Source organism: Petaurus breviceps, unplaced genomic scaffold (assembly GCF_028583685.1).
Source record: "Petaurus breviceps papuanus isolate PSGF00001 unplaced genomic scaffold, PetGlider_PUasm1.0 208, whole genome shotgun sequence".
NCBI classification, from domain to species: domain Eukaryota; kingdom Metazoa; phylum Chordata; class Mammalia; order Diprotodontia; family Petauridae; genus Petaurus; species Petaurus breviceps.
Genome location: NW_027185852.1, coordinates 13,754,838 through 13,826,926, shown reverse-complemented (window position 1 = coordinate 13,826,926; position 72,089 = coordinate 13,754,838). Strand labels below are relative to the sequence as shown.

The 72,089-nt window shown below is 45.4% G+C and overlaps 1 protein-coding gene across 1 annotated transcript; it reads right to left on the bottom strand.

Annotated features, from left to right (window-relative positions):
• Positions 1–20,501: 20,501 nt before the first annotated feature.
• On the bottom strand, positions 20,502–60,574 carry LOC138165282 (TM2 domain-containing protein 1-like). The gene is made up of 7 exons (XM_069093440.1): positions 60,405–60,574; positions 56,310–56,383; positions 45,314–45,422; positions 41,915–42,006; positions 27,596–27,669; positions 21,644–21,776; positions 20,502–20,793 (listed from the first exon to the last, which is right to left on the bottom strand). The coding sequence occupies exons 1-6, from the start codon at positions 60,557–60,559 to the stop codon at positions 21,666–21,668; spliced, it is 615 nt and encodes a 204-aa protein (XP_068949541.1). The 5' UTR covers positions 60,560–60,574; the 3' UTR covers positions 20,502–20,793; positions 21,644–21,665.
• Between the last annotated feature and the right edge of the window lie 11,515 nt (positions 60,575–72,089).

The following is a 72,089-nucleotide window of genomic DNA, read 5'->3' as shown; positions in this document are numbered from 1 at the left end:
GCTGAGGGCCCTGGGCTGTTCCCAAGGCTCTTGGGCTCAGGGTCCTGGGATGTCCTTATCAGGGTCTGAGGGGAATGGTCTGGAGTCAAGGAGGGTGGGAGTGGTCTGACCTGCCAGCTTTATGCAGCCTCTTATCTCTTCCTCAGGGAAGTTGTTGGCAGCTGGTGGGGATGGCTGGCCTCTCCTCCATAGGGGCTGCCTTGTCCAGATGATAGCTTCAAGAGCTGAACTGGAAGAAAGACCAGGGGTCTGGGATGGGGGAGGTGGAGTGCTGCCACTCCCAGAGGTAACCTTTTTGATGGTGGCAGTCATCAGTCATTGCTGATGGTAATGACTAAGGCAGGCCCCTTCTCCAGAATGATTTCCCTTCTCCAAGATGGCTCTGGACCTGGGCTGGGAGCAGGTCTGGTGGTTTGGGGGCACTGCTATTCCCAAGGCTCTTGAGTCATTTCTAGCTCTAACATTCTAAGTTACATGTCCCAATATTACATGATCTAAGGTTCTTCCAATCCTGATTACCTACAATCTTATGGTATTACTAAAAATAGAAGAGCTGTACATAGTCACAGCAACATCTGTGATGACCAGCTTTGAGAGACTTAGCTCTTCTCAGCAATGCAAGGACCTAAGACGACTCCAAAAGACTCATGATGGGAAATGCCATTCACATCTAGGAAAAGAACTATGGAGTTTGAATGAAGATCAAAGTAGACTATTTGCTCTCTTTTTTTCTTTCTCATGGTTTTTCCCTTTTTTCTGATTCTTCTTTCACAATATGACTAATGTGAAAATATGTGTAATATAATTGTGCATGTATAGCCTATATCAGATTGCAGACTGTCTTGGGGAGGGGAAAGAGGAAGAAAAATTTGCAACGCAAAATCATATAAAAGTGAATGTTGAAATCTAAAATTAAATAAATAATTTTTTTTAAAAATAGAAGATCTGCCTCACGGCCCTGGGTGTATCTTTCCAAGGACAGAAGAACTGAAGCTTCTTACCACTAGACTCAGCTGCCCTATGGACCTACATTATAGTCCTGTCAGGCAGACTGAATAAAAATTAGGAAAATGAGAAACTGAACTTAGGGTCTGTGGGTCCTGTCTGCAGGCCTGTGGTGAAATAAAAATGCAAACAAGAAAATTTCCCTTCTGATGGAGAAACATTCCAGTGACATGAAGGCATTTCTGGCTGGACCTAAGGGCCAGCTGCAATGACCACTGGCTTCATGGTTCTCTGTTGAAATTAAGTCTGTGCATTTTCTCCCCTTGGCTGCCAGGGAAGTAACTACCATAGATCCCCTAGAGACCAATCTGTCCATTGGAAGGCCAAGATATTGCCCCAATAAACTGATCATTTTTCTATTTAACGCAAAGTAATAAAGACCCGTTGGGCAAGCAGGAAGATGTATGCCAGTGCCTGAGTGTATAACATACTGGAATCGTTATTCTTTTTTCCAAACAAACCAACCAGAAACCACAAGTGTTTTCCCTTTTGGAGCATCTCTTCAGAATCTCCCGGATGGAAAGAACCTCGGAGGCCATCTAGTACAAACCAATCTGAATATCAATCACCAAGAATCCTTCAAACACCTACCACACACCAAGCAATGTGAAAAGTACAGGGGATACAGAACAGCAAACAAGAGAGTCCCTGCCCTCAAGAAGCCTACTTTCTAATGAGGGGAAATGATGCATGAAGGGGAGCTGGAAAAGGGGGAGAGGGTTATGGGTGGAGAGGAGGTATGACCATGACGTAACAGGAAGGCTTATTGGCAGCTGCGCTGAACTGGACATAGTGCTGGCCTTCATCATAATAGCTAACATTATATAGGACCTACTATGTGCCAGGCACTGTGGTTAGTGCTTTACATGTATGATCTCATTGCTACTCACAACAATCCTGGGAGGGAGGGGCTGTTATTATCCCCATTTAACAGATGAGAAAATGGGAGGAAAAAGAGGTCATTTACTAAGTGACCTGCTCAGGGTCACAAGGTTGTCAGTGTCTGAGGGTCAAAGTTGAACTTAGGTCTTCCTGACTCTCTGCACAGTGCTCTATTCACTGAGCCATCTAATTCCCCCAGGACTTAGAGACAAGTGGATCAAGAAGTATAATTAGGGTGGGGCAATCAGAACTTTTCCCTGACACATCAAAATTTAAGGTGCTGAACACTGTTAGTGAACCCTTCAGCACAAAAATTCCTATACCTGGATTCTGATCATACTTTTGGAAAATACAAGCTACATGACCCTAGATAAGTGACTTAAACTCTCTGGGATCATTGGATCATAAAATGTAATTATAGACCACGCCTCCCAGAATCGTGAGGATCAAATGGGATAACATCTGTAAAGTGCTTTGGGAACCTTAATGCTATGTGAATGTCAAGGAACCCTGAACTCCAGTCTGTGGAGCTCTCCACATTTGGCCTCCACCCGGAGCCCACACGTTATTCTCCATCCATCTTCAATGCATGCTGCTGTTGGGTCCTTCCCACAACCACCCCTTCCTTCCCTACCATCACCCCACCCCCTCAACCTCTAGCTCCAAGAACAAAAATCAAATCAACACAGCTATTCCTGGAAAGGATGAGTCACCCGATTGCCTTATGACTTCATTCATCATCCCTGTGACTTCCCAGACCCAAATACCCCTCCTTGGCCCTGACTATTGATTTCACCTCTGCATCACCTCTGGGATACACTTCCTTGTCTCCTCTGACACAGCCTTACCCTAGTGTAGACCCTCACCACCTGACACCTGGCCTGTTGCAATAACCTGCTTGGGGGGGGGGGGAGCAGGGCTGCCTTCCTCCAGTCTCTCCCTCATGCTAACCCATCCTCTACTTATCTGTCAAAGTGATTTCTAAAGCACGGATCCAATCACATCACCACCACCCCTACTCCATAAACTCCGATGGCTCCCGATGGCCTCTCGGAGCAAATACAAAGTGCTCTGTGTGGAATTCAGAGCCCTTGGGAACCTGCCCCCTCCTAACTTCCAGTCTTCTTGCACCTTACTCCCTGACCACTCTTCCATCCAGCACTGTGGCCATAGTCCAGAGTGGGGTCAGTTAGGGCTGGACCAGGGTGGTGACCATGTGAGTGGAGAGGAGACGTATATGAAAGATGTGAAAGTCAAAACAAGACCGGGCAGCAGGTCAGACAAATGGGGGGAGGGTAAAGAAGCAAGGATGACACCAAGACGGTGACCTGGGGGACTTCAAGGTTGGCATCTATTAAGTGAGACGGGTGATGGCTAGGGGAGACCAGGTGTTAACAGGGTGGATCCCTCCTTAATTCAAAACTGGCTTCTCCTTTGAAAGGGGAAAGCTCAACACAGGTGTGCCCTACACGCGGCATTTCCTGGCCCCGTTTGGAGGCTTCTCCCCCCTCCCCTGACACGACACATGGTCTGTTTTGTGTCTTGTATAAACCTTGTATGCATGAGCATATTGTTTCTCCAGAGAGAATGGAAGCTCCTGGAGGGTAGAGACTGTTCTGATTTTGCCTTCATATTCCCCAAACCTGGTGCAGTACTCTGAACCTAGTAGGCATTTAATAAGTGCTCATTGTGGGATGGCTAGGTGGCGCAGCGAATAAAGCACCAGCCCTGGAGTCAGGAGGACCTGAGTTCAAATGTAGCCTCAGACACTTAACACACTGTGTGACCTTGGGCAAGTCACTTAACCCCAACTGCCCTGCCTTCCCCCCTCCAAAAAGATAAAATAAAATAAGTTCTTGTTCCTGGAGAGGCTTAAAAGAACTGATGCTGAGTGAGATGAGTAGAACCAGGAGGAATTTGTACACAATTACAGACACAACGTATGTGTGATGACCAACCTTGATAGACTGGACTCTTCTCAACAATGCAGGGATGTAAGTCAATCCCAAAAGACGCATGATGGAGAGAAAAACGTGCATCCAGAGAAAGAACTAGAAAGAATTAAATTTATATCCAGGTGGAAGCAAAATACCTGATCTTTTTCATTCTATTATTTGATTTTATGTCCTCTTTACCATTTTTCATTCCAGCTGGTACAATCCATCCTTATAACCTGACCATTGTATAATGTGAAAGTATTTACAGATCCTATACTTGATTATAAGACGCGCCATGGGGGGGAGGGGAAGGAGGGGGACAAAATGTGAAATTCAAGGAATTGTGGAATTGAATCCTGTAAACTAAAAGAAAACAAACAAATTAATAAATTAAAAATTGAACTTAAAAAAAATAAAATAAGTGCTTGTTGATTGATTGATTAATTAATTAAGCTTGGAATCAAATACACACACACACACACACACACACACACACACACATATATATATATATATGATACAGGGTCTGATCCTAAGGGAGGGTTGTTAGTCTTTAGTAAGGAGGATAATTATAAATGTCCTTTGTTATTACCATTGTTGTCCCGTCGTGTCCAGCTCTTCATGACCCCATTTGGGGTTTTCTTGAAAAAGATGCTGCAGTGGTTTGCCATTTCCAACAGGGATTAGTGACTTGCCCAGGGTCATACATCTAGTGAGCATCTAAAGTTGGATATGAACTCAGGGAGATAGATGAGTCTTCCTCATTCCAGGCCCAGCGCTCAGTGCACTATGGCCCTGCCTGGCTACTATAAATGTCCTAGCTATACAAGAGCCAGGTATCACAGTGGCTAGAGCACCAGGTCCAGAGCCAGAAAGACTCATCTTCCTAAGTTGAAATCCAGCCTGAGACACTAACTAGCTGTAATGACCCTGGGCAAGTGACTTAACCTGTTTGCCTCAGTTTTCTCATGTATAAAATGAGCTGAAGGAAATGGCAAACCACTCCAATCTCTCTCTCTCTCTCTCTCTCTCTCTCTCTCTCTCTCTCTCTCTCTCTCTCTCTCTCTCCTCTCCTCTCCTCTCCTTTTCTCTTCTTACCTTTTCTTTCCTCTGCCTCTTTGTATTCTCACTTTCTCTTTTGGCTCTGACTTCCTTGAATTCTCTCTTCTGTCATGTCCTGTCTTCTCTGCCCACATGACCATTCTCTCACTCTCTTTGTCTCTGTCTTTGTATGTCTCTCTCCAACTTTCTCAAGTAAACAAGCATTTATTAAGGGCTTACTGTGTGCCAGACACAATGCTAAGCATAGGAGATACAAACCCAAGGAAAAAGAAAGCTAGTCCCTGCTCTCAAGGAGCTTCTATTCTAATAGAAGTCAGCACACAAAAGGGAGCTGAAAAGCAGTGACCCCCTGGTAATGGTAGTCAGGTCCCCAGCATCAGCAGGAGAGCTGAGAGAGTGAAGGAAGGCTGGCCTGACCACATCCTTGCCATGGAGGCTGGGGGGAGGAGGCCTCCAAGGGTACAGAGATATTTCAGGGTGAAGAGGCTGCAGGGCAGAGGGCTCTTACTGGGTGAAAGGCAACAAAAGCCTGGTAATGAAGCCAAGAGACCCAAGTGAGGAGCTGACCAGCCTGGTCTTGGCACATCCTCCACGTGAAGGCTCCAGGAAGAGCTCACTCATAGGAGGGGGCCAGAAGGGCCACCCACTTTTCTCCCCCTCCCCCTGCTCTTACTAATTTGCTACTTGGTCTAGAACTGGGAAACCTATGGAGCCTCCTTGGGAACTGGGCCCAAGTGGGGCCAGGAGGGGTCATCTAATTCCCTTCTATTTATAATAAATCTTGTGTCTTTAACTCTGGGCCATTCTGAAGGATTATACTCTCAATTTATAGCAGTCAATTTTGATGGATTCACATGTTTATACTGAGCTAGAAATTCCCCCAAAAGTCCATGTGCTATCTCATCCTCATTAAATAGCTTTCTTAAGTAAAATTGTCAGGTCAGTTTACTTAGCAGGTTCAGCCTGCCAAGAGTCCATTACTCGAAGATCCCTAGTTAAAGAAAGTGTTGACCTTTAGCAGATGTGGGGGAGAAAGGCAGGCAGTATGTACAAAGGTTCTGGGGCAGAAAGCAGGCACAGACTTTTTTAAAAATTCATTTAACATTTTATTTTTCCTTAATTACATGTAAAAATAATTTTTAACTTTTAAAAAAATTTTTAAGTTCCACATTATCTCCCTCCCTCCTCTCTCCCATCATTGGGAAGGCAAGCGATTTGATACAGGTCATACCTGTGCGGCCACAGGCATGGAGCTTTAAGGAGTCTTGACTCGTCCCTTCCCTGACTGTCACATCCCATACAGGTGTCTCTTTCTCTTCTGAACTCTGGTACCATTTCGTGTCTTCACTGCCCTTGGGCTTCATTCGACTTTTCATGGTTTTTTTATACCTTGTTTTTCCGATTAGATTGTAAGCACCATGAGGGCAAGGATCATGGCTCCTGCTTCTACAAGAATAGGGTATCTGAATGTGACAGCTGGGGATGGGGGTAGGGGAACCGGCCAGTGAGGAAATAGCCCTCAGAGCATGCTGGGTATCCACCCCCATGGAGAGCCTGCTTTTGGACAAGCAGGATGGAGAGTGGCAGACTCACAATCTGTGGTTCAGAGCATGTGGAAGTATCCTTTGACTGCTTCCTGTCAGCCCACTACAGAGTGATGGAAAGCCTTTTAATTGGCTGCTGAGAAAGAACTGAACATGCCTGTGTGCTCAATTGTCTCTGTCCTGGTATTTTTTGAATGAGGAGGATGAACTACCCGAAGTCTCTGGGCGGGGGGAAATGCGTTGGGCCTGACGGTACCTCCCTCCACTGGCTGCCATGTGGCCATGAACACATGAGGCTGCTCTTCCTTCCATCCCTGTCATGTTTCTTCTTTCCTGACCTTAGGTGAGTGAGTATCAGAGATGGAACAGACTTGGTCAGAACACTGGAGTCCATAATCTAGTCCAGTTCAGCTGTTTTCAGTCCTGTCTGATTCTCCAGGACCCCATGTGGAGTTTTCTTGGCAGAGATACTGGAGGGGTTTGTCATTTCCTTCTCCAGCTCATTTTTCAGATGAGGAAACTGAGGCAAGCAGAGTTAAGTGACTTGCCCAGGGTCACACAGCCTGTAAGTATCTGAGACAAAATTTAAGAGTCTACTGGTAGCCTGTTTAACCTATCTCGTGTGTTGTTGTGTTATGTGTTTGTCCTTCTTGAAGAGGACCATGGCATCAGGGAAATGATGATGTGACTTGCAGTTGACTTGGATTTGAGTGAGGGAGGGATGTGCAAGGTCACTGGCTTCATTGTCTTCTCCAGAGCCATCTGGGTCCAGTGACCAGATATTCATCAGGATGACTGGAGATGGCCCAGGATGCAGAGGGAGACCCCCAATCAAGAAAGAAAAAAATCAAGCAGGGAAGGGAGGACCTTCACATTTCCTGGTCAAAAAAGAAACAGTTACTATTTTTTTCTTTCTTGATTAAAGGGGCCATCCCCTTGATTAACTTCTTAAAGAGGCCTACTCACTGAATGGGCATTACCTCACTCTCAATGAGAACCTGCAAAGGCCTTAGCCTTAAAGGGCCAGAGTCTCCCACTGCATCCTGGACCATTTCCAGTCATCCTGATGAAGATCTGGCCACTGGCCCCAGATGGCTCTGGAGAAGACAATGAGGCTGGTGACCTTGCACAGCCCTCCCTCCCTCAAATCCAAGTCAACTGCAAGTCACGTCATCATTTCCCTGATGTCACAGTCCTCTTGGAGATGAAGGACAAACCCAACCTGTGAGTAGCCTCTCCTCCCCTCCCTTCCCTCCCCTCTTCTTCTCTCCTCTCCTTTCCGTCCTTATGCTGGAGGTGCTCTGCCCAGGGGATGGTACTTTTCGATGGCCAAAAGCTGCCTTTTCCCTTTGGGTTGACTGGCTACATTTCTTGATGAAAGACCAAGCCTCAAACCCAATTCACTCTGGAGCTCATAGACTAGACAATAGGTCCCTGCACAGAGTGAATGTAAATACTAACCTCTCTTAGGGGATAGGTGTCACCTCAGATGCCACATCTGGAAAGTGGTCAGCCAGAGAGCAATCAGTGAAAGGAGACAAGGGGACCCCCAGCCCCACACATTCCCTTGACATTGTCTTCATGCATACGGCACTCCAAGCTTGAGCCCACTCTCTCGGCACTGAATATTGAAGAAAGGAGAGTTTGGTCACTTCTGCTCTGGTTGTGCAGGAAGTCGAGGGATGGAAGAAGAGCCGAGAGGCCGGCATCACCCGCTGCAGCATCCTACACACTGCACCATCAGCCCTTCTCCTACATGTCCATAATGGGGCACAGCCTGTTCACACACACACCACCTGTCTCTCCATTGCCCTTTGGACGGACCTCGCCTTCCCATGGCTCACAGCCACATAGCATCACAGGTAGGCTAGTGGAGGGTCCAGAGACTAGCCCTGTGACATCCCTTAAAGCTAGTATGAGGCTAGATTTTAACTCAGGGCTTTCTAGCTCCAAGTTGAGCACTCTATCCATTCATTTATCTAATTGGCACTGATAGGAACTGTTAAGTGACTCAGTAGATAGAGCCCTGGGCCTCAAGTCAGGAAGACCTGAGTTCAAATCCAGCCTCAGAAACTTATTACTATGACCCTGGGCAAGTCACTTAACCTCTGTTTGCCTTAATCCACTGGAGAGGGAATTGACAAACCACTCCAGTATCTTTGCCAAGAAAACCTCACGGACAATGTCAGCAGGCTATGTGCATGTGCACAACAACAGACATTGATGGACCAATGCAAGGGGCCATCCACCCAACCTCATATCGTTATCTGGACAAAAGTCATTCTCCAGATGCTTGCTTTTTCCTGTGTTGGTAGTGAGACATAACTTCTTGGGGAAGTTCTGAATCTCATTAAAAAACTATATCATATTCTAGGGCTTAATGCCATCTGGACAATGAATGTCACCCCAAAATGGGAATGGCTGGAGGTCATCCCCACCTGGACCAGAGAGACTCCAAGCTCCGAGTTTCGAAGGATTGTAATAACTAATGAGAGCCAGTTTTTCAAACACATGAGGACATGCTCTGCCTGTGAATTGGGTACAAGAGACCATGTGGAAACTTGGGGGGTGCCAGTTTCTGCACGTGATGACTCAGGAGTTTGTGTGTGTGCTGTATGATGATGACAAGTCTTCTGATTTACTGCAGAGATGGAAGATCCCGTGACCGGGAGGCACTGAGCAGGAATGGACTGGTGCCCACTTCTCAGTCTTTCCTGGGTTTTGCAGTCATAATGGGGCAGGACTACTTGTAGCTGGTCCTGAGAAGCGGTAGGAGAGGGACATCAGCCCTGTCTCCCACCTGGATGTGAGAACATGACCACCTCTCTCTACGTATGTTTATGTGAATGAGCATTCTGAGACGTAAGTGTCCAGGGGCTCTTGTGAATTTGGGAAATCCAGAGCCCCCTCAGAGATCAGTGGCAATGGGCGCTGGAGCTTTAGAAGCATCTCCTGAAGGATATGGAAAGACAGTTATCCAAGGGTGGTGGCAGGTGCAGGGGTCATGACCCTTCATGATAGCAAGAAGTAGACTAGCTATGGTCACTCGAAGGTACCAGTCCTTGGGAACAGAGAGCTTCGCCTAAGGGAAGCTTAATGAGGACCCTGCAAAGGGAGAGAAGGATTTCCAGTATCCAGAGGACTATGGATTTACCCGTTGGCCACATGTGTCTCTGCACTGGGCATTAAAAGCACAAGGATTAAGGAATTTCTCAGGCTTAGTGGGACCACTTCTGCCCAGGCACATTCCCAGATGGAGATGGGGAGAGCTGAATCCAACTGAACCAGTACTGTCTTTGCTCAACAGCCTTTCCATGGTGTTATTAAATAACCTTCTTTTGCTAAATGTCGATAAGTGTCTCATTCCATTCCAACTCCAAGCTTGGGCCAGCTCAAGTCAGGCCCTGCCTGGCAGCACTTCTAATAGACCACTGGCTCCCAAAGCAGCAGCATTATCATGGCCAGCATTTACATTGGGCTTTAAGATTTGCAAAGCACTTTACAAAATATTATGTCATTTGATCCACACAACAACCCTGGGTGATAAGTGGTATTATCCCCATTTTACAGATGAGGAAATGGAGGCAAACAGAGGTTAAGTGACTTGCCCAGGATCACACAGCTGGTAAGTATCTGAGGCTGGATTTGAACTCAAGTCTTCCTGACTCCAGGCCCAGCCCTATCCACTGTACTAGCGAATCAAGAAGTATACAGGGCAAGGGTTCCTCTTACACAGATGTGTAGCACCAAGGAGCATTATTTCTCTGCATTTTACATTTTTTATGATTTTTTTAAAGCTTACTGCATTATTAAACCTGACTCATATGATGAATATTTAGGCTGCTCTCTATTTCTTTTTCTTGCAAGAATGCTTGAGAACAGGAAAAATCTCTGCTCTTCTATTTGCATCCTTAGCACATAGCAAGCACTTAATAAATGCATTTTCACTAATTCACTGATTCAGTTCCAGTTTTATATATTCCAATAGATTGTGAGTTCCCAAAGGTTAAGGATCATTTCCATTTTTGCTTTTGTACACCTACACAGTACCTGGTCCATGCTCAAATCCTCTCCGATGGATCTGTGATTTCTTGGTGTGGATATTTTTGCAATGAAACAAACTGCAAGCCACCCACACCTCCCCATCCCATGGGACCCCTGTGCATCTCCACTACAAGTTCACCAACAGACTATTAAAAAAAAGTTGCTGCTTCCCAGAGATGATCCATCCTGTTCTCTTCCTACTGTTTATTTCTGGACCCTCTTGCCCATCTGTAAGATTTGTGCAAGATTAGACAGATGATAGATAGATAGATCAGAGAGACAGAGAGACAGAGAGAGATCTTGCTCTCTCTATAGATATATATAAATATATCTGTCTACATACATATCTACATATATCTACCCATACACACACACAATGATATATAAGCCGGATAAGTTTTCTGTCTAACTACATGTCACAGTTTAGACAATAAACATTCTTCATCACTCATTTTTTTCCAGGAGTATATAGTTATGGCAGACTCTTTGCAGGATCTGATATGATCCTAACATATGCAATAAATCAAGAAACGCATATTAGGCACCTACTATTTGCCAGGCATATTTCTGATGCTGAGAGCACCAAGACAACAACAGAAACCTAAGTCTGGGACGTCTAGAGGCTTACATTCGAATGGGGGTACTCAACATGCTCACATACAGGGATGCATGCAGTAGACACAACACATGCTTATGGAATTGAAGGGGGCGGCATGGTTTGATACAACAAGCACTGGATTTTGTCAAAGGATGTGGGTTCAGATCCTGCCTTTGATGCTTACTCCCTGTGTGATCTTGAACCAATCACAGAAGCTCTACGGTCCTCACTCTCCTTTGTAAATCGAGGGAATCAGATTAGACAGTCTCTAATTTACCTCAAGCTCTAGCTCGAGGATCTTACAAATTGAATTGATGGGTATAACAGGCTTACAGCATGCTATAAAAAGAAAGAAAATGTAACTATCAATTTTCCAAAGTGAAGTAGGTCTAAACTTCTCTCCATTATTACGTGTCAGACACAACCTATCCAGAGGAGACATGTGTTTTTCTTTGGTAGCAGAAAGAACACTAACTTTGGAGTTAGAGAACCCGGGCTCGAGTCAACCTTGTCATTTAGTAGCTGTGTGACTTTGGACAAGTAGCTTCACATCACCTAAAAGGAGGCAATTGGACTGTTTGGGCTCAGAGATCTGTTCTAGCCCAGTTAAACCTTAAAAGTGCTGGCATGAAAATGAGCACAGCTTTAAGTTATTGGGTCAGTTGTGCTTGTTTTCATGAGAAACAAGGGTTATTTGCTCAATTAAAATAATGGTTCCAGTTTTCAGAATTCCCGAAAGCCAAGAGGGATGAAGCCCTGATTTTTCCTAACCATCTCCTATTTGAATATAAAAACGAGCCCCCAAGCTCTGAAAAGGCCAAACCCCACATACTTCTGCAAAGTGTTCTGGTAAGGCTGTGTTTTCTCTTGGCTGCCGCAGGCCCGCCAGCTCCGACCTGAATCATTTTTCACATCTTAATCTCCTTATTCTTGGCACCCACTGATAACCTTGACAGGTTAAAAGCAACATCTCGTTGTATGCACGAGGATGCTCAGTCACAATTAACCTTAATTTGGGCCCAAAGTAGACAGTTCAGCTGCCATCACAGCAACATTTCTAAAGTTGTTAGGTGATGAACTCCAGAAAAGTTTGGATTGAAGAAAACACATTTTGGTGCCACATTGCCTGTGTTACTTGTCCAAGAAGTGTCCTACGGTGAAGCGGTCAGAAAGCCTTCTGAAACACTCGAGATGGGCGCTCGCTTTGGAGATGACACAGTTTTGTTCTTCGTCCTCCTGTTAACCACAAGCAATCAATCAATCAACAAGCATTACTGATCACCTACTATGTACGAAGGGCAGCTAGGACTCATCTTTCTGAGTTCAAATCCAGCCTCAGACACTTCCTAGCTGGGTGGCCTTGGGCAAGGTTAACTCAACCTATCTGCCTCAGTTTCTGCATCTGTAAAATTAGAAAGAAATGGTAAATCACTTCAGTATCTTTGCCACGAAAACCCCAGATGGGATCAGAGAGTTGTACATGACTGTAAGGACTGAGCAGCAGCTCAGGAGCCTAACAGGGAAAGATGAGCAGGGAGCGAGCATGGGAGGTATGGGAGATATGGAAGACAACCAAGGCAGCGGCAGAGAGAGGGAAATGGGGCTGCATGTATTTCTTAATAGAAACTAGACTGACTAGAACCTCAAGTAGGAAGGAAAGTAGCGTGGGATAAGGCTGAAAAGGCAGGTTGGGGCCAAGTTGGGAAGAGTTTTAAAGACCAAATAGAAAAGTTCATCTTTGCTCCTAAAGGTAATAGGGAGCCATGCTGTTTACTGAGGAGGGTACCAGCAAGATCAGATCTATACTTTAAGGAAATTATTTTGCAGACTTATGAATTATGTTCCAAAGAACACTTCACTCTTTCTTAAAATGCAAATAGAAAGGTTCATAATAGACCACACTTAATAAATATTTCTTCAGTTTAGGACTGAATCTCCCCAAATGGGGGCTTCACTTGCAGGTTCGATATACAATAAGCAATCAAAATAATACTGACAGTGGTGGGGGTGATGGTTCAATCCATCACATACCTTATTTCTATTCACTGAAATGTATACATCTGTGAGTAGTTCCAATAATCATGAATGGGTTCTAGTTGTCAAAAGAAGGCTCTGGAGAATTAAATAAGGATACCCAGGACACAGATGTCAGGCCCCATGCCAGGCCCCAGGGATAAAATCTAAAACTGAAACAGCCCCTGCCCTCAAGGAGCTTTCATTCTACTGTCTGGAGCTGCTGGCATGTTATCTCTCCCATTAGGGGTGAGCTCCTTGATGTCAGGGTTGGCCTTTGCCTTCCTTTGTGGCCCCACCACTTGGCACAGTGCCTGGCACATAAAAGGTGTTTAAGAAATGTTTATGGGGCACCTAGGTGGCACAGTGAATAGAGCACCAGCCCTGGAGTCAGGAGGACCTGAGTTCAAATCTGACCTCAGACACTTAACACTTACTAGCTGTGTAACCTTGGGCAAGTCGCTTAACCTCAATTGCCCTCCAAAAAAATGCTTATGTACTAAGCAAAAATAATAAAAACATATTATTAATGACATATGTTAATATTAATTAATAACATATGTTATTATTAACATCTATATAACACTTTAAGATTTGCAAAGCACTTTACAAATATTTTCTCATTTTATCCTCGCAACAACCATGGGAGGCAGGTGCTGTTAAATAAATTCAAAGCACAGAGAGGGGCAGAGGGCTAATAACTGGGGAGTCAGGAAAAGTCCCCCCAGGAGGGAACCCCTAAGAGGTGCTTGGAAGGAATTTGATGAGGTGGAGGTGAGAAGGCAGCCCATTCCAGGCATGAGGAATCACTTTTGTAGAGGGTCAGAGACAGGAGAAGGAATGGCCCTGGAGGGAATGATTAAATAAGTACTTAGGTTAAATTTTCATTTTAGAATTTTTCCAGGAAAACATCTGGAAAGTAAAAGTAGAAGCACATAATTCAATTTTTACTGACAAACAAACGTTCCCTATTGGAAACAACCTTAAGGGTATAGGCACCCTTTGGAGAATTCAATTAGAGGCCAAAAAAGGGGCCTTTTCATCAATAGTACACTGCTGCATAGGAAATGTAAGGCACTAAAAATCAAAACAGTAAAAGTCCTTTAGAAGGATTTTTATGAGGATAGAACATTTTGAATTTACCATTTTTTCTTTTTCTTCCTTCCTTTTTCTCTTTCCCTCCCTCTGTCCCTCCTTCCTCTCTCCCTCCCTCCTTCCTTCCTTCCTTCCTTCCTTCCTTCCTTCCTTCCTCCCTTCCTTCCTTCTTTCCTTCCTGCTTTCTCTGCTTCAGACAGTGAGGTTACATTTCTCCCCCAACAAAACAATGATTTTGCTTTGGGCTTGATTCTAATTTCAGCCCAACTCCAGCAATCATCAGCATATCCAGAGTGAATGCTACATTCTCCAGAGCTGACACTCCTACTTCTCAGTTTCTTGCTGCTGGAAGAAGCTTCAATCTGTACCTACTTCCTATCTACTAATTAACATTATATTTATCACCATACATTCCGCATCTAAATTAGAAGAAGAAAAAAAGTATCATGTGTTAAAGAAAGTTATAAGAACGTGGTGTCTTGGAGAAGAGAGGCAGGGGCAGAGTCCTCAGCTCCACTGGCTCCAACCTGTGGCCATAAGGCCTTCTAGGTCCTTAAGTGCGGCCTTGGGACTGAACACAAGTTTTACAGAACGATTCATGGCCTTAAGGCCACCCCTGAAGCTTGATTCACCTTTGCTCTCAAGTTCATCTGCATGACAAACAGGGGCACCCTGGGGGTTGACAGGAATCTCATCACCACACTTCCACCCGGCACTTTTTGCTAAGCACAGTTTTGCTAACTGGAATCCCTGGGATGGTTGGAAAGGACCCACGCAGAACAGATGTTAAAAAGAATTTATGGATCATAACTCAGATAAGAGTTTAAACTAAGTCCGAACAGCCTAAAGAGGGACAGGAGGTACAATTGAGTATGTGAGTCCCAGGGTTTCCTTTGGCTGTTCAGCTATACACAATATACAGTCGTAGTAGCCCCTGGGGTCGTAGATGAAAGAACTGAATCTTCCCCTTACAAGTGCATGGACCACACAAAAGACTAGGAAGACACTGGGCAAAAACCAGCATAGCAAAGGAAGAAAGTCAGCACACTGGAGGTGCAAATTGTTCTTGACCACACTGGTGTCCCCTCCACCCGAGAGACCGCCGTGACTACAGACACAAACACCGGCGCTAACTTCCGAAGGACTGAGAGTTGGCTTTTGATTTCATCTTCCTTTGCTGGCTTGAGTCTTTGAACCTGGGCAGGAGTACAGACAGATTGGGGTCTGTTGGGTCTGGACTCTCCCTAGTGGGATACCCTTCTCAGGAAGAGTTCGACCCCAGTGAAACGCAGAGTGGGGAGATGGGAACTCTGGCATGGGTGAGGTAATTCCAACTTAGTTTATCCTCCTGGCTTCTGGGCTAGAGGGAATAGAATCGGGCTTAAGCACTGGATAGAGGGTGAAGCTGCAGTTTTAGTCACAGGTTACATTGTGGAAACCTCCTGCTTTGTTACATGGATTTCCCAATTAAAACATTTTGGTCTGGTTAAAATGCACACACGGAGTTTAGAACCTTTATAGGACAGCGACTTGTTTAAACAAGCAGCAGCACCTGCTGTGACTACAGTTAAACAGTCCTTGGGGTTGATATATAAAGACCTGATGCAGTCTGCAGGGCTGCTGATGGACAGATTTTACATTTCATCTCGGCTCAGCACAGTACAAGCAGTTCTATTCAAATTCGTGTCTTCTGGCAAACTAGGGCAGGGCTTAGTCAGCACCTCTGCTGCAGACCCCTGGCTGCCAGGAGGTTCTCACTAAGAGGTATATGCACTGTCAAACTCCCAAATTCAGACATTGTCTGTCATTGGCGCCCAGGGCAGGAAACAGGAGTTTGAAGAGGCCGTGAGGAGCGCAAGGCTGAGCTTGGTCTGTCCGAGCCTTCCAGCTGCCACGTTCTGGCGGTGGGACGGAGCAAGACCGCCACCCCTCTCTCAAGTCCTTATGCGGGAAAGCGATCTGTCACATGGAACAGTCAGAGGGCAGCACTGCCTTTTCAGGCCCACTTTAAAGCTACTCCTACAGGGTTAGTGACCAATATCACATGCCATAACCTACGTGGCCTCCCCCATTTTCAACCGTTCAAGGGTTGAAAGACAAAGGCACTGCCTGGGTTGGCTGCATCACCCCAAAGAACAAGTCTTTCAGGGGCAGCTAGGTGGCGCAGTGAGTAGAGCACGGGTCCTGGAGTCAGGAGGACCTGAGTTCAAATCCAGCCTCAGACACTTAACTCTTACTAGCTGTGTGACCTTGGGCAAGTCACTTAACCCCAGTTGCCTTGCCTTCCCTGCTCTGGAGGGGAAAAAAAAAGTCTTTCAGAGGTAGGCACGTTTCCCTGAAGTATCCAGGGCAGCTCAGAGCTTGCTCCACCATGGGTCGACACCCACTGGGTGGAACCCCCATCACATACAATTTTTAAAGTCCTCTCCCTCTGAGATCACTTCCTGCGTATTTCTTTATGTACTGTCTCTCCCATTGGAATGTGAACTCCTTGAAGGTAGGGACCACGTGTGTGCCCTTCAGTGCTCAGCAGCCGCTGGATCATAGCAAGGTCTAAATAAAAGCTTGTTGAATGACTGACATAATAAGGAAATGCGAAGTCTGGTGTGAAGTCATTTTGGTGGAGGAAGGTCACTGCCAGCACAGGAGAGACCGGAGAAGGCCTCGTGTGAGCTCGATGGATCGTCCACGTAGCGCGAGAGGCCCTCGGAGGCCACAGTAACAGAAATACCGGCCCCTCCTTCTTGCGCTCTGCCCATTCTGGCCATAAGCGTTTCCGGCCCTCTCCTTCTGGGCCGGTGCCCAGCTTCAGCATTCTGCCATCGGCCCTGGTTCACACCTGCCGCACACACCTGACTGAGGCCCTTTTGCACCCGCATGAATCTCCAGTCAGCTCTCCTTACTTTGGCCTTCTTTGCCTTCTATACTTTAAGCTCCACGAGGGCAGGAACGTCTTAGCTACACTTTTTATCTCCCCCCGTCCCCAGGACGATGCCCTGCGCATAGCGATGCATTTACTTTTTATCTATTTGTCACGTGCTGCAGACACAAAAATCAGAGCAGGCTCTAACCCTATCTCACTTCTCTATCAAAAGAGGCCACACAAACACACAGGTACAAGAGACACAGAGCAGACCCAAGACAACTTTGGAATGGAAGGTGGCAGCTGAAGGCACCAGCAAGGACCTGGGGAGAAGGAGTTGGAATTGAGCCTTAAAGGAAACCATGGACCCCAAGGGCTCGAGGTGAGAAGGGGGTGCACGTCCAGTCAGCGCTAAGGTAGTGAGAGGGGGCTGGAATGCCACGGGTGAAGAAGTCAGCAAGCGTTTATTAGACACTTCCTATGCGTACAGGGGGGACGGAGACGGCATTTTGGGTTTAGACATAAGTACATGTGGGCAGGACATATTAATGTAATTGAATAATTAGGATGCTCTTCCGAGCCTGCTGGGAACTGAGTCACACGCACCAGAGAAGTGGGGAGCGTGCATTAGCCGACTCTGCACGTCTCACCGATGTGAGAATTTCCTTCAGAGACCCGGGGAGCGCCTGCCCGCAGGGGTCTCCCCCAGCCTACTGGGGGCCTGCTCTTAGTCTGGCTCCCGGGGTGCATCTGGGCTTTGTGGTCCCTGGCCCCTTCCCTGGGGCGCCTGCTAAATCTGCACCACCCTGAACCTGCTCACACCCCCCCCAGACACCTCCTCATTGCCCTCTGACTGAACCTCAGCTTCAATTTTCCAGGGACAGTGAGATTCCATGACTCATCACCATATAATATCTCCTAAAAATATAATAAAACTCTCACATGCTATTATAAGGGAAAAAAGAAACTGGGAGGACATCCACCCATACATGTACTTACCGAACTAGCCATCCTAATCAGTTAGGAAGACTTCCTTAAGGCACTTAGTAGCTGTGTGGCCCTGGGTAAGTCACTTAACCTGTTTGCCCCAGTCTCCTTGTCTGAAAAGTGGGGATAACAAAAGCACCCAGCTCCCAGGACCTAATGAGATCACACATACAAGGTGTCCCGTGAGCTGTAATGCATCACATGAACGCTAGCTATAACTACCCAGAATTTTAAGGGGATACTTTTCACGTGCTTTGTAGGCAATCCTTAATGAAGGCGGGGGTGTGAAAGGACCAGGCTGACTTGAGCAAACATTATTTCACAGCATCCTCACCACCAAAAAATTTCCAAGACCCCAAAAGTCCACTGTGTTCATTGACTCTAAGAAAGCATCTGAGTAGAGAGCACGCTGCCCGGGAAATCCTCCTCGTCAAGATGCCGCCATCTCTAGGGCCTGGCATGGCACCCAAGCCCAGTGGGCACTGACAATGGCTTGTGAGTAAACGAGAGGCAGAGGGGACCCTCCATCCGGATGGATTAGACCCGTTCTCCTCAGACCCCAGGGTGCCGCAAGTGTGGCGGCTCAGAGGCCAATTCATGCTCAAAAATGCTAACACAGTTGTCCAGTCACGGGATGGGCTGCCTGCAGTGAAAGTCTGCAGTCGATGCCCGCTGGAAAGCACTCTACCGAGACAGTGAGTTCAAGTGTCTCGTTTTACAGATGAGGGAAGAGAGTGTTGGCTGGGTAAAGGTCACACAGCCAAGGGGCAAAACAGAGATTTGGGGGACAGAATCAGCAGGACCTGGGTTCAAGCCCTGCCTCTGATGCATCCTAGCTGTGTGACCCTGAACCTCTCAGAGCCCCCAGGTCACTCTCTACCACCCAAGTTACACAGAAGGGGCAAACCTGCACTGCTGAGGGAGTTTCCTTGATGGGAATTCCCTCCACTGATGAAAGCAGAGATCCAGACAAAAAACACAATATAATTCTTATTACTATTATTCATTTTAGAGGCAGCTAGGTGGTACAGTGGGTAAGAGTGCTAGTCAGGAAGACAGGACCCGAGTTCAAATCCTGCCTCAGTTAACAGCTGTGTGACCTTGGACAAACCACTAAGCCTACCTGGGCCTCAGTTTCCTCATCTGTAAAATGGGGGTAAAAACTGCACCAGACCTCCCAGGGTGGTTGTGAGGCTGTAATGGGTTAAGCACAGCACTTTACAAACCTTAGAGCTTGCTGTGTAACGCCTGGGTACGATGAGGAGGAGAATAATAATTATATTAGCCACTAGCCTTTGTCTACTTTCCAGACTTAGATCCCTTGACCTTGAAATACATACAAACCCTTCTTTTCCTTCAGCCTCTCAACACAATAATGAGTGTTAAAAGGACTCTGTTTGGGGTGGCCAGGTGGCACAGTGAGTAAGAGCACTGGCCCCAGAGTTGGGATGACCTGGGATCCAGTCCGGGCTCAGATACTTAGCACCACACCCAGAAATAACTGGCCGTGTAACCATGAGCAAGTTACTTAACCCCAATTGCTTAAAAAAAAAAAAAAGGACTCTGTTAGGAGAAGATGAACTAACCAGCTGCATACAGAACCTGCAAAGTTCAGAGGACTGACACACCTCACCCACACCTCTCTGATCCATGACCAGCTGCCAGGGCTGGCCCCTTCCTGCAGAGCTGACCCAGCCCCTGAGAGTTCCTCCAGGAGGGCCTAGGAAAGGATGCCCGGGCCTCTCCAGGGCCGAGGAGGGACAGGCTCCAGGAGCTGCCACAGACACAGGGGTGGCTCTCAGAGCTCTGTCTGGGGCTGCCCCTCTCTCACCCACCTCCAAACATCCTGGCACAGGCAGGGCTGAATCGGTAGCTGGGCTTTCACCAGGAGCACAGAGAGAAAGGTTTCCAACCTCACAAGCACACAAATCCATGAACAGATACAGCCATGCTGCCTCAGCTTTCCCAGGCAGACCAAGGCACTTTGATATCCCTTCTCAGGCAGATCCAAATACTGCAGAAAAGGTGTTACACCCAAAACCATAGAAATTATATTTGGTCAAATAAGACATTAACTGTTTTCAAGAAGCAATTAGACTTAAGAGTAGGAAGACCTGAGTTCAAATCCCACCTTGGAAACTTACTAGCTTCATCATCCTGGGTAAATCATTTAACTTTGTTCAGTCTCAGTTTCCCCATCTGTTTTAAAAAAATAAAAACGCACTCTAGACACACCAGCTACTGTCATTATTACTAAGAGTTGGAGGGGAACTCAACAGTCTCTTCACCCAAGCTCCTCCTTATAAAGAGAAGGAAAATGACGCCCAGAGGAATGAAGTCCCTTGTCCAAGGTCACAGAGACAGTGAGGAATAAAATAACCTCAATTCAAACCCAGACCCAGAATCAGAAGACGGCTACTCAGACTTATAAGAAAGCCCAGAAATGGTGTGAATGAATCATACCCAGCAAAGAGGTTATTCTATTGTTTTATTTTGAAGAAGGAAAGATGACAAGCCACAACTTGCCTATTGAAAAGGCATTTGGGGTAGGACAGGAAGGCGGGTGGGTAGGTGATAAAGCCCTCTAAGGGAGGCTTCGGAGAAAGTCTCCAGTCAACCAAATCTCAGAATAAAATATCTAAAAAAAAAATCTCCAGTAAAAATCACATTGAAGCAACCAAGGCGTGCTGTGCGAACAGGGACGATTAGAAAGCCTGGGATTTCACGCTCTGGAGTTCTCTTAAAATCAAGGAGGCACAAAACCTAAAAGAAAAAAATGGAACCCGTTAAAGTGGGTTTTTTTTTTTAAGTCTACAAAGTTACTGCAGACGCCTCCTTTTACCACAATGGGCTCTGCTGTCCCTCAGCCCCATCCACCTCATCCCAGCCCGAGCCCTCCGCCTCCATGACCCTGTGGCCATTCCTGAACTCTGTTCTTGCCAGTTTGATGAGAACAAGCAGACACTTCAAAGCTCTGGTGCACTGCACTTCTTTGATAATAGATAAGGTCAGGAATTTTTTCAAATGATGATAAACAATCTGAGCTTCCTTTTCCAAAAACTCTCCATTCATAGCTTTAGATCATTTAACCATGGTGGACTGGGAATTGCCATTGGGGCCTTTAAAGAGTTCTTTATATATTTTAGATATCAAGTTTTAAATGTCATATTTGTCAAAAAAATTTCTGTTATTTTCCTTTTAATTATATTATGTTAATTATGCAGAATATTTTTAAATTTTTCATGAAGTCAAGGACATGTATCTTGCCCCTAATAAATCTTTGCATTTCTTGACTTTTAAAAATATCTTCCTTTCATAATTTACATACAGAACACTTAATTTTCTTCTACCTTTTCTATCTACCATGCCATGCTGCTTGTCATTACATTAAATATATAAATTAATATCATTAAAATTTTTACAAAATTGACAAATTTAAATATATAAATTTCAGTACTGCCATTTTAACTGTTAATGTTAGTCAGTTAACAACTATTTATTAAGCACCTGCTCTGTGCGAGGTACTGTGCCAAAGGCCAAAGATAACTCCTGCTCTTCAGGAGCTGCTGCTGACATCTACAAAGCTGAGGGCAGATATAAAATAGTCACTTACCACAGAGCCATGTTCTAAATATCTATGGGTACTTCTGTGTTTTTCTAAACGTTTCATTGGTAATGCTCAGTCTTGTAAGTCTTGTTCCATAATAATCTATAATGTAACTAGTGCCATCAGAAGGACCAACAATCTAAAAAAGGGAAAAAAAATGTTTTTTAATTACAGAGGTAATTGGCAATATTTTGAAAGCTTTCATCCTTAGTTATCTATTCCATCACAATCATCAGTGAAAACATCTCCTAAAAAGGTTACAAAGTTGTTTACCTGGCATTTGGCTTGAAAAAGTACTTTCCTAGGTCTGATCGTGAAGTCAAGGATGAAGCTAATAAATATGCTCCCTTCTTCTGATTACATCTGGTCTCAAGTTAAAAATAAAACCTTTTTAGGCCCTAAGTTCAGGTGAAAAATAGTTGTGGGTATAAGAAAGGAAATCTGTAGAGGGAAGATAAAACAGGCTTGGGGATATACAGAAGAATGAAGCAGGACAACAGAAGGCAAAGAGCTGGACCAAACCAAAAAGAAAACCTTATTGCTTTGGACCCCACTGACAAAGGTCACCAGGGGCCCCCTATACACACCCTGGAAGCCACATCTCCTCCTCAGGACTCAGGTCACTTTCTCCTGGCAATCAGGAGAGGACGCCTGGGCTGCCGGCAATGCAGGTTCAGGAGTTCAGCCTGTGGTGTCCATTACGATTCTCAGTTTAACCATCTAGGCCCCTTAAACCTCCACAGCTCGCCTTCTGTGTCGACCTTGAAGGGGACATACCACGAGCAGGCATCCAGGCCCTGGAAGGACCATTCATCCTCCTCCTCAATGAAAATACAACCAAGGATTTCCTTGGGAAAAGTCTAGAGCACAGACTGGAGTCTCTCAAGGAAAACAAAGCATTTGGTTCCAGCCATAGAATGGACCCAACCTTTGCTTTAGAAATTCCATTCATTTTGCTCCCCATGCCCAAAAATCCACATGTGGTCTAAAGATTCAAATTCAGGCCTAAGAGACACCAGAGACCAAGGAGGTAGGTGACTAGACTGCTGGGTGTGGAGGCAGGCGAGCCTAGAGTTCGAATTCTGCCTAGGGCCACAGGCAAGTCACAGGATCCTAAATTTAGAGACAGAAGTGACAAGCATTCATCTAGTCTAATCCATTTCACAAATGAGGAAACTGAGGCTAAGGATGAATGAGTTGCCCAAGGTAGCACAGGCAGCAAGGAGCAGAGTCAGGAGCTGAACCCGGGTCTTCTGGCTCCAACTCCATTGTGCTGCTCCCAAGCCACTTAAGCCCTGCTGGGCCTCAATTTTCTCCTAGGTCAAGTGAGATAACAATGTGTGGATTCATGGGAAGAGTTGAGTGAGATCCATCAACTGTCCAGATTCTCACAGGGAGTACAAAACACCTGTGAGGAAATGACTGGGTCAGACAGTGAAGGCAAATGTTTGTTGTGTTTTCTATTCACCCCCCGCCCAGCAGAGACTCCACAGCTGACCAAGGGGCCTGGCCTCCTCTTGTGATCCTCACCATCTGTTTACAGGGTGAGGGGGCACATCTGTGACCATAACAAAGCTAACTAACCCCAAGCAGGACTGGGCCCTGACTTTGGACTCCTGAGCATGCTCGCCACCAAAGGAGCGGAAGGTTCAGTTCTATTTTAATAGAGCCCAGAGGTAGTCTCCCAGAAACTGTTTCATGGAACTAGGGCGTCCCGAGAGAAAGCACATTATTGGAGGACTCTCTCCTAGCCACCATCAGTCAGGCAATATCATCTAGCTCTTTTTTTTTTTTTGAGGGCAACTGGGGTTAAGTAACTTGCCCAAGGTTACACAGCTAGTTTTTTTGTGTGTGGGTATTAAGTGTCTGAGGCTGGAACCGAACTCGGATCCTCCTGACTCCGGGGCCGGCGCTTTACTCACCGCCCCACCTAGCCGCCCCTATCATCTAGCTTTTATGGCATTATTTACAAGTTTCTTACCACGAATTTGTAATCAGGCTTGAGAACTGACTGGCAGTTCAGAGAGCAAGCCCTTGTCTTCACCCAGAGACCCATGTAGGACTCTAGATCCTGAGTCATGCCACGGGGTCTTACCTAGACACGCTTAGTCATGTACAGTCTAGGAGAGATATTGGAAGGAAGGGAGGACCTCAAAAGTGGAGCCTGAAGAAAAAGCAGCAGAGGGTCAGCGAACACCAGAGACCAAAGAGGGTGGCCAACCCTCACGACTCAGGCTGTTAGTTTCAGTTGTATCTGACTCTCCATGACCACATTTGAGGCTTTCTTACAAAGATACTGGAGGGGTTTGCCATTTCCTTCTCCAGCTCATTTTACAGATGAGGAAACTGAGGAAAACTGGGGTAAGTGACTTGTTCAGGGTGACACAGCCAGCAAGCGTCTGAGGCCACATTTGAACTCAGGTCCTCCTGACTCCAGGGCAGGGGCTCAGGTACTCCATCCTCTAGCTGGACTCTTCACTGACTGAGGGGAGTTTCAGAATTAGGCCTCCTCCCCCAGCTGCTCTTTCCTGCCCATTAACACACACTCCGCTTGTTTCTTGACCCCAGTGTTTCTGGTAACCTGAATTTTTGCCTTACCAATAAAGAGGCCAGGGCTTAGCTAGAGATAAACATAGATTCCAATTAGGTCAGAGAACCAAAACTCTGGCTGAATGTTAGGAATTTCCTAATTGGGCGCTGAGCTGAAGATCATACTCCTAAATGTTTTGTTTAATATCAACTTCACACAACAGCAGAGAAAGGGACCTCGAGGACCTACAGGGTCATGGTATTGCCACCAGTCTAAAGGAACCCCAGCTAACCGGTGTAGCAGGGTGTGGCTGATTAAACCAGCAGAGGTCCAGGAGACGAGAGAACAGCACTCTAATGCCATGCTACACATTTATCCATTGCTCCTCCAGGAAGGCCCTAAATCACTCAATAGGTTCCTCCAGCAAGGGAGTGACCACCGGGCTACGTTTGGTGAGGGCCAACAACGTCCCAAGTCTTAGGCCCTGTCATCCAATAGCTTATGACAGCTCGGGCCAAGTTACTGCCATGGCCTCCTAGATGGTCTCTCTTCCACACTGTCAGCAAGGGCTTGCCTCAGGTGTACAGCACAGGTAGATCCTTGAGGACAAAGCTTTATGTCTTCTGCTTGCCCACTTCGGCCTCACTGTGTGTCAGGCGCCCAAATGGCCGCTCTCTCAGCTCCTCCAACACAACACTCTGAGCCCCATCTCAGAGCCTTCTCAGGCACTTGGTAAAGCCTTATTGATGTCGGGGACAGGGGGGGAGGGTTAATCCTGGATCTGCCCCTTATAGACTGCACAGGTGAGGCAGAGGACTGGAGAATCTCTTCATCCCTTCCAGATCTAATCTATGATCCCATGGACATTAAATGGCCAAGTGCCAAAATGAGTGGCAGAGATGATATCCGACATGAAGGCTGTCCACTAGATACAGGTGACACCGGGGAGTCGTGACAAGGAATCTCTGCAGTGCTGCTGACCTGGTGACGGCCGAGACCAGCCAGCTGCAGAAGCCAAGTGAGCAGGGCTTCTCTGACCATCAGAACTGTCTCAGGGAAGCAGAGGGATATGGAGGGGCTCCCCTGGACTGCCCGGGGAGTTCAGACTTGGCCCTGGGTCCCAGGCACTGAGGCAGTTTACTATCCTGCACTACTTCACACCCCACCCCCCACCCTGATGCCATCAGTATATCATTACACAGGTGTTGCTTTAGGACTGAGCATCGAACACCCCGTCTAGGTTTGGTAATGAACAGTAGATACAGTTTCTGAACTGCATGAGCTTCAAGGTGAGACTACTTCCTTTAGCCACAGACACTGAACAGCATTTTGCCATTAATCTAACATCAGAACACAGGTATCTAGACCTATTTTTCCCTTAGGATGGTTTTTCTGAGTTTTCGTTACAAACTATGAAGTGCAAAAGAAAAATCATAATGTGCGTTTTAGGAGGTCATGAGGCCATGCACGATGTGTTTCTGGGATCACAGCCCAACAGAAAAACACTACTAACCACTGGGGAGGAATATTTAATGGTTAAAAAAAAAAATGGGCCCGGAGAGCAGGGGAAAAGGGGCAGAGAAGAACTGCACACACAGAAAAGCAGGATGGAAATGTCTATGATCAACTGGAACAAATCTATTCCAGCCATAAATATTAACATACGTCGATAATGCTTGTAGTTAAAAGTTATTCATATTTGTTTAAAAACGATTCATCTTGGAAACACCTCCCTTAAGATGCAGCCACATGTTCACGCTTATCACGGGCATGGAGAATGATGCTTGGCAGCTTCAGAGAAGGGACTGCTCCTGCCCCAGCTGATGGCACTTCAGAGCTGGTCTTCCATCCTGACAGTTACTGCAGGGGACCACGGGTGCCAATTCTTCCCCCAAACATCTTCCGATTCCTGTGGATTCCACTTCCCTGGGGGTCTTGAGGAAGAGAGGGATCAGTTACCAGGAATGTAGGCATTCAGCCGCCTCAAGGCAGAGGCTGAATCAGCTGATGCTTTCTTGAGGTCCTTTCCAAGTTTGTGATTTTATGTAAATCAGAGCTGCAAGGAAATGCTGCAACGACCAAAAGATACAACTCCTTCTAAAGCTATCAGCCAGATGGTGGGACCGTGGAGCTACTTAGTTTGGAAGTCTTAACTCTAAGAATCCCAATGATACATTCAATTTCTTTGAATGTCATTTAACATGAGACACCACTTTCCTAACATATGTAAAATGTTACCTCAGCCTCTTCATGCCTCCTTGCCTGTCCCACAGTCAGAGGAGGAAGGGCAGATGCTTGGGGGGGAATATAGTAGAATTCCAAATTCAAAACTCAATATTTCCATTGTTTAATGCTGCTGGTCGTCCTCTTTCCCCAGATGCTGCCTCCTCCTCACAATATGGCAACCTGCATGTTCTCCTCCTAGATCTGTGCTTTTATCCGTAGAATAAAGACTAACCGTATAAATCGGCGAAAAGGTGAGGCCTGGAGATGCTGTATTTCACAGAAGGGGAACAGAACGAAAGGCAATCAGAAGGCGGTAACCTGCATACTTGCTGTAGGATCAAGGACAAGCTTGTTCCAATGTCAGGCACTTAACAAAAGTTTGATGAATAAAGGAAGAAATGTATTTTCTAGGTTCAAAAGCTAAATATGGCCATTTATCTTAAACTCCACAAACCCTGATCTGGGACATAATAGTTTGCAAAGTAAATACCCAAAGGACTCTGTGACTACTCAGAAACATGGCAGTTATCTGGTAGAGCAATTTTACGAAGCAAATTTGGAAAACTTTAACAACTGTCAACCTCTTAGTGTGATGTGTGATAGAAATTTGAAATGTATTATTAGTTCCAGACAATGTGCAAAAAGACTTTTTAATACTTATGCCGAATGCCATTTTTTTACCCCTCAATTCTACTACATTTTAGTCTGTGAATGGGTATAACCAGAGATGCACAATTTTAATCGACCACTACTAGGCTCACAAAAACGAAAAGATGTGTCATGAAAACTTATGGAAATACCTATCACTGGAACAGAGGTGTCTGGTCTACCCAAAAGAGAACACCAATAAACAAAACCAATGAGACCAGTTCATGCTCTACATGGATTCGTAGTGCATGGACCTACATAGTGCACGGACCTAAAAGAAACTAGGCTGGGCCAAAAAGAAACAAGAAATGAACCTTTAAAAGAGGAGAATAAAGGAAGGCTGTTCCTCCTTCCCACTCTGAGAAGGCGCATGAAGGAGAAGACCCTTCTCAGAGGCAATGTGGAAAAGCAAGAACCAAAAGACCAAAGTCCTTGGATTTATACACATTTTTTCTTCCTGAATAAAACACACACACACACACACACACACACACACACACACACACACTCCTACCCTTACACATAAAGTGAATATACTTAGAAATCAGGCTTACCTGCATTGAAATGAGAATGAAGTCAATCAGACTGCCAATTCCACAAAATCCTACGGTGCAAAACTTTAACAAACCTAAGAAAAAACAAAAACAAAAAAGAAAGAACAATAGACAGGCTCCTGAGTGCTCCACAAAGCCAACAGAACTTTTCGATTTTACAGGGAGCTTGGCAAGATATTCCACACTGGTCCTTTTATTTCAAGAATCTGAAACTGGCAGAAGAATCCATTTCTCTAACAAAAGTTCATGTGATCACACATGAAATATATTTAAAGAAAGAATAAAAAGTCCAGGGTTTCTTAACTGAATTAACAAACATCAGGAAATGAAGGAAAAATGAAATAAAGTTTGCAAAAGTTCTTCTGGGCTAGAAGTCTAAAGAAATAAATCTTTAAATCTCAGTGTCCTAGAGTTACAGACTACCTTTTAAAACTGAAAACATTTCTCTATGACATCTCTACCTGACTTAGAGTCAATATGATCTGTTCACCAGTTCTAATGTGCATAAACTCATCAGAAAGACTTCAAACAAAAAAGGCTGGAATGCCTATAACAAGGTAGCCAATTGGAGAACAAATCTGTCTATCATATTAAAATACCAAAACTACAATAGGGCAATCACAGAATCATGGCATACAGCTGCCAATTAATAAATGCTTATTGATTCAACTAATCAGTAAACCTTTTTTTTTCAGTGCATTCTTAGCCCATGCTGCTTTATTGCTAGAACCCAAAACAAACTGCAAGAGTTTTATACATAGTTGCAGAGTGTCCAACTTAGGTTTTTAAAAAGTTCCTCTTTATATCAACTATATATCAACAAAAGAATAAAAGCTCTCCTTCAAACCCCCAAATATCAGTAAACCATTCTTAAGCATCTACTGTGTCCCAGGCACTGCACTAAGTGCTGGTTAACTGACTGACTGATTGAAGGCGCTTAAGAATTCATCTGGTTCAACCTACGCCTGAATAAAAAAGAGTCTGAGAACATAAGCTCAAATCCTGCCTCTGTCATCTCATACTTACACGATCCTGGGCAAGTCACTTAAATACTCTGGGCCTCAGTTTCCTCCTCTGTAAAATGAAAGGATTGGACCTGACAGCCTCTCAGGTCCCTTCCAGCTCTCACTCCAGGATTCTCTGAAGGTTTCCAATGAGGGGGAAACCCCCGTTCCCCCCAACCTATTCCATTTTTATTTTTTAACAAACATTTGTTTGTTTTTCAATCAACAAAAACATGCCTTCTTCCTGCATGCCCTCACACCGAAATGAGAAAGGAAAACAAAGCCCATGTTATAAACATACAGACAAGCAAAAAAAAATAACATAACATAACAAGCAAAATAAAATACCAAAAAAGTCTCGATCTGTCCTCAGAACCCACGGCCTCTCTCTGGAGGCAGGCAGCAGGTCTCCTTATGAGTTGGTCTCTGCAAAGGTAAGAAGCCCTAAGTCTTTCCGAGCTATCTGTCTTTACAATGTGGCTGTCATTGTATCAACCTTTCTCAGGACTCAGCTCACCTCACTCTATGTAGTTCACAGAAATCTTTGTGGCTTTCCCATAACCATTTCTTATGGCACCATTGCGTTCCCTCACACTTCTCTACCATAACTTGACAGTCTTTCCCCCTTTAGTAGCCAACTTCCTTAGTTCCAAATTCTCTGCCGCTGATAAAAGAGCTGCTGTAAGTATCTTTGTAATCCTTAGTTGGAGCTCAGTTTGCCGAGGACTTATCCCTCCCTTAATCTGCCTTCCATCTTATTTTCTCTATTCCCTTCCATTTGCCTGTCATATGAAAAGGAGGTTGGATAACCAAATTGTCAGTGACGCTGTGGGGGTCACTGCTCAAGAATGGGTCAGCAGCCTCTCTGAGGTCCCGTCCAATAGTGAAATTCTATGACTAATTATTAGATTTTATTATTTCATCTCTGCTGCTGACAAAATTAGATTTGGATTTAGAAGGGGTTCTGGGGGTCACCTAATCTAGTCCCATCATTTTGGAGACCGAGGCCCAAGGTCAGACAAGTAACAAGTGTCAGAGCCAGGGCTTCTGAGTCCAATCCCAGCTTTCTTTCCAGGATGCCATGACACCTCCAAATTTACATCAAGCCAAAGGTTTGGGGCCAGAGAAGTCTAGCAGACAATAATGGGTCATTAGGATGCTGACTCTCCTCTGAAAATCTTTCCAAACACTAGATGAGCATGCACCGGGGATGGCCAAAGTGCAGATCTACCTTAAATTGGGAGCGATGGCCTGGAAAGCATCTCATTCTCTCTGGACCCAGAACCAAAGACTCCATCAAAGGCAGAAATAAAAGACAAAGGGGTAAGAAACCAAAAGAGGGAAACCACAGCTAAAGAACTGAAGAAAGAAAAGAACAGAAACAGTCTTGCTGTTATTATTCTTGATCATGGACACATATGGAAATGACTCATGGAAATAATCATTAGAAGACTAAAAAACCCAGAATGATGTGGTGCTTAAAAGTGTGCATTGTGCTTTCCTCAGAGCAACCCTATGAGAGAAGGGATGTAAACACTGTTCCCACTCTGCAGGTGAGGAAACTGAGGTTCCCAGAGAACAAGGCTGACTCGGGTTAATAAGAATGAGAACTCAGCCTTGATTCAAGCCTCCTGCATGGACCAAGGTTCTTTCCTTTACACGCGCTGCTTCTAAATGATGAGGTAATTCTGTACATAACACCTTTCAGGAAGGTAGAAATACTTTAAAATGTAATGAGATGAATGCAGCACCTGGGAATGCAAAGTCACTGTCCTAAGGACTGCAAAGACAGCTATTAATACCACTGGTCAAACTATGATAGAAGTGGCCCAATCTTTCTGGAAATCAATTTGGAATCATGGAGGAAAAAAATTAACTCAACTATTGGAACCCCTTGCCCTGGTGATCTCGCTCCTGGCATGCCTATCAATGAAGGAAGGGAAGTGTTACATTTAAAAAAGTATTCACAGCAGCACTTTTTTGTGATAACAAAGAACTGGAAGCAAAGTAGGTGCCCACAGTTAAACAACGTGTGGTAGGTGAATGGAGTGGTTCTGTGCAGTTAAGAAAGGATGAACGGAGAAATCCATCAGTAACAGGTGATGCAGAGGAGATACACGGGGCCCAAACAACAAAACAGAATGACCACTTGTTTCTCATCAAGGAGGCGAGGGGTGCCGGCAGTGACTCTCCTGTCAGTCACAGCCCTGGACATGGCTGCTTTTCTCTTCATAGCAAGGGAGGGCTTTACAGGAGAACAGGGAAGATCATATTGAAAATCAGTGATGTAAAAAGGGCATCAATAAAACTTTTTAAAAATGTACAGAAGCAGGAATAACAACTAGGAGCCCATTCTGATTATACACTGCTTGTTTCTATTTAAAGATAAATCTCAAAAGGCCTTCTAGGATACACAGAACCATCCCACATGTCGGGCTATTAAAATGAGAGGTCCCGTTGTTTCTAGAAAAGGCTCTCTGTGCAGCCTCCTGCCTCACTTCTGAGGGCATCTCAGAAGCCTCAGATGACACTGAGCTTAACAGATCCCCCTACTGCTGATCTAAAACGCTGATATGGAAGAACATATCCATGCTTGGAGCCTGGCAAATGTTAATGTCGATACACCTATAGAAGCTAGGGCATGCAGTCACGGTGCAGCCTGGACTAATGGTTAGAGCACTGGACTTGGCATCAAGAAGATGTGGGTTGGAATCCTGCCAGTGGCTCTCACTAGCACAAAACTCAGGGCAAGTCATTCCCCTAACCTGCTACCTGTCAAATGAAGGCTGCACTCAATGGCCTCAATGACCTCTTTCCACTCTAAATGGATGATCCTGTGAATCAGGAAGCCTAGGCTCCACTGCGAGTCGCCCAACATTCATCAGCCGTGTGACCCCTCTTGGGCAACTCTAAGACCCAGACAAGGTGAGGGTTGGTGTCTAATGAGTTCCCAGCTGGAAGTGGGAACTGGCCTTAACTTGTATTCAGACCTCAGGGGGCCAAGCCAACCAGCATGGTGCCTCTGACACTGGCAGCACCCACTCACAAGTCCCAGACTGGAGGCCTCCTCCACCCAAATCACATCCTCATGGATGGGGGGTACATCCAGGTGATACCTAGGCCATGGGAGTAAGAGGGAATGAGTGGCTGAAACAGTCCCTCATTTAACCCTACCTAGAACGCTGAGGTCGCCATGACCGATAGAAAAGAATCAAAGGAGGAAGGCGCCCAGATTAGGTGTGCCCTGCCTAGGTGCAGGATCCAGTGACCTGTCCTTTCAGAACTTCACATTCCAAAAGCGTCTGTCACTTGGGTTTTTACTTTCTGTTTTAAATTTTTTAGTGACACTGTCCCCAGTACACAGACCCGAATCAGAGAGGCCTTAGGGCAATCACTAACTGTAGGCTTGGGCCTCAGTTTCCCTTAAACAGGCATAATATCGATCAATCAACAAGCATTGATTAAATGCTTACTATGCACCAGGCACAGAGCTAACTGCTAATGATACAAAGAAAGGCAAAAACCCAGCCCTGGCCTCAGGAGCTGCCCAAGGGGGAGGCAGGTCAGTAATCAGGTAGAAGTAGACGGAGGAAAGTCCTCTCGGAAGGAAGACCTTGGGGGGGGCACTGAGATAAGGAGCAAAGCCACAGGACACACTTTGAGAACCTGAAAATGCTGCTACAGAAACTTCTGTTAAAATTGCTGTTGTACACGACTAACAAAGTAACATGTTTTGCATGATTGAACATGTATAACCTCTATGAAAATGCTTTACCGTCTCAGGGAGGAGGGAGGTGAAAGAAGGAAAGAGAAAATTTGGAACTCAAAATTCTTAAAAAATGAATGTTGAAAATTGTCTTTAGGGGGCAGCTAGGCGGCGCCATGAATACAGCACTGGCCCTGGAGAGACCTGAGTTCTAATACGGTCTCAAGACACCGGACACACTTACGTGTGACCTTGGGCAAGTCACTTAACTCCAACTGCCTTGCCTTCCCCCCTCCAAAAAAAACTGTCTTTACATATAACTGGGAGAAAAAAATAAAATACTATTTTAAAAAACGTTATGGTTCAGTTGTTTCAGTCAAGTCTGACTGTCTGGGGTTTTCTTGGCAGAGACACTGGAGCGGTTTGCCATTTCTTTCCCCAGCTCATTTTACAGTTGAGGAAACTGAGGCAAATAGGGTAAGTGCTTGAGGCTGGAGGCCCAGCGCTCTGCGCACTGGGGCTCCCCCTAACGGCCCCCTCAGCCTTGCGGGGCTTCCCCAAACAGCGCTGTGCTCAATGACTCAGCCCCTGGTTAGGCACCACTCACCAGGCAGCTCTGCCCATCACATGAACTGCCCCAGCTCAACGCTGACCTGCAGCACTGGACAGGAAGCTCGCTGGGAATTCTGATCCCAGAAAGACCTGCCACCCAGAGAGGGGGAGAGGACATCACATGCCAGGCCCCTACCCAGCCTCCTGCCTCCCCACTCTGACCTCCCAGAGTCCCCAGGCTTCCTTCAGGGAGGCCGCTGGGGACAGAGTGTTGGGCCTGGAGTCAGGAAGCCCTGAGTTCAAATCTAGCCTCATACAGCTGTGTGACTTTAGGCAAGGTGCTTAACCTGCCTGCCTCAGTTTCCTCAACGGCTGAATGAGGATAATAGCAGCACCCCCAGAGCTGAGGATGGACAGAGTCTGCGCAGGGCTTGGCCCAGCACAGGGGAAACACTCTACAAATGGGCCACTCCAGCTTCCTGCTCCCCTGGAGTGTGGAGGCCTTGCTTTGTCCTTGTACATAACCCAGGGGCACACCTGTGGGCCAGCCCTCTCTCCCACTGCCTGTGAGTTCCCAGAGGACAGAGACGTCTTGTGTCCTCCTCTGTGTCCTCAGCCTGGAAGGCAGCAAGTGACTGATAAAGGCTTGTTCACTGACTGGCTGTCTGACTGCAGATGCTGTGACCAAGCAACCCATTCTGTCATGGCAAACAACATGGCCATGAATTCACAATATATACCAAGTAAATACAAGCTATGTGCGGGGTTCAGGAGCTGGTGTTTAAATGGTCCTTTAAAGGACGGTGGAGTGAGGGTGCTCCAGGCACAAGGCACAGCCTGTGCAAAGGCACTGAGATGGGGAATGGACAACAGAGTGCTATCACTACCATGCTCATAACATGAATTTGTGTTTATACAAAATCTTCAGGGATGATTGTGCACCGAAATAAGGATAGAAACCCATCTGCAAAGCACTTTGCTACCAACAATCTGGTGTGTAATGCAAGTAACACCATCTCCCCACAGATGAGCAGACTGAGGCTTTTGGTGCCGAGCTGCCGTGCTAGGGAGTGTCTGAGGCAGAAGGTGGGCCCGGGCTTCCTGGCTCCAAGCTCAAGGCTCCGTCCACTATTTCCTGTCCTTTTTAATACTCGCTGCATGATTAAACATATTAATGATGGAATGGAAAGAGTGACAGCAGCCTTCAGGAGAGGAGTCAGGCACGAAAGAGCAGGCAAGCCTCTGGTTGTCTATACACACACACACACACACACACACACACACACACACACACTCAGAAGCTTCCATTAACCCCTGAGATCATTAAACAGAAATATTTTGGTTAACAGTAATCCATTCCTTGGGGGACGGTTCACAGACCGACCTCTCCTAACAGCGTCCCTCATTCTGCGAAGCCCGGTTCAGACAAGGGGACAACGTGCTGCTGACAAGGATGGCATCCAGGGGCTCACAGAGCACTTACTTCCCTTTCCAGTTCCAGGCTCGTGCAGCTGCAGCTGCACCAACTCACTGCTTCCATCTGCCTCTCCCTATCTCCCCGTGGAGCTGAAGATGGGTAAGGAGGCAGATGGCCCCGAACCCCTGATTCTAGGGTGGCAGAGGGATGGGCAGAGGAAAGGAGGGGAGGCAGGATCCATGGGGGTGAATACTCCCCAGGCTCCACACCAGCCAGTGGCAAACATCTGCCTGAGCCTACAATTATGTACAAGCAGGAGCTTGAGATCTGGGGCAATTCCTCCAGAACTGAAGAAAGATTTCTTTGGCCAAAGGACATCCTGGGGAGTTTTCACTGTACACACAAAACAACATGAAGAATCCTTTATTAATATAGCACTATGATTTTTCATCACATTCTTAAGCAGTGTGCTCATTCAGCTTAAATATCTGTTTTCACTTTTTGGGGGAAAAAAAGAAGTACAGGCCTCATCATACAAGACCCGCTATCTTATGACATTCGAGGCTTCTAAGTCTTAAAACAAAGTGTCACGGAAGCACTGAGAAGAGGTCTGGCCCCGGCTCTGTAAAGGTCCCATCGGAGAGCAGAGACATTTCAGCGATGCCCCACCACCAATGGGCTCCGGGGAGGCCGACAAGGAGGCCTCTGCTCCCTTCTGAGCCGCGACTCTGGCACACAGCGCCAGGCCAATCGGGAACGACGCTGCCATCTGACTAGTGACAAAGCAAACCCCCAACACCAGCTTTACCGACGGATTAGTTAAAGAATCAGACTTCACATCTTAAAAAGATGAATTCAATAACAGGATTTACTCAGCTGCAAAATAAGATGGTGAGCACAGATTAATTTTTCAAGTCCCCTGCTTTGTTACAGGTTAGTTCTTGCATCTATGCCCTCAGTCTAAAGAGTCTCTTTTAAGACTAGAGATCATTTCTGACTTACAGCAGCCTCCTTGCCAAAACCCCGGAGAGTTAGATGATAAATCTGGCCATTAGTCACCAAGATTTCTTTCGCTCCTACACCTACACAGAGCAGCTTTCAATCCCAGGAGAAGCTTAACTTGCAAATCTTTTTTATTTGGGTTTAAGAACTCTCCATTATATGCCGGTCCAGACGAGTAACTTCAAACCTACTTAATAATCATATTTTTGAACCATGAGAATACTATGGACGAACTTAAGATTTTAAACTCCAGGACTAAGGCTACAACACATTGTTATGCTCATAATAAGAAAATATTTACACTTGAAAACGAAGAGCATTAGGAAATGGGAGGATCTGCAGTCAGAGCCTCCAAAGGAGGCTTTCTCGTCAAGAGCCATAATCTCTTAATGCAACAGATGGGCAAAATAAAACGTGCTAGTTACAGCATATCCGAAAAAAATGTCACAGATGTTAACACAGAATTAAACATAAAGACAGAATATTATTAGAAGAACAAGACTTCATATTGAGTAGACAAATGAAAGGGTTCCAGATGAAGCAGCCTTGATGTATTCTGAAGGGGATGAGGGGAGGCCGAGAAAGGAAAAATTCCCTAAGACTGAGCAAAACAAATTTCCTAAATCTCTTCAAACTTTATTAGGAAAAAGGACCAACTTCCCTTGCTCTGTGCTGCTGGACAAGAGTCCAGCAAAGCCCCTAACACTGAAAGCATCTGCAGCACCCTGCCCTGGGTGGAAGGCTGGCTCGTCCTGGGCACAAGCACCCCAGGGCCACGGGGGAGCCAGTGACTCCAGGGGCTGTGCTAGCCCCCCCCCCCACTTTATTCACCTCCAAAAGTCAGCGGCTACAATGAGTCCGCATCACAGGTATCTGCTGCAATGGTGCACAAATGCAAAGGATGAGGGCTTCAGAGCATCTCTCCCGTGAATGCCCAAGGAAGGAATGCAGAGAGCAAAAGCACAAGTAAAGACACACACACACTCACACACAGACACACACCGTCGCACATGGCAGGGCCTGGCCAGCCACAATGCTCTCCTTTCCTTCTGGTAACCTCACACTCTTCCCCATCACGACTGCACAGCTGAACGAGGAGCCTGCCTTCTGCAGGCCATGAATCTTCTGTAACACACCGCTGCCAGCGGGAAAGAGAAGAGAGAGGCCATTCTCCTTCTCCTCACACGCTGGCCCACTCCTCCTTCCCCCTCACCAGCTACCAAAGGTGGCTGACACTCCCACCCTAGGCAGCATCTAGCCCCTTCTCTGCCCCAAGTCCACCAGCCTGGATCAGGACAAGTGAGAAAGCCTCCAGAGGGCTCTCTGTGTGGCTACCAAGGAGATCTTCCTCAAACACACACTGAGGCCCTGCCTAAGAATGTGCAGAAGCTTCCCAGAGAGCCAGGCCTAAAGTCGGGTGGATTAGACACTACCTCAGACACTACCCGGCTGGGTGGCTCACCTCCATCTGTCTCAGCTTCTTCATCTATGAGATGGGGATAATAAGGGCCTCTGTCTCCTAGGATGGTGGGCTCTGCCATCCCTTACAGTGCTGCAGAATGCTAACTACTGTTCTTCCTTTGGGATACCTATTCCTCTGGCCTTAAGTTCTGGCTCCAAGCTATCTTTCTGCAATGAGTCCACACAGCACATATGTAACCTCCCATATCAGAACACCCCTCCTTGGGGCCACCTGTAAAAGTCATTCTTGCCTTTCTAAGGGCAGGGGCTCTGTTGTCTTTTGAACATACATCCCGAGGACTTGACAGAGTCCCTCACACACAGTGAAGCCATAACCAATTCTATTTTCATCTATTCACTCACTGAAAAGTTACAAGACTGGTAGGTATATGACTTGTAGGTCTAGTAAGCCCAAATTTCAGCAAAACCTTTTACAAAACCTCTCAAAGAAGATAAAGAGGGATGGGCCAGATAACTACAGCTAGTTACAACAGTGATTAGAATGTTAGGCCTGGAGTTGGGAAGATCTAAGACACTTCCTAGCTATGTGACCCTGGGTAAGTCACTTCACCTTGTTTGCCACATATATAAAATGTTAGCATCTACCTTCCAAGGTGGTTGTTGATCAAAGCAGATAATGACTGGAAAGTGCTCTGCCCCGGGCCTGGCACACAATAAGTACTATATAATTGTTAGCTATTATTATTATTATTATTCAAAACCAACTGATAACTAGAACCAAAGAGCAGATATTAATGGTTCAATGTCAGTAGGGTAGGGGTAGGTTGCTAACATGCCCTTGTGCCATGTAACATTTTTATGGAAACTAGAAGAAAACCATAAAAGGAATGCTTTTCATGTTCACTTATGCAGCAAGACACTAAAACTGGAACAAGAGAGAGAAGATGAGCACAGACGTGCTAATACCTGTGCAAGGACACCGAGATTCATGCCTGTATTTCTCTATTACACTTCGGCAGAAGTGAAAAGGGCAAGGTAGCAATCAAGATCTCAGATAAGTCAAAAGCAACAACCGACCTAATTAAAAGAAAAAATCAGGGAAACTACATTGTGCTAAAAGTTACCAAAGACAATGGATTACTATCAGTACTAAACACATATCAACCAAAGGTACCTAAATTCTTAAAGAAAAAGTTAAATGAGTTCCAGGAAGAAATAAACAGTGATACTATAATAGTGGGGAAATTCAATTTACCTCTCTCAGACCTAGAGAAACTGAACAAAAAATAAACAAAAAAGAAGAACCCAAATGGAATTTCTGAAAAGTTAGATATGCTAAATAAAGTTCTGGAGAATACTGAATGGAAAGAGAAAGGAGTACACCTAATTCCCCACTATAGATGGTACAATTATAAAAACTGACCATATATACTAGAACATAAAAACCTCACAAACAAATGCAGAAAAGAAGAAATATAAAATGTCTTTTTATCAGCCATAATACAATAAAAATTACATTCAATAAAGGGCCTTTGAAGCACAGATTAAAAATTATTGGAAACTAAGTAACTTAATCCTAAAGAATGGGTGGGTCAAAGAACAAATTATAGAAACAATAAATAATTTCATTAAAGATAATGACAACAATGAGTCAACATACCACAGTTTGTGGGATGAAGCCAAAGCAGTAACTGGGGAAAAATCTATATCTCTAAAAGGAATGCTTCTCATATTTGCTGATGACTTAGCTAATCAGACTAAGTAACATGCTGAATGACAAGCTCTAAAAAGATCTTAAAAGTCAAGAATGGGTCAAATTTAGTAATATGAGATTTTAAAAATAAATCTAAAATTCTATATTTGGTTTCAAAAAAGAGACACTGTGATGCAATGTTTTGGAAAAGGGTATCATCATCTTCCACCTCTGTAAGGTGAGGGGTGTGCATAAGTCATTCAAAGCTATAATCTCAGAGATCATGCCAACTTCCCTCTCCCTCACCCAGCATGTCTAATCAGCTGTCAGATTCCATCCGTCCGCTCTCTCTGAACATCATCTCTTGCTTTCTTCACCTCCTCCTTTCACTTTAGGATCTTATCTCTTCTAATCTAGAGAATCAGAAAAATCACCTAACTGTTCTTCCTACCTCCAGCCCGACTGTCTCCAACCCATCCTTCAACTGATGTCCAAGTGATCCCTCCCTGCCAAAAACCTTTCAGTGGTTTCCTACTGCCTACAGAAAAATGTATAAAAGCCTAAGCCTTGAATTCAAAGATTTTCACAATCTGGCTCCAGTCTGTATTTCCACACTTATCTCATGTAGTCTAGGTTCCAGCCAAGTCAACTTATTTCATTTTTGCATAGTTTTCCATTAGAAAATTTTTCCATACCACAAATCTAAATCTGTAGCTTTACAAAATTCTCCATTCATAGATCTGCCCTCTGGGACCAAACAGGACAACACAACAGCTCTTCAGCTGTGTTTGTGGAATGAATGAACGAATGAAAGAAGATTTATTAAGCATTTGCTATGTTCAAAGCACTGTTCTAAGTGCTGTGGGGACAAAAAAGTCAGACTGTCCCTGCTCTCCAGGAGTTCACAGACATGGGGGAGAGAACAAAGATGGGGAGTTCTAACTATAAGTCAGATGGAAAAGTCCCACAGTCCTTAGGGTTCAACAGCAAAGCAGATGGTAATAAGGTCCCTTCTTTAGTGTCATTTCCACTGACAAAATCCTATCGGTTTCTGATGGTGAGTGATGTGACAGGGTCAAGCACTTGCTTCTCTGGTCTCCAGTAGCTGTGGCTGTAGCCCCTGCTTTGGGGTCAAGGATGGAGGGTACTGACCTGTCCGGTACAAGCCACCTCCTACCTTTCCCTTAGCGAGGCTGACCTGTCTGCCCTGTGGGTGGCAGCTTGTGAGGACAGCTGACCTCTTCTCCATAGGAGTTCTTTCCCTGGATAATGGCTGTGAGGGCTAGGCTAGAAGCAGGACCACTGGAATGGGGGGAACTGCCACACCCAGGACTCTCAGGATTTTCTATGCCTGCTGATGGAAGGAGGTCAGTAGTTGTTGCTGGTGGTCATGGAGAAAGGAGGCCCCCTTCTCCACAATGACTTTCCCCCTCAATGATGGCTACCAGGGATGGCTTGGTAGCTGGTCTGGGGGCACTGCTATTCCCAAGGCAGTGGGTTCAGTGTCCAGTCCTAGGCTGCCTCCATTGGTGGTCTAAGGGGAGGTGGTGGTAGTGGTGGTAGTCTGACTCAATTGGCTCATGGTCTTTCTCTCCCAGCTCCCTCCCAGCTCTTTGTTGTACTCACAGGATCAAAGACCCTAGAAGGATCTTAGGGTCCATCTGATCTTATGCCCTCCTTTTCTAGATGAGGAGACAGGACCAGAAAGGTGAGGTCTCTCATACTGTGGCAGAGCCCAGGTCTCAACCTCAGTTCCTGCAGCCTTTCCTCTGTAGCATAGTGCCTTTAGTGCCAAATTCATTGTTCTCTTATTTTAAGATAGGTATCAGCCATGACCTTGGTCCAGGCTTTCGTTGTCTCCAACCTGAATTAATGCAATGGCTTACATCAAGTCTCTCCCCGCTTCAGTGCAGCCCCCACAGGGATTCTAAGTCTGACCACATCATGCTCTTCCTCCAGAAACTGCAGTGGCTTCCTGCTGGCCCCAAGATAACCTGTCAACTCCGTGGCTCGGTTTTAGAAGCCTGCCACAAGCCCTGAGCGGCCATTCTGTGTTACTCCCCTTTCAGCACTCGACAATCTGTCCTTTCTGTCTATTCAGCATTCTGTTTTCTGTCTCCTTACCTCCATGCCCAGAATGCCCTCACCTTTGCCTCACAGAATCCTGCACTGCTTTCAAGACACAGCTTGTGCACCTTCCCTATGAAATCCTTCCCAATCCCCCTATCTTGTGCTTATGCCCTCCCCCCATCTACCTCACTCTGAATGTCCTGTACTTCATTCATGTTTATTCTGTGTAGACTGACCCTTTAGGAGGTGACAAGAGGCAGCATGGCTTAGTGGTCAGGAAGGCGGCCTCAGAGCCAGCAAGACCCAGGCTGAAGTTACACCTCTGACCCAGAATGGCTGTGTGACCCCAGCAAAGTCACAGCCTCTCAGTGCTTTAGGCAAATCATCAAACTCCAGCTTGCATAGAAGGTGGCACCCGGATGGAAAGAATTTCCTCCCTCAAGAATCATCAGGATAGGGCTGGTTAGGTGGTACAGTGAATAGAGCAACGGCCCTGGAGTCAGGAGGTCCTGAGTTCAAATCCAGCCTCAGACACTTAACACACACACACAAAAATGAGCCATGTGACCTTGGGCAAGTCACTTAACCCCAACTGCCTTCCAAAAAGCAAAAAAAAAAAAAATACAAAAGAATCATCAGGGTAGAGATGAAAAGTGAACCCATGGAAGCTGATGAAATCACCAAGGAAAAGAGGACAGAGTCTGGGGGACCCCAGCGTCAGTGAGCACAGCATAGTGAAGACCCAGCAAAGGAGGCTGAGAAAGAGCAGTCAGACAGGTAAGAGGAGAACCACGTGACACGGAATTCTGGGGAGAAGAGAATCTCAAGGAAAAGAGAAGGATCCTCAGGGTCAAAGACTACACAGAGGTTGAGAGAATAAACACCAAGCAAAGGCCCGCAAGGCAGGCCACCAAGAGCTCAAGGGTAACGGTGGAGAGCATGGCCCCATGGAAGAACGAGGTCATGAACCAGAGTGCCAGGGGAGAAGAGCCTGCCTCCTCCTGCTCCAGTCATTCCCCTGAAACCAGCCTGGCTCACAGGGTCATAAATCCCAAGATTCCAGGAGCCAGAGCTGGGGACTCCAAAAGGGCCAAAGGGCAGTGGTCCCTCGAGCTCCACAGCCCGCAGCAGATGGAGGAAAGGGAGGGGACAGTGGCCATCTGGAGCGAGGGCTGTCTCTAAGTCAGCATTTCTAAGCAGAGAACTTCCTGCGTTCCATCTATCCCTAAAAGCATTCCACGAAAGTGAAAACCCAGCTCTGCGAGGAAACAGACGCGCTCTGCAGACGCGGGATGGCCAAGGAATGCGGGCTCTGTTCTTCCTACAGATGTCTCGCCACTAGATCCAAAGCAGCATATGGAACACTGAACATTTAGAAGAATCGAGAGATCATCTAAAAGAAAAGATCTACATACACAGAGAACTGTCATGTTTCCCGAGGGGGCGTACTCACCTAAAGCAGGGTATCCCAGGTAAAACCTGTCTGCTCCTAACCAGCCAAGGAACAGCGAGAGAGCAACTGCTACCCGGTACGAATAGCCATTTCTGAAGGAAAATGAAAACCAAGATTCAAAGACTAATACTTCCAAGAAGTAAATGGCATTTTAAAATCATATTGTTAAATACTATAATTAAAATGGTCTGTGAGTCAAAATAAACTGGGTTTTAGTTAAATAAAAGTATTTTAACTACTTGACCCATTTCTAAAAGCAGATTCTTATTTGTAAGCTGGAAATGCATGCTTTTAAATGTGACTCAACCAAAATAGAACATAGCACACCATGCACACAGTAGGTCATTAATAAAAAAAATTCTGGTGAAATTGAGTGACAGTTATCATTTAGTTATACATACGGTTATAATTTAATAGTAATTAACAATGGCAGGTAAAGATAAAATCCCAATACAACATCTGGCTTTGGCATAGCAAAGGTCTCCTTTTGTTCACAGAACGAGCCTGTGCCAATCACTGGATTCCCTCCTCTCACTCCCAATCCCCCCCATATTCTCTCTCCCCATATAACAGCCAATTACTGACTCAGGTCTCCTTCTGCCCTTCTCCAGAGCTGCCTGTATCACCTCCTTTTGCCCTCTGGTCTCTCCACCAACGTCCCATATCCAGGCCTTTCCTACTCTCCCAGGGCCTTGCTCCAGCAGCTGGCCTCCTTTCCCTTCATCTTCAATCTCTCCCTCTTAATGGTGCCTTTCCATTACCCTACAACTATGCTCAGAGCATCTCAAAGCTTAAAAAAAAAATGACTCTTTCCTTGATCTTTCTATTCCATCTGACTTCTCCCTCCTCTGTCTCTTCCCTTCTTCTGATAAACTTGAAAATCTAAACTATATCCAATGTTGCCAATGTCCTCAACCCCTTACAATAAAGCTCTGACATTCTGTCTACACCATGAAACTGTACTCTCCAATAACATCAAGAAATCCAATGGCCTTTTCTCAGCATCCACCTTCCTTGATCTTCCCCCAGTATTTGACACTCAGCTGACAGTGTCCCATCTATCTGTATTCATCCCAAGGCTTCTGTCATTTCTGGGATTAGCTATCCTTCCTACCCCTGGGACTGCTAAAAACAGGATGAGGAGGCCTTGTGGTCCAGTAAGAAAGGGTGTGTGATGACACAGGACATTTGAAAGCTCTGTAAGTTCCAAAGCATTTTCCTCATAACAACCACAGCACAGAAGGAGGGTCAGAAGCTGGGACCACCTAGTCCAGCCTATAAGTGTTTGAGAATCACACAACACAGCCAAAGACCACCTCCAGTGACTACACTACACCACATTCAGAGGAAGCTTATTCCACTTTTTACAGCAACACATGCTGCCATTTAGGCAACACAAGGGTAGCCTCACCTCTGCACAGGAAGAAACAGAGGCACAGAGACATCACATGACAACAAAGGAGAGGATTCAGGACTTGGAGCCCGAGCACTTGGGCTCACCTGCCAGATTGGCTGCTCCCTGCTGCCTACATGGTCTGGAAGGAGCCCCGTCACTTCCTGGGCCTCTTCTCCCATCTGTGTCAAAGGAGGGAGACAACTCCAGAGGTCCCCTGATGACCCTAGGACCTTACCCAAGAAGATGCAGCTAAAAAGTGAATCCAAAGTGGATGAGGAAACCTCAAAAGCCAGGTGAGTCCTCAGTGGAGGTCCTCCATGTGACAGAATGCCCATGTGACAGAATGCCCATTCACTGGGATGGGTGGTAGAGAGGACTTTTCTGAGGGTATGGCTGGCTCCAAAAGTTCTTCCAGTGCATGCCATATACAGAACAAAAGTTCATGTTTCCTGATGGGCCAATACTCTTCTTGTTATGTCATATTAGACATTTTCTCATGATACCTTGGATCTGATTGTCAGGACAGCTGTTTAATTAAAGTCAACCAGAAAATAAGAGAAAGACCTTGCTTTTTGCAGAGGGGGGAAGGGGAGGATTCTGCAGGTGTGCTAAAGAGCTGACTTCAGCTTCTAAGTAGTGGAGGTAGGAAGGCGCCAAGTGAAAGTATCTATGATCTAGTACCCGCTACTAACAAGAGAAAAGCCAAGCAGAATCCAAATAAAACGTCATTAACATGCTTTTGCCCCGAGGAACACAGTGCCAGGTCCCTGAACCAGAGCCTTCTGAGGCAGCCATCCTGGACATGGGGCTGGACTCATATTTTCCATCACGGACACTTACTTTAAGAAATTTTTTTCATGAAAAACTGTCCAAAGTGCCCATCAATTGGGGAACGGCTGAACAAGCTGGGGTACATGAATGTAATGGAACACCGCTATTCCAGAAGAAACGATGAGCAGGTGGACTTCAGAAAAGTCTGGAAAGATTCATATGAACTGATGCTGAGTGAAATGAACAGAACCAGATCATCGTACACGACAACAGCCACAATGTTCGATGACTGGCTTTGATAGACTTGGCTCTTCTCAGCAATGCAAGGATCTAAGAAACTCCAAAAGTCACATGATGGAAAATGCCATCCCCATACAGAGAAATAACTAGGGAGTCTGAATGCAGATCAGAGCAGACTATCTGCTCTCTCTCTTTTTTTGTTTGGTCTTTTCCTCCTCGGGGTTTCTCCCTTTCATTCTAATTCTTCTTTACAACATGACAATTATGAAAATAAGTTTAATAAGAATATATATGTAGAGCCTTTCTTTATCAGATTGCATGCTGTCTTAGGGAGGGGTGGGGAGGAGAGTGGCGGAGAAAATCTATAACTCAAAAGCTTATGGAAGTGAATGTTGAAAAATTAAATGTAATTAATTAATTTTAAAAAAAGAAAAGCATCCAAAGGCACTAAACATTCAGCAGAACTCGAGCAAAACTTCACTAAACTGACCATTTTCACTTTTAAACTGGATTCTCTCTTTGGTTCATTCATACAATTCATAAAAGGACAATTTGCATTTCAATCACTGAAGTTATTTTGCACAAAGGAGTCTGGAAAAGTCCCTCAGTGCAATGTGAAGAGTAGGCATTAGAAGTTGACTCTGTAGAAATGAGTTCAAATCCTAGCTCTACCCCTGTGACTATGGCCAGGCCCCTTACCCCACTGGGCCTCATGTCTCTCATCTGTAAAATGAGAGGGTCCATTCCAGCTCCCCAGCCAGGATTCCATGACCTTCAGTCACCTTGCCTCCTTGTCCCTTGGATTTCCCCTGCGAGAATGAGGAGTTTAGACCAAATTACTTTTGGGGGAGCTTTGAGTGCTAAATGTATGATCCTAAGTCCCATTAGTTCTACGTTTCTCCCCTAAGTTAATTCATCTTCTCTATGCAATCAAGATGTAATTATTAATCAATTAATTTTGAAATGAAAACTCAGGCAAACGTTTTACTTACACATTACGGCAAGGTATGGTCTTGAAAAAACCAACTTCATTTCCAGTAAAATGGGTTTCATTGCCGCTAAAATCCTTACAAGTTATGTTGGGTGCTGGGTAACATGATGCTAAAGGAAGAAAAAGTCAAGAAACAATTATCTTTCCTACAAGCAAACGGGCTTTGTAATGACACAACAATCTTACTCAAAAGTCTACAGAAGGGCAAATATGTCCCCAAACAAGTGAAGAGGTTCTTCCTGAAGACCACCGGGCGGTTGGTCATATGGTGATGGTTTAGTTATGAAATGAACACTCTAAGATATTCAAATTGGCCAAAATTTATCTAGTACCTACTGTGTACAAGCCACTATGCTACCAAAGTGAGGATAAGGAGTTCCCTAAAGAGGTCCCAGACACTTAGATTCACACTACTTGGAATTATGATTATGTAAAATATGGTCACTGGTTCCAGCCCAGTGGAAATATGCAGTGTAGCCAATCATGGCATTCGTTATTCCAACTAATCTGAACCTTGGACCTCGTTGTACCCCTTCCTTTAAGGAGTTTACATTCTACAAGGACAGAGGTTCTTAACCTGGGGTCTGTGAACTTGGCAGGGAAAAAAGTGACATCTTCATTTCACTCTAACTGGATTCCTTTGTCATCCTCCATATTTTATCTAATGCATTTAAAAATAGGATTCTGATGGACTTCATAATAATCTGGAGAGACTTATATAAACTGATGTTAAGTGAGGAGAACAGAACCAGGAGAACTTTGCACACAATTACAGACACAACATATGTGTGACGACCAACTTTGATTGAATGGGCTCCTCTCAGCAATGCAAGGTTATAAGACAACTCCAAAAGACTCATGATGGAGAGAGAGAGCCACATCCAGAGAAAGAACTACAGAGTTTGAATGCAGATTGAAGCAAACTACCGGCTCTCTTTCATTTTTTTGTTTTGTTTTGTTTCCTCTTTCCCACTGTTCATTCCATCGGTCATAATCCTTCTTTACAATCTGACTAATGTTCAATATGAAGGTATCTGTAGATCCTGTATTTGACTGCATGCTGCCATTTGGGGGGGGGGGGCAGTAGAGAAAATTTGAAACTCAAGGCATTGTGGAACTGAATGTTGTAAATTAAAAGAAAATTAATTAATTTTTTTAAAAAGATTAAAAAGATGGATCAGAAGCTTAAAGTAAAAAGAAAAGGATTCTGACAAGAGGGCCATCAGGTCCACGTGCCCCAAAGAAGGCTAAGAATCCCTGTATTAGGAGGACATGACATGAACACAAATAAGTAAATATGTGGCCATTTGAGGTGGAAGGAGGCATTACCAAATGGAAGGACTTAAACATATCTTGTGTTAATCTGACACACTGCTAGAATGAGATCTTTTTGAAAGCACAAGAATATATACAAGCCCATTTATTAAGATCCTATTTCCCATATATTAGGTCTACACTGAATTGTAACATTAATTATAAACCAGCCTTCAACAAGTCACAGGGGGAGGGGCAGAATAGGGGTCCATAGTGATGCCAACATGTCACAGGAAGTCACATCTGGGGCTGGGCACAGTGACATCCAAGCCTATGTAAGTTTAGTCATTAACACAACTCTTTGTCCCCTTTCCTATGACTCTGCTACTGTCACTGTAAGAACAGATGGAAGTCACACAGGACTGTGGCATGTTCTGTCTCTTTCTTTTGTCAGCTCACTAGAAATAAGCCTCTCCCTGCTCAAAGGCTGATCTTAGAAAGCAAACAGCCAGGGAGGCTAGGTGGCGCAGTGAATAGAGCACCGGCCTCGGAGTCAGGAGGACCTGAGTTCAAATCCAGCCTCAGACATTTAACACAAAAAAACTAGCTGTGACCTTGGGCAAGTCACTTAACCCCAATTGCCTATCTTCCCCCTCCAAAAAAAAAACAAACCAAGAAAGCAAACAGCCTACTAGGATCACGGAATCATAGAACAGACCTCAGAGGCCAACAAGTCCGATGCTATTTTATGGATGAACGGACTTGCTGAAGGACTCAGAACCACAGACCTAGAGCTGGAAGAACCTTGGAGGTCATTTAATCCAATCCCCTCATTTTAGAGAAGGAAACTAAGGCTCTCTGAGATTAAAGTCAAAGAAACAGAAAGAGTGCTGGGATCCTTGCTGACTCCAGGCCGCACCACACTGTCCCTGCACTGTTGGGATCACATCCAAAACCCTGACAACGAGACGAGCCTGGTGGGCCACTTTCATGCTCTGACACCATTTATTAAGCACCTACTATGTGCCAGGCACTGGAGATATGAAGACAAAGACAAAACAGCCCAGTTCCCCAGGCACTTAATTCTGCGCCATGAAGAGGCATCTGAGGAGGATGTTAGGCTTTTACCCAAATATTTTCAGCCCCTAGGACCTCTTTACATAAAGAGGCTTTTGAGGGAAAATGATTCGCACCTACATGAAATACTTTCTATATGTTCTCAATTTCCCTACTTCACCACTTCAGTATTCAGGAATCAATAAACAAACCTGGGTTTTCTCCTTAATCACACGCTTCCTGATATCCCAGACTGGTGACTACCCTTCATCATTCCAGTGATTTTCTGTTGTCCTACCACAACGCCCCCCGCACCTTTTCCCCAACCCCTCTGATCATCTCATTCGGGCTATCTGCTCTCACATTGTGTAACAGCAAAGGAGAAGAAGGAAAGCCCCCAACACACAACAGGCCTCTCCCGTGAGACTGACTGACAGGAGACGAATGACTGACAGGAGCAGCCATTTGAGGCTTGCTGTTAAAGAGAGTAAGATCACAGACCCAGCAGACTAGCAAAATCTCTAGGTCTATTACACCATTGTCAGGGTAGAGCAATCTGAACTGTACTCTCCTCTACTAAGAAAGAAGACATAAGCAAGCGTACCCCGCTCCCTTCTTGGCAGAGGTGGAAGACCACAGATGGGGAATATGACCTGTACTGTCACAAGGTATTGATAGGATTCCCTGAACTGCTTCTTTCCTCTTTCTTTGAATGGCTTACAGGGTAGGAGAGCAGAACTAGATTAACAAATAAAGTGATAGAAAAAAAAACATACAGTAACAACATTCTTTCAGTGTAGTACTTGTACAGAATGTAGGGGGGAAGCCTCGGTTGTGCCTTCTCTCCCGAGGGATTCCTGATAGCTACTGTAGCTGCACCCTAAGAGGACATGGCAACACAGTCTCAAGAAAGCTTGTCTGTGACAAGCTCAAGTCCCTTTTCTGGGTCATAACTGAGAGCTCGGAGTCCTTTGGCCAGAATACCTACTATGTGCCAGGCACGATGCTAAGCACTGGGGACACAAAGGTAAAGGACGGTGCTTGTTCTAAAGGAGCTCCCCACCTAAAGGGAAAGGCAACACACAAGTAACTACGTACAGGTACATGTCACATGCAGGATAAATCGGAAATAATCAGCTTACAGCCCACCAGCCTAAAAAACGCAACTGCTTTTCTCCAAAAGTAGCCACACAAAGCCACCGCCACGTATCTGTGGTCTCTTCCTGGAGTCTACAAGCCAGTGACAAGAAGGCAGCACCTGCTGCACAAACACTGAGATGATTTGCTCCACTAGGGGTTAGGACCCGGTCGATCCTAAAGAACAGAAATTCATTCTGTTTCCAAAAGAGAAAAGCCCACCCTGTTTCTGAGCTGGGAGGAGGGTGGCTCTGCTCTCTCTCCCCCTGCAGAGTTCGCTGTTTTGTGGTTCTTGGTCTCAACGAGCTGGGGGCAGGAGGACTCAGAGGGAAGAACTAATGGTCACAATGGGTGAGGCCGGGTCTCCATCTACCACCGAGCTGCCTGTACTTTCCAAGATCCAGCCTCTAGCAGAAGAGCCCACAGCCTGATAACTGTAGATCTTATTTACATCACTATTTTTCAAGTTCCTGCTTTCTGCTCTGTGTGCTTTTACTAATCAGAAAGTAGGTGACAAACCCCTGTACTCTAGGAAGTTGGGAGCTCTGGAAAGCAAGACAAATAGGGCACGTGAGATGCTAGACTGGCTGATGATACAAGGCCACAACAGGTACCCAGAAGAGTTCTGACTCTGGGTGTGCCAAGGGAAGAGGCAATGGTCAGTTGCTAGCAGTGCCATTGCAGGGAACACCCAGATCCATAAGAACACTGATCCATTTAACTACTGACTGAACTGTCAAGTCCCATTTCGAGGATTTCACCCAAATCAATCCAACAAGCATTTACATTCCTGGGGACACAGAAATGGACCAAAACAGACCCTGTCTTCAAGGAATTCAGATTGCACTGGGGCAGAAGGTGGGAAGGAGACACCACACACTTCAATACAGAAACTATACAAAGTAACATCCGAGCTCTCAGTTATGACCCAGAAAAGGGACTTGAGCTTGTCACAGACTATATTCTTGAGACTGCTGCCATGTCCTGCTAGGGTAGCGCTACAGTGGCTATCAGGAATCCCTCAGGAGAGAAATGGAAACACAACAGAGAAGTTCCCTTCCTTAAGGTCAGGCAGCATTTCATCTGGTGGGAATTAGAAACAAACTGGAATGGCCCCAAGATGTCAGATAACCCTCAGGATGAGCTCGATTCAGACTCAGCCTGATCTCAATCAGTAACGAGGCAAAGGCTGCACTCTACAAGCCCCTATGCAAATGCAAGGAAGGCCTGGTTTACATTTAGGATTTTTTTGTTGTGTTTTGTTTCTTCAACATCTACATTTTCTAATGAAAACAAAAACTGGAGACATATCAAGTTCCAGAAGCTGCCCCTAGTTTTTAAAATATCCCCTCTACTAAAGGTTGCTTCTCCACCTGTAAGACAAGAAGAGTGGACGAGATTGTCTTAGGGCCCCTGCCAGCTCTGAAATTCTATGGTTCTACGACTTCCCCACAGAGGAAAGCGGGGCCTAGAAGCCGGGTCCTAGCAGGCCTCAAGAGAAGCCAAAGGGCTTTGGGGGGCAGACTCAGGAGTACAATCAAGTTTTACTTTTAGGCCCAGGAGTACCTTGGAGGCAGACCCATTCCTAGATCATCAGTGTTGAGCATTTCCTCCCCAGAAATGGCAACTGCAACACATCAGGGTTTGATCTGTTTGCTGATTATCTAGACTGAAAAGTGTTCATGATGCAAATTAAGCTAACCATGTGTGTGCAGAATGGCGGGGTATGCCTGAGCTCAGCAGGAGGGCAGGAGGAGGCTGCAGGGATGAGCCTGGTGGCAGTGATGACCAGCTCACAGTGGTAACAATGTCTGGCATCTCTCTGGTACTCTCAGGTCTACTTTCCGCCCTCTCTCTTTTGGGCAAATACCCTTGTGTAGGTCTGAACACAAACCACAGGCCCTCTCCCCATCACCTCAGCCATTAAGTGCCTGGTACAGACTGTCACTGAGGCTTACAGCTTCATTCCTACAATTCTCAACTGGCTCTTTCCTGACAGATCTAGAGAGCCATGTACACAGTGCTGGGGGATAGGAGGGAGAGAGGAAGGGGGCAGAGACTTGAGAGTCCACCAACAGATCCTTTGTATGCTGCGCAGCAGAGCTCTATCAACCAGAACTTCCAAAACAGACATATCTAGCTTTCAAATTCAAAGGATAGTAATGAAGATGACAGTGTGAGAAGATCTGGAAGAAGAATATCAAAGACAGTGAATATCTTTATTTGAACTGAAAGAAATCAAGGAAAACACTCACAGTAAATTTCTTATAACAACAAAAATTTAATAACAAACAATAACTACTCTTTTCAACGTATGCCTTCATAGGATTTTCATTTGAAAGAGATCTCATTTTGGGGGCTGAGTCTATATTCATCTGGACTATTAGTTCCTCCAGTGTGGGGCCTAGGTATACTCTCGATCACTTCACAGAGTGCTAAGAACACAACAGTAATTTAAGAGATACTTGCAAAATAAATGGATCTGAGAGCGATCAAAAAATCCACATTCATTTATTAAGCACCTACGGGGTATGCTCTGATAATAGCAGTAACTAGCACAGGTACTGAAGACACAAATACAAAGTATACAACTACAGAACATATCTACATTATGAGTGATGCCAGTTGCTTCTAACTTCACCATTTTTTATTAGATTTTGCAATATTTCCCTACCCAAAAAGCCCATGATTTTAAAATTGCTTTTTCTCCTTGGATCCTTGGGAGCCAGTCTAGTTTGAAACAAAGTTGAAAGTTAACTCTGGTCAAAATCTGCTGCAAAATAATTCTCAACTGCTTCCTACACAACTTCTGGCAGTTGGGGGTGCAGGCTCTCGTGCTGCCTGGGAGCGGCTCTTACCTCCTTCACTGAGGATTCATCTCAGGCAATCTCTGACCAGCAAACACAACCATTCCCCAAGTGGAAAAACCCACTTCTTTTCTTACAGAGCCTCTCTTTACAACACAGATTGGTAAACCCTCTCCTCCGGGAATATTTTCCTGATTAGCCCTAAAAGCATTTCCTGATTATCTGCATGTCTTCAGTCAAGTATTAATTGTTCTTGAAAAGATTACCCACAGTGCTCAATTTGTAGGCAGAGCCCATACACCTGCTTCAGCTCCTATCAAGCTCATCACGAGCACCAGTTCAGTGTTGGGCCTACAAGGCTGAACTCAGAGTCCGGGTGCTCAGGCTGGAATCCCTGCACTTCCTGGCCTTCCACAGCCCCTCCAGCCCTTCTGGCTGCAGATGCTCCTCCCTCACTCAGCAGAATTCCATCACTTGCTCCAGCCAGCAAGGCTTAATGTTCAGTGTCCTTGGGGACCTGATGGTTTCACTGGCCTAAGGCACAACAAGGAAGGACACTATCACCATCAACCCCACAGCTGGCAGTGCAGGAGGATCTGAATCCATAGCCTCACAAAGCGAGAGCTAGAAGGGGCTTTGGCAGCTGCCTCCACCCAGGAATGCCAGCACTTTACAGAAGAGGAGACTGGCCCATACAGGCAAAGTCAATCAGTCTGTCAGTTAACATTTATTACTGGCCTCTGATATGTCAGGGACCATGCTAACCTGGAGACTCAAGAAAAGGTAGAAGGGGCTGGGATTCGAACCTGGGCCCTCTGACTCCAAACAAGACACACTCAGGATAATAGAGGGGATGGGTGTATGGATGTGGATGTGTGTGAAAGCAACAGTCCCAAGTAGATCCCTGCTTTCAACCCCAATGCTCTCCTCCTCAGGACACAAATGGAGAAATACCAGTCTAGACAGAGTCTACATGCCAGAGGACCCCAAGAAATGGCAAGAGGCGGATGCCCAGTAAATACATGGACAGAGCAGGGAGGACCAGAAAGGGAGCAGCTACTTAACAGAGGAGACGAGCAGTCAATAGGACAGCCAAGAATGACTCAAGAATGGAGTTTCCCAGGGTTGGGCAGACTCTCTTCATTGGCCAGGTGTGAAAGGCCCAGATAACCTGGCTCCTGCACTTCCCAGTCTCCGTCACAGACAAATGGGACCTACCTCTTCCCAGACTTCAATATGCCGTCTCCAGCCTCCATGCCTTTGGGAAGGCTGTTCTCCAGACCTGCCATACACTCCCTCTCCCTGTTCAACATCTTCCTTCTGGGCTCAGCTCAAGAGCCAACCCTCCCTCCCCCTTTTAGGTTGTCCCTCACCCCCAACTGAAAGAATTCTCCCACCCACACACCTTTGTTTACAGCGCACTCTGGCCACTTCCTCTGCCTCAATCATGCTCTAAGCTGAATTTTATTTGGTCCCATAAGCTCTGCAGGGCAAGGCTGTGTGCCACACTTCAGCTCTATTTCCCCATCAGCCACTGCAATTCTTTTCAAGTAGCAGAAATTCTTTTCTTCTTTTCAAGTAACAGAAACAATATATGGAATCTAATCAAATTTATGGAAACAGGGGCCATAATTGCACTGGATTAAGCAGGCCTATATGGGTTATGCCCACACTTGGAGGCCAGACCAATCAGAACCCAGATGCCCTTGAGGATTAATGCCCATGGGGGCAGCAACACCACTGGAGGGGAACACTGGAGAAAATACATGACTACCATGTAGGTAAATTGGAGCATGCTCAATGTTTCTTTGATTAATAAATAATTTTCAGGGTTCTTTCATATGGCCAGCTCCCACAGGGCACAGAAAACAAGACTCACTTTCCACATATTTTCAGTCATCTTGCAATGTACCTGCAGTTATTTCTGTTTCTGTAGTAGAACATCACTCATTCAGACTCCTCCCCCCTCCCCCCACCCTATCCTCTTTACCAAATTGAGAATATATTCAAACTCAGGTCTTTCTGTCTCCAAGCCCAGCACTCTACTGACTTCAGCACCTAGCTGCCTGTTAAATTTAAGACTTTCAAAGGCAAACCACAAATTCTGCAAGCAACCAGGAGAAAGACCTTTAAATAAAAAGAAAATGAAATGAAAGTACCATGGCTATTCTACACCTACCAGAAACTGGAAAGGAATGGAGTCATGTTCCAAAGAACAAAGGAGTTCCAGATTCAAACCAAGGTGACAGACACACCCTGCAAACTTGAATGTGAACATCAATGAAAGAAGATCAACATTCAGTAAAAGAGAAGCAGCTGAAGCCTTCTAACCCACCCCCCAAGTACAAGAAACAAAAATGAAGACTTTTACAAACATCGCAGCCAAAAGGAACAGAACAGCAACCAAAGAGAGCATGAGGAAAGGGACTACCCCATGAAGAAAGGGGGAAACTAGACTAGCGTGGCAAAGCCACAACTGATTTCTTTCTAAAAGCACTAACAGAGAAGGTGAACAGAGTTTAAAGGATAGAACTAAAGGTGGAGAAGAGACCTACAACACCACAGACTAACCCTCCTAATACCCAAGAGTTTTCTGTTTAGTTTTGTTTTAGTTTTTTGTGTTTGGGAGACAAAACTATTGAATAAGAGAGCATTAAAAGGGGAGAGCGGAGGAAGATAAATGGGAATGTGTGACTGCATCTGGATCAAGTCAATGGTAAATACTGATAGAAAACTAACTCCAGTAACAGCTCAGGAAAAAGAGGGCCTACAGGAGAATGGATGAGGTGGAGGTGAAGGGGGAAGGGATGGAGGTTAAAATGGGGGGGGGGGGGGAATCTCAATTCAGTGTTGGAAAGGGATCCCGATGAAGGACATCCCTGTAGGGTAGAAAGATGTTCTGGGATAAGAAATGGAAACCTTACAATGGGTTTAATTTATAGGGATTTGGTGCTCAAAGACCACTCTTTGAAGAGGTGTGATGCCTCAGTAGACAGCATCCTTCCTCAAAAGAAACAAAAATAAGAGGGGATGGGAGGCAGAGATTCAGAAAGATTTCATGGCAAATGGGCAAAGAAAATACCATGAGGGCAGGGTACAGTGATTCACAACACAGATACACAGGAAATATCTGCCAGGAGGCAATATTCTATTCTCTCTATCTCCCATAGCAACTGATACTTCTAAGAGCCAGGCACAAAGAAAGGGGAGAGGGAACAAGATAACAAATATAAAAATACTTTGTAACAACAAAGTATCTTTTGAGAAGAGGTAACAAAGTATTTGAGAAGCTTTAATTCCAAGAGGCACAGAGACTAAAGAGAAAATAAATACAAGAAGTCTGAATCACAGAAAAAAAGTCTAGAATAGAAAGGGAAGAGAACAAGGGAAGTCTTCTTAGAAAAAAAAGGAGTTGAAGGGGCCAACACGAGGATTAGATTAAACTGAGATGATGGAAAAGCAAGAGAATTGGGTAACCAGGTAAGAGAAAATGCTTCATTGGAAATAAGGGAATCTGGATTCAAGTCCATGCTCTGCTGCTCCACACAACCAACCTGACAAAGGAAAAGTCCCTCCTGCAGGTCTGTTTGTTCAACAGTAAAATGAGGGCTGAGGTGGCTCCTTTGAGCCTAAATACCATCTCCTCCAGGAAGCCTTTCCTGATGCCCTCAGGCAGATAGGAGCTTTCCTTCCTCAGATCCTGCACTGACCTGGCCCTCCCAAGCCTGTAGTACATCCCACATAGTCTTAGCTGTCATTCTATCAGGTTTTAAATTCAATGGCAGTCATATTTCTAATCCCTAAAATACCTAACCCTTAAGACAAGATAAAATAAGGGTAATAATGAACAAGACAGCCTAGAGATTTAATGGCCTTACACAATTTAAAAATTTCTCCCTAGCTATTATCAGTGATCTGCACAAAGAAGGAGCTAAATAAACGTATACAAAATTGAATTTTCAGGTACAAAGATAAATATGGACCTAATCCTTGACACAATTAAATGCATAACTACAATTTTATTTTTAAAATTGTACTGGCCCATTCATATCCATAAATGTTTAGTGAATTAGATTAATCATGTATGATACTTCTGTACTAAACCTAACAGCTGAACTACATTAAGGACACCTCAAAAGGATGTTTCTTTTATTATTCTGTCCAGATCCAAAATAAACAGGTGCCAGAAAAAAGAATTAACATAGACACAATCTATTTTATTAGTCAAGAAAAATTATTTTGATGTAACTTGTAAACAATGGAACACACGACTACTTCAGACCACACTAATAATAAGAGATCATCTAGTCTGAAACAAAAATCCCATCCACCACCTCTCCTAGAAGCAATCAGCCAGCCTCTAACCTCTTACTGAAGAAGGCTCTTCATGGGCAGCCTCCCAAGGCAGTCCATGTCACTCTGGGGCAGCTCTAAAATTCTGTGATTTTACCTTATATTGAACCGTCTCCTTGTAACTCCCACCCAGTGGTCTAAACCCTGACCTCTGGTTAAGAACCAGCTCAATCTCTCCTCCACAAGACAGCACCTCAAATACTCGAATGCAGAGATCGGGTCCCCTTTAAGTCTCCCTTTGCTCAGGCTAAGCTTGCCTGGATCTCTGAACCAAACCTCACAAGGCATGTCTTATAGTTCCCTCATCATCCTGGTGACCCCTCAATGGGTATGGGTTGGTTTATTTGTTTTTATTCATTTCCTTGACAATATGTTTTCTGGGCATCTTACCATGAGCTGTGTAATTTGTACAGTTAACAGGTTCTTGAGTGGCCTCATTTATTTTAGGATCTTTACAAAAATATGTTAGAAGAGTTAAGGAAAATTTTGAATTGCATTTTAACACAAAGTACTGTCATATTAATAATAAATTTCTAATACAATACAAGCATACACACACTGAAAAATGAAAGAAAACAAAAAACAAAGGCACAAGCATCACTGTTAGTATCCCTAAATACCTAACCCTTAACTTAATGCAAGATAAAATAAGGGTAATAATAATGCATGAGACAGTGTATAAATCTAACAGCAAAAACCTGAGTTTCAGGATACAGAATATTAAATTCCTGAGTTTTTTCTTCTTTATTATTATTTTCTTCTTGATTCTTTTTGGGGGGAACTGAGGGAGAAGAGGAAAACTTGGTCTGGCAGGACTCCTGGCCGTGAACGGCATGACATCCAGGCCCACCGTCAGAAGTTTCTGAATCTCTTGGAGTTCATTCATCTCCTTTGGCAGCAATACCAGAGGCTTGCTAGGTCCTTTCCCCACACGGAAACAAAGACTCTCAGCCTCTGCTATCCAGACTTCAGAAAGCACCCCTCCCTGCCTTCCGCCCTATTATCTGTCGCAGCTTCCCAAACAGACATGCCCTGGCCAGCTGAAAGGCCCGATTCCTTGCCCGGACAAATGAGAGAATGGGACTCTCCAATGGCGATCTGTGTATGCGCCAGAGCTCTCTGCTAGAATACAAGCTTCTTGAGGGCAGCACCATTTCTCAGGTATTCTTTTATCTCTCCATGTGTGACTGTAATCACGTGAAAAAATCCAATTCAACTTAACAAGAATTTTTAAAGGCCTAGGAGGTGGAAAGGGGAAGAGGCAAACTTTTGTTAAGACAGCCACTAGAGGGTTCACAGCCCAGCAGGAGTGGACGACACATACACATGGAGAATCCCGTTCTTCATTCATCGAGGCCCTCCCTGAAGAGTCCAGTGGCCTGGTGTTCACACAACAGACCTAATCAACAGGGCAGCTCCCTAGTCAGACCTTTTCATAAAACCTGCTGGTACTCAGCCTTTGAAAACCCAGTGTCGCCTCCGCACAGCAGCGAGGCTTAAAGGGAAGGGAGCACAGACAGACTAAGAATTCTATCACTTGAAAGCTCTGGCAGCACTGAAGACATAAGCTTAAGGCACACGGATTTTGGCAGCGCAGGCTTCATAAATGTTTGTGGAATTTAGCTGAAGGAAAAGGAAAGCTGGAGGGAAGCTCAAAGCGCTGAGAACCAGAAAGAGTGAAAGAGACACTGAACCACAGACTGGGGCTGAAAGGGGCCGTGGAGATGCCGAAGCACGAGCCTCTGGCTTCACCGAGGAGGAACCATGGGCTGAGGAAGGGTGGCTGTTCTGGCCTGTCTTCCTACATGGTTGGTGAGGACGTGAGCAGGGCCGGGGTGCTGGGAAAACAGGTCACTTGTCCGCCACCACAGATTTGTCCTCCAGAAACAGAAGATTTGGCTGCAGAATCTCTACGGTCCTTTTCTGCTCTCAATCTGAGGTTGTTAGAAGCTCCCTCCCAGCTCGGACATCCTATGACCCAAGATTCCTCCCCGCTCTAACACTCTGAGTTCTAAGCTCCCTCCCAGCTCAGACATTCTGTGTTCTAAGTTGCCCCCTAGCTCAGACATTCTATGTCTCAGGGTCCCTCCCAGCTCGGACATCCTGTGCTCTAAAGTCTCTCCCAGCTCAGACATCCTGTGCTCTAAAGTTGATTCCAAGTCTGACAGTCTACGTCCTAAGGCTGCTTCCAGCTCAGACATTCTATGTCCTAAGGACACTCCTAGCTCGGCCATTCTGGGTCCTAAGGTCCCTCCCAGCTCAGACATTCTATAACCCAGCGTCACTCCCAGTTCTGACATTCTATGTCCTAAGGTCCTTCCCAGCTCAGACATTCTACGTCCTAAGGTCCCTCCCAGTCCCAACAGCCTGTGTCCTAAGATGGTCCCCAGATGGGACATCCTAAGTCCAAAAGTCACACCCAACTCCGACATCCTACGTCCTAAGGTCACTCCCAGCTGGGACATCCTGTGTCCTAAGGTCACTCCCAGCTGGGACATTCTCCGTCCTAGGGTCCCCTCCAGCTCCGGCATCCTGGCTCCCAAGGTCCCCACCATCTCCGGCATCCTGGATGGCATCCTTTGTCCCAAGACTGCTTCTAGCTCTGACATTCTGTGTCCGAAGGTGGCTCCCAGCTCAGACATCCTATGTCCTAAGGTCGCTCCCAGCTCGGACATCCTGTGCGCTAAGGTCCCTTCTAGCTCTGATATTCTATGCACTAAGGTCCCTTCTAGCTCTGATATTCTATGCGCTAAGGTCACTTCCAGCTCTGACATTCTGTGTCCCAAGGCCCCTCCCAGGTCAGACATTCTGTGTTCTAAGGCCCCTCCCAGGTCAGACATTCTGTGTCCTAAGGCTGACCCCAGCTCAGACATTCTGTGTTCTAAGCTTGCTCCCAGCTCGGACATTCTGTGCTCGAGGGTCTCTCCCAGCTCTGACATTCTGTGTTCTAAGGCCCCCCCCAGCTCTGACATTCTCTGCTCTAAAGTTGCTCCCAGCTCAGACATCCTATGTCCTAAGGTCGCTCCCAGCTCTAACATTCTACATTCTAATGTAGCGCCCAGCTGTGCTGTTCTCCGTCCCAGAGCTCCTCCCAGGCCTGACACTCTGTGTCCTAAGACCCTCTCCAGCTCGGACATTCTGTGTTCTAAAATGCCCTCCAGCTCAGACATTCTGTGTTCTAAGGTGCCTCCCAGCTCGGATATTCTGTGCTCTAAGCTTTCTTCCAGCTCTACTATCCTGTGTTCTAAGGTCTTTTCCAGCTCAGACATTCTGTGTTCTAAGGTCTCTCCAAGCTCGGACATTCTGTGCCCTAAGGACCCTCCCAGCTCGGACATTCTGTGTCTTAAGGTGCCTCCTAGCTCCGACATTCTGTGTTCTAAGGTTCCTTCCAGCTCTGACATTTTGTGTTCTAAGGTCCCTTCGAGTTCTGACATTCTGTGTCCTAAGGTGTCCCCCAGCTCTGACATGACAACTTCTAGGGTCCCTCCCAGCTCTGACATTATCACGTGTCCTAAGGCCCCTCCTGGCTCCGACACTCTGTGTCCTAAGGTGCCACGGAGCTCCGACATCCGACACTCCAAGGTCCCTGCCAGCTCCAAATTCCGGTACTGCACCCTGACTCCTAGCTCCGACGTTCTGTATTCGAGGTTTCCAACCAACTCGGAAGTCCTTCGCAGTGACAGCCTGTGTTCTAGGCTCCCTCCCAGCTCGGACACTCTGTGTTTCAAGGTCCACCCCAGTTCTGACATGCGGTGTTCTAGGGTCCCTTCCAGCTCCGATGCCCTGTGTCCCAAGGTTCCTCCCAGCTCCGACATCCTCTGTTCTAAGGTCCCTACCAGCTCTGACATCCTGTGTTCTAAGGTCCCTTTCAACTCTGAAACCCTGTGTTCTAAGGAGTCTCCCAGCTCTGACATTCTGAGTTCTAGATTCCCTTCCAGGTCCCAAGGCCTGTGCGCTTTTCTGTTTCTTGGGTTCCCTCCTAGCACTGATGTTATTTTCTATGTTGTGGGGGAGCTGTGATCTAGATTCCCCTTTCTCCCCTGATGTTCTAGGGTCCAGGGAGGCTCCACATTTTAGGACCCTGTCTGGTTTTGGCACGATGTTCTAGGCTCTGTGTTCTAAAGCCCCGGTTCCAGCATGGGCATTCTAGATTTACCACCCCAGCGCCAGAGCCCAACCTTCTAAGACACCCCTCCCTAGTGTTCTAGGTCCCAAGGGCTGCAGATGCTCTTTGCTCTCTAGGCTTCCCCTCCCAGCCCCCAAGTTCTAGGTTCTAGGCCACCCTTCCCCAAGGGCAGGCAGGCCTCGGCTCTAGCCCCCCCCCCCAGGGCTGGGGAGTCTCGGTTCTAGACCCCTTTCAGCACCCACGGGCGGTTCGAAGTGATGGGCTCCCCCCTCCCCCCGGAGGGCCCAGGTTCTAAGCGCCGGGTTCTAAGGTTCTAGGTGCGGGCCCCTCCACCGCGCCCCCGCCTCTACAGAGGATATTGTCCCACTCTCAGGTCCTCGCACTTGACCGTCTCGTCGCCCCCCGCGGCGGCAGCCGCTGCCCCCCACGGCCCCGCGCTCACGGTCACGGACACGAGCCACAGGACGCCCAGCAGCCCGGGGGCGGCGGCGGCCGCGGCCTCCGGGGCCGCCATGATGGAGCTGCCGCGTCACCCGTGACGCACTTCCGCTTCCGGCTCCCCTTCCGCCGGCGGCACCTCGTGAGGGGCGGGGGAACGGGACGAGCCGAGAGTTCCTTAAAGGGACCTCGGGCCGGGGGCGGGGCCGGGAGGAGGCGGGGGCGGGGCCCATCTGAGCCCCGCTCCCCCCTTTCCCTTACAGGGAGGCGCCGGGCAGGATCGGCCCCAGGTCCTCTGGCTTCGGGGCCTGTGCTTCTTGCCCCACTCACGGCCGCCTCCGGAGATAGCGACGAAGTCGACATAAACCGCCTGGGGCCTTTTATCCGTTAGGTGCCTAGAGGCGAGACGTGGCTGCCTGTGGGGAAACTGAGGCACGCAGTCAGCGTTGGCGATGGAGAGGGGAGGACCCGGCCTCGGAACTCGCCGGTCGGCTTCGGGTCCGGCCCGGCTCGAGAGCCCGAGGCCCGGAGTGCTCCAGCCCAAGGACGCGCTGACAGGCTTGGGGGCGGCACTCTCCACACCAGGACTTACCCTCCTGGAGGAAAGCGGGAACGCAGACTCAGCCCCTGTCAGGGTGCGGGGGAGCCCTGGCAGGCAGAAGAGCTGCCCCTGCCCGCTTCTACAGATGAGGAAACCGAGGCTCCAGGAGCCCGACTCCCCCTGACCCCGGGAAGCCTGCTGTTTCTGCGGCGCTCCTGCCTCTCCCGGCGGGGCCCGGACCCCCGAAGTCCATGCGGGGGCCAAGTGGTCCTGGAGGAGCAAGCCCCCGAGCTAGTGGGCAGAGGCGGGGCCTGGAGTCAGGAGTTCAAGTCCAGCCTCGGACATTCCCTAGCTGGGTGACCCCGGAGAAGTCCCGGCACCCTGTCTGCCTCAGTTTCCTCCTCTGTAAAATGAGCTGGAGAAGGAAATGGCGAAGCCCCGCAGTGTCTCTGCCAAGGAACCCCAAATGGGGCGAGGAAGAGTCGGACACGGCCGAAGAACCAGGAGTGACCGCTCAGTTTCTGGGCACGTGGAGGAATGAGCTCGCCTCCGCCTCCACCGGGAGGATCTGAGGTTATTTACACGGGCCAACTTTTCATTGCTGCAGAGATGTAGTCACCGGGTCAGTTCCGAAGTTGAGAGAAATCAAGGGGTCATGGCTTTGCTTTAACATGACATTAAGCTCATCCAGCCCTAAAATCTAGCGCTAGGAGGGACTTTAGGTCCTTATTTTACACATGTGGAAACGGAGGCCCAAAGAACTGAAGTGACCCAGCCGGAGATGAGAGTGACCTTCGAGGCCAGCGTGTCCATCCCCCTCCTTTTACAAGCGTGCAAACAAGCCTGAACAAGTGAAGTAGTAGTGCCCACGCCATGCAGGGACCAGGAGCTTGTAGTCCCTGTCCAAAAGATTCCCAAAACCTCTTAAATCGAATCAAAATCGGAAAAATCAAAATTTATTTTCAGAAGAGTGTGCAAAGAAAATCAAGAGAGGGAATTTCCTTGATTCAACCATCATAAAAACTGTAATTAAACTTGGTGATTTCCCAATTATTTTTAAGAATAAGTTTTATGGAGGGTGGCTAGGTGGCACAGTGAATAGAGCAGGGGCCGGCCCAGAGTCAGGAGGATCCTGAGTTCAAATCCAGCTTCAGACACTAAGTCACTTAACCCCAATCACCCTGCCTTCCCCCCTCCAAAAAGAAAAAAAAAGTTTATGGGTGCCTGCTGTTTTCACTTCATAATCATTTCCACAATAACTCTCATGCGGGTGCTCCATCTTCCTGGTATAAATGGTGACCCCATCAGGCCTTCTGTTCTGTCTATATCCTTCCTACATGCAGGAACATTTCTCTAGATCTCTTGACTTCACAGAAACCAATGAAGCATGCTTCTTATCCAACAGTTTTCCCTCAGTCTCACTACATGATCGCCATGATTCATTTCCACACATCTCCCTAATGATCCCAGCTACAACACTTCTGCAAAATTCTGTGTAACACTTGCTGCTTCCTCATTTAATTAGACTGTGACTGGGAGCTCCTTGAGTGCAGGGACTAGTTTTTGCCTTGCTTTGTATCCCCAGCACTTAGCACACAGTAGGTGCTTAATAATTCCTAGTCAACTGGCTCCAGCCATGTGCTTTTCCATTACCCTTTGGGTGACTTAAATATGATTTTCATTCTTTGTCAACTGTGATATTGAATGACTTGTTGCCATGTAACTTGGAGTCATTAAAAGCACAACATAATTCCCCAAAGGCATCTAGTCCACTTCCTCCTCCTGTACAACTCTGAGCCCAACACATCATTTGCCAATCTACAAGCATCTATTAAATGCTTGCAAAATGCCAGGTACTGTGCTAAGCACTAGGACTACAAAGAAAGGTAAAAGACAATTCCTGCCCTCGAGAAGCTTACCCTCTAATTGGAGAAACAATATGTATATGAAATTGTTTCATATGAGATACATAGAGAGTAGACAGAAGGTAAGCTTAGGAGGGGCTGGGAAAGGTCTCCTGCGGAAAGTGGCATTTGAGCTGATTTTTGAAGAAAGCCAGAGATTCTAAGAGACAGAGGTGAGGAGGGAGAGCATTACAGGCTTAGGAAATAAAGATGCAGAGAGAGAAGATAAAGGAAGAGTAAATGGAGCAGTAAGGCTGGGTCATAGAGGGAGTAAGAAAACTGGAAAGGTGGGAAAGAACCAGGTTGTGAAGGGCTTCAAACAAAGGAATTTTAAATGTTTAATTCTAGAGGTACTAGGGAGACAGAGGTGGCTATTGAATTGGAAAGGGAGATGCCTATGGTCAGATCTATGCTCTAAGAAAATCACTGACAGCTGAATGGAGGAGGATGGATTGGCAGGGGAGATGAGGTAGAACACCAATTAGGAGGCTCTTTGCGGGGTTTGCCCATGGCATGTGTACCGTTAGACCAGCTCTTGGGTTGTCCATTCATCTGTGCATCGCAGTCTAGACAACAGTTGTTCATCCCCTCGGTTTTCCATCTGTTATTATGCTGAAATCCTTTTAGAGACTACAAAATGTCTGATGAATTGTATAATTTATGATGTTTGATAAATTGTATAGCATTCCTTTTCAGGCTACACTCCTGACTCTCAGGCCTGGCTTGATCAAGGCTCCTCCCCCTGGAAATTCACTCCACAACTCTGGACTTCTCCCCCTGCAAGCACAATCCAGCCCTGCAGTCCCTTCCTCTGATTGGCTAATTCACAGGTTCTCTACTTTAAGGAAATCACCTAGACCAGCTGTGTCTTCTTTTCTCTACAGGCTCCACTCCTAATTCTCTGGAGGGTCCTTACTGTGGCCTCATGTGCATACCTTCTCCCAACCCCACCACGTTTCAGCATCCATTTATGTGCTCTCTTCCCCCATTGGAATGTAAGTTCCTTGAGGTCAGGTACTGTCTTTCTACTTGCATTTTTATTCTCAGCATTTAGGACAGTGTCCGACTTGACTTGATAGAAGACCACTTTATGCCTTCTTAAGCTTTTACCAGAGATACCCTCAATGTGTATACATAGTTTATTCTCTTAAAGATTTTGTTGTGATGCCAAAATAGGCTACTTCCCCATGTGTCAAGTAATTTTCAATATTGTCTGTGACTTTTTTTTAGTAATAAGATACGTGATTTTTTCCAAGCATAGGATATTTACATCTTTCAGAGAGCTTAAAAATTGATCTCTCAGGGTCCTCAAAATTGTGTTGCTTCCAGCTCAAGCATCCCCTCCTTTTTTGTACACTGAACCTAGTTCAGGAGTTCTTCCCATCTTGATTTTATTTCTTACCATTTCTTCTTACTTGCATGGAACATCAAAGACTGATATTAAAGGCCCAATATAGTAATTCATTCTCATTGATAGATATAAAACTTTCTGACAGGAAATCTTGACAGGTTAGAGCATTAGGTTGAATCTAATAAGATCATGTTATTTTTTTAAAAGTCAATTTTATTTTTAGTTCTGAATTTTCTCTCTCCCATATCCATTGAGAAGGAAAGAAAAATCAAAACCCCTTACAAATATATATAGTCAAGCAAAATAAATTTCCTCAGTAACCATACCCCCCAAAAAAAAGGAAGAAGAGAAAAAGAAGAGAAATTTTTTAAAAGAAGCTGATTTAAGTATCGTGACCAAACAGTTGCTGAATCACCTAGTCTCAGTCATTTTCCTGAATAACATCCCCTGCATTTTCAAAGAATCATTTTCCGATCTCACTTTGCTGGTACTCAACATTTGATTTTCTCCATTACAGATGCAAATACCTCTGGTGAGCATACATCTTCCTGTTTTATGCCTTGCCTGATATTAATGATCAGAGGGTCATGCAACAAGGTTATCTCCACCATTTTATCTTTCAAGAAATATTGCATGAATTTGGTGGAGTAGCACTTTTAAGGCAGCATTTTTCTCTCAAAAGTTTTTTCATAGCCAACAAAAAAAATGCTTATTATGACATGCAGTTGGATGGATAATCTATAAAATTTATCAGTAAGGATATTTGAGACAGACTCTGAAAATGGATAAGGATGTATACCCAGAATTAAATAGAAGGGACTATATCGCCTTTGGGAAATTGGAAAGTTTCAATAATAACTCCAAACTTTCCCCAGAAACAAGAGCCCCACCTTTTGAATGTCAATATTCCACCAGTGTTATTGTATGGTTGTGAGATGTGGAACAATAGAGTCTCTAAAAAGATAAAAATAAATATAATGCAACCAGGTGGGGTAAAGAAAAGAGTTTGGATGTGTGATCAGGAAGTCCTACATTTGGGGCAGCCAGGTGGCTCAGCGAGTAAGAGCACCAGCCCCAGTGTTGGGATGACCTGGGGATAGAATCTGGGCTCAGATACTTAGCACCACACCCAGAAATAACTGGCCGTGTAAACTTGAGCAAGTTACTTAACCCCAATTGCTTAAAAAAAAAAAAAAGAAGTGCTGCATTTAAATCTCCCTTTACTTATTTATTAGCCTTGTGACTCTGGGCAAATCCCTTAACTTTCTTGGTGCCTCAGTTACCTCATCTGTACCATGGGGATAATGATAAGAGCCCCTGCCTCCCGCGGTTGTTGTGAAGATCATCCAACATGACATATGCAAAAAGCTTTTCAAACCTTAAAGAAGTGTGTGTGATGTGTGTGTGTGTGCGCACGTGTAATATATATTCTGTTAATAGGAATATCAAGATCTACAGTTGGAAATGATCTAAGCATTTATCGATAGTCCAGCATCCTACCACACACAGAAAAAAAGGGAACTATAAAGAACAAAAGATGTCATGAAAGAAATTCATCATATAATAATAAGACAGGGCTAGTCCTATGGTGGAAATAAGAGCCGGTGAACCTACTGTGTGCTTCAATGGAATCTTCATGATGTTGAAAAAATGTGGAAAGCTTCTCACCACATTGGATGGACTACTACTTGGGGAACTTATGGGAGAACCTGGACATGAATCACATAGGTTGAGAAAACTGGGCAGATGGACAGATGGATGGATTGGTTGCTGCCTCCTCAGAGGGGAACATCTATGTGGATGAGAAGCCAGATAGTCATTGGAATGTTTGAATGTTAATAATGAATACACCAATATTCTCTTATTTAAGAAACAAATTCTGACTTCAGGCTTTGATCACAGAATATATGGTATTTCTGGTTGGGAAGAATGAGAAGAGGCTGGGAAAGATTTCTTTTCATTTGTAAAGAGTTGGCCAAGTGGGCTCTGTCATCTTTGGGGGTAGAGGAAAGTAACCTGAGCCCAAGGTGCTAGGCTGGAGGGAACCATTAAACGAAAATTTTTTTGGCAAAATTTTGATGGTTGGATGTCTGTGGGGTGGGGGTGGAGGAGTTTGGAATTTAGATTCATGCCTGGCCATTCTGAAAAGGTACATAATGCACACCCATCCTGATATGATATGATAACAGCAAATTTGTGGCTACCCCTTGGGGAAAGATTTTTCTTTTCTCCATAGTTGCATTTTCTCAAACTATTCCCATCCTGAAGGTACCAAAGAGACCATCTTGGGGTTAAAATATCTGAAGTCAAAGCCTCCCATCATTTCTACATTTTGAAGGAATGTAGAAGGATGCAAAAAAAAAAAATTAACAAGTAGGAATTCCATTGAGGTGAACCTGGTAGATTCTTATCCCAATCCCTTCTGGAGGTAGAGAGCAAAAAAATCCTAGGGGAGGAGGAGGGAGGAGGGGGAAGGGAAATTGATGGGGAGGGTGGGGAAGCTGAATCTTGTGGCTCAAGGACTCTGCAGACAGCATGTTTTTCATTCCATAACCTAGAATCTTTAAGCAGCCAATAATATGAAGGGAAAGCCTGGGCAGCAGCACATCTTTCTTAGTAAGGCCCTACGTCCCCTCCTTCCCCAGTGGGAAAAAACAGAACTGATTTAAGTGACATTTCTGTGGAAAGAATCCTGTATTTGGAGTTAGACAATCTGGGTTCAAATTCTATCCCTGTGTGATATAGTGAGTGAATAACTTAACCTCTCTGGGTCTCCAATCCTTTTCTCATCTGCAAAATGAAGGCTTCTGAGGCCCCTTACAACTCTAGAACTGTGATCTGAGTGCCTAATGACCTGATATTGGGTCTAATCCCAGCTCTGCCCCCTTACTACCTCTGTGTTCACAGACGAGTCAATGAACCTCTCTGGGACTCAGTTTCTACATCTATAAATTAAGAAGGTTGGACTAGATGCTCTCCAAAGTCCCTTCTGGCTCTGAATCTATGGTCTTTTGGTCTTCTTCTCAGGGCCTTCATGGGTTGATTTATTTAAACAATCATTTATTAAGCTCTAGGTGCCATGCTAGGATGTAGGCATACCATGACAAAACTAAAACCTTTATTACCTCCAAGAATCTTACATTCTACTAGAGCTAGGTCATTCAACCTACATACAGCTAGGTATATAAAAATACAAACGAGGTGGCTAGGTGGCACAGTGAATAGAGCACCAGCCCTGGAGTCAGGAGGACCCTGAGTTCAAATCTGGCCTCAGACACAACACAAAAACTAGCTGTGTGACCTTGGGCAAGTACTTAACTCCAATTGCCCTACCCTCCCCCTTCCAAAAAAAGAGCAAAAAATAAATGAAAATATAAGCAAAATATAGACAAAGTAATCTTTTTTTTTTTTTTTGGTTGGGAGAAAAGAGTATTTATAACCATGGAGATCAAGAAAGACTTCCCTTTAACCAGGCATGCATTTTAATTATACATACCAGTCCTTTTGTCTTTTCTTTTGTGATTAAGAAAGACAAAGATTCTTTGTAGCCTTATAAGATCCTGAGACTCTCCCCAAACCACGTCACAGCCTGTCATCCAACATCAGTTCACACTAAAGCCTACATGTTGATTATTCCCAAATCCAAATTTATAGTCAAATGCTCTCACTGAGCTCTAGTCCTTTCCATTTAGGTATTTCATGGTCACTGTCAAATTACTTTGATATATTAATAGATCTGGTATCTCCCGAATAAGTGTATTACCTCCAGAGGTGCTGATCACAACTCATTTGTACCTTCTCATGCCATGGAACATCGTTATACATCCTCCAAAAATCTCCTACCAGGACTCATGTCCACCTTCTTTCTGGGTCTTCTAAGCCTATAAACTTGTTTTAATTTTTATTTTTTAATTTGGTAATTATATTTTACTAAAATCAGATTCTTTCATAATCCTAGGTTACATGTTTACAAATATCGTTCTGAGAAGGGATCCATAGCCTTCACCACATTGACCACCCAAGGGCACTAGGAAACAACAAAAGAACCCTAGAAATAGATCTCTTGACAATGAATGGGTGCCAAAGGAGCACACAGGTTTCCCACAGGATATCTGTCCCTCTCAACATATGCTTGGACCCAGTCCTATTTGGCTCATATGTTTCCTTGATAGTATCCTTTATGCCACTTCTCTGGTGGAATTTTTTTTTATTGGAAATAGACTGATACAACAGACTGATAGGTGAAAAGCTCAAGGTGAAGAATGAGACATGGCCAATGCGAAATTTGTTTGATTATACTCATCTATAGGCAATTAGGTAATGCAGTGAATCAAGTGTTGGACATAGAGACACGAAGACCATATTTCATATCAGGAAATGCTACAAATCAGGGCTTGATTTATAATTTTTTTGCTTGTCTAGATTTAAGAAAGTGATAGAGAAAATGTTAATAATAATCCAGATTAAACTTTTAGGAGAGCTGGTTGTTAAATATTTACTAGCATATCATGGAGTGTAACCATCAATCAGGGAATGACTGAACCAGTTGTAGAAGATAAATAAAGTGAAATTTTGTAGTAGCCTTAGAAAGGATGATTATAATGGATTTAGAGGAAACTAGGAAGATTTCTGTGAACTGATGCGGAATGAAGACAGCAGAAGTAGGAGAATCATTCATACAGTAACAACAATAATAGTGTGGGCTCCAAAAGTATCAGAACTCTGACCAAAGCAATGACTACTCATGACTTTAAAGGAGTGATAATGAGCTATCCCTCCCATGTGTTGGCAAGAAATGATGGACTAGAGCTTCAGAATAATTCTCAGACATGGTCCTCCTGGTGCCAATCTGACTTCCTTGCCTATGTATTTTCTAAAAAGGAAAAGCTTCTCCTTGATTGAGGGGGCAAGGGGGGATGAGTTATTGGGTAGTGCTAGATGTAAAGAAAAGAATATCAAGGAAACTTTTTTAAAATGCACAGAAAAAGAGAAGAAAAGAAGGGGATACAAATAAAGTGTCACACCTTGAACCACTCACTTGGCAATCATCACTCACTCCCTTAAAGCAGACCTGCTTCTGCACATTTTATCTTCTCTGATACTGGAAGCCTAGCTTTGTAGACCAGAATCCAAAGATAGAAAGACCTGCTTGACACTTATCTTTGATACTGACTCACAAGGTGGCCATGGCCACCTCACCTCCCAGAGCCTCAGTTTCTTTATCTGTAAAATCAGAATAATACTCTGACAAGGTTGTGATCTTGCATGAGGGCCAAATGAGAGCATGTGAAAATTGCTTTGCAAACTTTAAAGCACTAATTATCAATGATTAAGATGACTACTCCACTAAACTCCTTGGGGTGAAGAACTATGTTTTATATTTTTTCCCACCCTACCCTACCCAGCTCCTATCCCCTTCCAACTTCCAAACCGTGTGGAACATATTTTCTCTTGGTCTGGCTCTGTACCTTCATCAGTGTAGAGAACTTCCAGGGCGGAAACTCCATCCACAGACATAGATCAACACCTTTTCCATAACTTACAGTCTCAGGTTATTGTCTAGGAACTTAATATTGCCCAATATTTGACTAGAATGTATCAAGTGAGACACCATATATACAATGCACTACAAACTTTAACGCCCTATATACAGATCAGCAATTATGATTATGATTATAATGATGCATGGCAGGCTACCTCTCTACACGGGGCATTCCAAAAATTTTAGTGCGGTTTGCAATTTACTAAGGCTTTTGGAAAACCCTGTGAATCTTATACATAATATAGCTTAAGAGACATTAGATGACTCATTGTGGAATCAATGAAATAATTGATTTTGTCTCTGTTTGAGGTGTGGTAATGGTGATGGAGAAGTATTAGAATCTCTGCCAGAATCCTAGAATTGATTATGATATGAAAAAAAAGAATCAGTAACATTGTGAGTTTTTGTACACAATCCCTTGATGTGAAATTATGTTGCTAAAGGAACAAAATTAAGAGATCAAACATTAGGTCAATGATTTGAACCTTTGAAGACAGTTAATCTAACCCCCTTCTTTTATAGGGGGATAAACTGAGGTCCAGAGGAGGAGAAGAGACTCACAGGAGGTAAATGGAAGGGTCAGGTTATGAACCCAGATCTCCAGAATTCTCAGTCCTGTTTTGTTTCTGCTATACCATGCTTTGGGATATTGACTCAGTCAAATGAAAAGAAAGAATCTGAGAACCTAAAATTGTAATATTTTTAGTCTTTGTGTTGGCACTGGTCTGAGTGTTTTATGTCAAATGAGATATAAGGCATTGCGTGAAGATTAAAGGGCTCCATTGTGCAATGGGGACATAATCTCCTTCCCAAGACATGTTAATGAGAAGTGGAGAAACAAAGGTTAAGAATGTGCAGGTCCTTCCCTACCTTGAAGGAGACTTCCCCAGGGAAGAAGCCAGGGGCCCCAAGGGGACCCCGGAGCATTGTTGAGGCACTAGATGACTCCATTTTAACACCCTGAGTCAGAATGGCTGGTGACCATTCCCTTCACAGCTACAAGCAGAGGATACTGATTCCAGGAGAGAGGGAGCAGCCAGGTGCCCTAAGAGAAGACTGGGCTAAAAGGGCCCAGCACAGGGCTTGTGTGTGTGACCCCCAGCTCCCAAGCTGCAGCTCCTTTGATTTGTTTCATTCTTTTCTGGCTCATTTCCTAATGAAGCCCAGGCCATTTTTCCTATATGATCTCACTTCCTGTTTCGCTTCTAACTGGTAGGAGGAGGTGGGGGGGGGAGGTGCAGTAAAGACATTCATCCCCACTAAGTGACAGTCATTGCAGCTGGCATTTGAGTGTCTTTTCCCTTTTATGGCTCATTTTTCTTATGATGTACATGAAACTGCTGTTAAACTATATGGCCATTTACCATGAATCTGTCGATGAGTATCCTGTTCAAGACTGAGAGAGAGGAAGTTAACCCAAAGGGAGAATAGATTTTTTTCTCCAGGAAACTGGGGTGGAGGCATAACGAGCCAATCAGAGTGTCTGAAATTATGGTTATAGTCAGATGGATTATCACCTCAACTGCTTTAGAAACGACAACTCAGATGGAGAGACTCAGCAAAGAAACGAGCCCATAAATAGAGGGGCTGAGCAGGAGCGTGGCTTGGGCATGGCTGAAGCCGGCCAGCTCTCCTTGTCTGGTGTTAGAAGACCTTGGCACCACTCAGCTATGACTGCCCCACCAGTCCCTCAATCTAGTGATGGAATAAATGAGGAGGCTAGGCGATTGAGTGCTGGGCTTGAACCTGGTTTTGAACTGCCTCAGACACTTATTAGCTAGGGGACTCTGAGCTATAGCAATGTTAACTCTTGTGACTTTTATTATCTGGAGTCAGAGGATTTGGGTTTCAACCTGTACAACACTAGGAAATCTATTTCCCTTCTTTGGGCCTCAGTTTCCTCATCTGTAAAATAAGGAGGTTGAATCAGAAGGCCTCTAAAGTCTAAACCACCTAGGTCTAAATGTATTTTCCTACAAATTCAACTATTGTTACATTGGGAGAAATGAGAAACATGAGGGAGAAACTGAGTCATAGGAAAGGTCCAAGGAACAATGAAGCCTGCTCCTAGCTGAGAGGGGAAGGAGAAGGAGACACATGTTTCTGGGCATGGTCAATACGGGGGTTTGTTGTGCTTCACTGTGCATGTTTGTTACAGGGATTTTTGCTGTTGTTTTTTGTGAGGAGGGGAATGGAAATAAATGTTTGTTCGTTAAAAAAAATTAGAAAAGGACATGTAACAGGAAAAAGCTAACAAAAGGGAGAGCT

What these genes read in the sequence shown, in the direction of transcription:
- LOC138165282 (XM_069093440.1), bottom strand. Translation starts at nt 60,559, where the DNA reads ATGGCGGCCCCGGAGGCCGCGGCCGCCGCCGCCCCCGGGCTGCTGGGC. An exon ending in ACCATACCTTGCCGTAATGT is followed by an intron (nt 42,007 to 45,313) that starts GTAAGTAAAACG and finishes ATTTTCCTTCAG; the next exon opens with AAATGGCTATTCGTACCGGG. An exon ending in TCATTCTCATTTCAATGCAG is followed by an intron (nt 21,777 to 27,595) that starts GTAAGCCTGATT and finishes TCCCTTTTTTAG; the next exon opens with ATTGTTGGTCCTTCTGATGG.